The sequence below is a fragment of the Gopherus evgoodei genome, chromosome 2 (genome assembly GCF_007399415.2).
Source record: "Gopherus evgoodei ecotype Sinaloan lineage chromosome 2, rGopEvg1_v1.p, whole genome shotgun sequence".
Classification (NCBI taxonomy): Eukaryota; Metazoa; Chordata; order Testudines; family Testudinidae; genus Gopherus; species Gopherus evgoodei.
This window is the reverse complement of record NC_044323.1, coordinates 155,299,703-155,371,791: the sequence shown is the minus strand read 5'-3', so window position 1 is coordinate 155,371,791 and position 72,089 is coordinate 155,299,703. Positions and strand designations below refer to the sequence as shown.

Here is a 72,089-nt window from a genome sequence, read left to right as displayed (position 1 = left end):
TCTTCCATAGCTCAGGCCACCATGAGCGCCTCAGGCCTGTTCTCAAGTCCCTCCACTGGCACCCTCTCAGTTGAAGTTACTTACACTAGTTCACACAGCAAGACAGGAGCAGACCAGGAGCAGAACCCAGGGCTCTTGAATCCCCAGTTCAGTGCTCTATCTAGTGGACAATGCTGCATCCTGCTTGTGCGTCTAAACCAGCCTGTTCTTTAAATGTTACCCATCAGAGCAGGTTAACTTTCCAGAACAATAAAAAAACCAACAAATTACTAGCCACATTTCCCACGCAGTCACTGACAATAGCTAATAAGGCAGGTGAATGATTAATTAAGAAATAATATTTCTTTATGGAAACTAGTCCCAGAAAAAAAAGTCCCTTGATGCCATTCGTTATTCAGTCCACTGAGAGCCTCTATTTTTCATGTGTACAAGAGAAACAAACACCAAGAGCAAACATAACAATATAGCAACAGTTAACAAAACAACTTGTCCTGCATTGTTTAATGCATGCTACTCTGAATAGGCAATTAACTCATTATACAAAACACTCTAACGTGTTCATCTATTGTTAACTTCAGACTAGGACTTTTTGAAACTTAGAAATCTAGGAGGGGTGGGCAAGGTGACATGAGAAGTTCAACACTGAATTTCAGGAGAGTTAATGCCTGAGGCAAATAAAAATACTGCAATGCTGAACCTTGCCTCCCTGGGACATAATTTTATCCCCTACAGTATGCGATACACACTCTGCACTGGCATGTCTTTTTCTTTGGGAACATAGAACAGGATATTGCATCTCTTCAGGTGTCTGTTTTTAAAAAAGAAATGGGAGTATTATGAAAAATATCCAATTCATAGCTTTAAAAGACACTGCGAAAACTGCATTTTCATTCCAGTTCACTCTTTATAAGTGCAGTCATCTATGAAGACTCATAATCTCTTTTAATTAAATATTTTACATTAGCACTAGGTGAGGGGTTTGGAGATCATTCTTTTTGCTTTGCATTCATTTTGCATGCATTTGGAAGGATTTTTTTGTGATTAAGACACTGGGTTATTATTCTAGGTACCTGGGTTCCGTTTCCAGCTTTGCCACAGGCTTCCTTTGTGACCGTGGACAAGTCACTTAGGGCCAGGTCCTCAGAACATATTTTGGCACCTAACCCCAGTGACATCAAATCAGGGCTATAGGGGCAGCTATAGGTGTCAACTATGACATCAGCAGAAGATCTGCCCATTAATTTCTCTATGCCTCAGTTTCACTGGGGGATGATGATAACCCTTCCCTTCTCTGTCTTGCCTACTTAGACAGTAAGCAATTTATGGCAAGGACATGTCCAAACTGTCTTCATTCCATACAACCTGCCTCAAAAAAACCCTCAGTATCTTTTGGTCCAGAACAATCTCCAACCAAGCTCTACTGACACAGTTCAGCCAAGAGGATCTGAGCACCGTCATTGCCAGGAGGCGTTGGAGATGGATTGGTTATGTGCTTCAGATGGAAACTGATTCCACCATCAGAGTAGCAATAAGATAGACACCTGAAGGCAAGCGAAAATGAGGCCACCCGAAAACAAGATGGCGAAGAGCTGTGGAAGCCGAGCTGAAAAACCTGGGGCACAGCTGGGGAACCACTGAAAGACTTGCCAGAAAGAGACAGGAGTGGAGGAGCTTCATCACTGCCCTAGACGCCAGAGGCGTAATAGGAACATGATAGTGATGACGACTGTCTTTTAGGGTGAAATTTGGACCCAACTGACTTGAATAGGGCTAGGATTTTATCCGTACCATATAGATGACACCTACAAATGGTTAAGCCCTCTAGGTGCTACCATAATATAAATAATAATAATCCACATGTGCCCTGTTGAAAAAATGTTTTAAAATCTTTGCTTTGATATTCCCCCTTCCCTCCCCCTTTTTAAAAAATATTCCTGAGCCTTTTAGTAGTTATCATGTGAGCAAACTCATCTAGCACAAAAGTGTAGTCCACTACACCCCACCTCTCTTTGGAAACCATGTAACTAATGGCCTCATCTATTTTGCAGATTTCAGTTTCTAAGGGCTTTTGATCACAGCACTAGATTCTTCTACATTTTAAAGAATAGCCATTGTTCTCACTGACATTCTTGTTCTTATCTGAAGAGTGGTTAAACTTCTCTCCTAACAGTACCCAGCAATCATCTGATCTTTGGATTCTCTCCACCTTCCTCTCCTTTGGTAAAGGCAGAAGTATCATAATTGTTTAAAATCAGTCTGTCTTCCTTTCTCCTCCTTTTCTGTTTCTCTTTGCTTCTTGTCTGATGAATATAGGCGAAAAAAATTCTTAGGACGTAAAATATCCTTCCTGAGCCAATGCTCAGCATTTCTTCTTTCATTCTGCGAACACACAACACACACACACCACTCTCTTACTAGACTTTATATTTTAAAAACAGCTCTTGCAAAATGCACATAACTCCTTTCCTTTTAAATCCCTACTTAACCTCATTGGCCTGTATTGATCATTTCCCTGTTGAGATGCAAGTGGGATGAACTGCAACTACATCCTCTTCTGTCATCTCTTAATTATCTTTTTGCCTTTCTCCGGACTATTTCCCCAAAACATGATATGACTCCTAATCAAGATTTCTCAGGATACTTCACCTTCCCCCCAAATCAGAAACCTATATATTGTTTCTCTGTACACGTCTCCCTCATGAGGGTTTCAAAGCCAATAATTCTGTACAGAAATAATTAAACTTTCAATGATCCATAACTTTCATTTTTTAAAAAAAAAATCCTATTTAATTCATTTCCTAGGATTCAGCCCAGACTAGCCTCAGACTGTATCAAAATTCTTAAAAAGTAATATCATTAAACCTGGTTGCTACTAACAATCTGTCTTAAAGTTTTATACTGCTGCTCATCACCACAGTACTGGAGTATCATGTAAAAATCAATAGCAATAGAGAACTCCCTCATAGCCTTCAAGATGTCTCTAGCACTTCTGTTTTCCGGGATCAAAACTCTGCTTGAGGATAAAGACTTGTTTCAAGGAGAGGGGCTGGGAATCAAAAAGATGTTCAAACTGTGCCACTTGTGGTGGAAAAGCTTGCTCCAAGAGGGCAGACTTGCAACACTTCCTAAGGATGCTCAGACACTGGATTCACCTGAACTTCTCTCCAAGTTTGCTCTGTAGCCAGGTCCCCTTGACAAAGACTCCTTTGTCTCCAGCTTTCACATGGTTTGCCCTCAACTTTGTGATCCAGAAGAATACAGTTATTATGGTGGTTCATAGATTGAAATTGGCTCCATGAATTGCTTTGAATAGAATCAAGGCCTTAAACTGGCATTGGAAACAGAGTGAGCGCCAGTGGAGGGACTTGAGCACAGGCCTGATGTGCTCACAGTGGCCTGAGCTATGGAGGGGATGGTGCTACATAGAACCTATACGTCATCACCAGTTTCAGATACAATGAGTTACAATAATCCAGCCAATGCAGCATCATCCAGGAGGAAAGGAGCAAGTTTCCTAATACTGTAAGCTAGGGGTGAAAAAAGGCATTTTTGGAAAAAAGTGGTATCACCTAGTTATCTAAGCTTAGCGCAGAGTCAAACAGGATCCCTCCTGAGTCGTTGCACCACTTTGACAAAGGGGAGTTGTGAACCTGCGATGGAAGGGAGAGAGTGTGGCTTGACCACGTCTTCCAAGTGTCTCCCCTTTCTGACCAGCATCACTTTGGACTTGCTTGATTTCAGCTTGAGCCAGCTGCTCTTCATCTACAAGCTAATTTCCTGGAGGCATTCTGACATTTTAGCAGTGGAGGTGGTTGCATCAGTTGAGAATGAGATATATAGTTGACATGCATCAACATACTCTTGGCAGCTGACCCCATGGCATCTCACGATCTCTCCCAGTAATCTTGTGTAGATATTTCAGGGAAATGGGCATGGTATTTTGTGGGTGAGGGATTTTGAAAAGGAGGAGCAGTTGCCCATTGCCTCTCTCTGAGTTCCGATGGAGGGGAACATCTGGATCACTGTACTGCTGGACCATGTGCTCTGGTGATGTCATGTAGGAAGGTGAGCAGTACCTGGTGGCCAACTGTATAAAAGTCTACTGGGAGCCCCAGCAGTATGAGCATGGAGATCTCACTTGTGTACATGGCCATGAGGAGATTGTCTTTGTCATAAACAGATAGTTAAGGGTTAATGTCTCTTTTACTTGTAAAGGGTTAATAAGCTTAGTGAACCTCGCTGACACCTGACCAGAGGACCAATCGGGGGACAAGATACTTTCAAATCTTGGTGGAGGGAAGTCTTTGTTTTGTGCTTTTTGGGTTGTTCTTTGTTCTCTCTTGGGATTAAGAGGAGCCAGACATGCAACCAGTTTTCTCCAATCTTTCTGAAACAGTCTCTCATGTTCTAACTAGTAAGTACTAGATAAAAGGTGAATTAGTCCTTATATTTGTTTTCTTGATTTGCAAATGTGTATTTTGCTGGAAGGATATTTTACCTCTGTTTGCTGTAACTTATACTTAGGCTAGGACGGAGGGAGTCTCTCTGGTCTATGTAAAGCTGATACCCTGTAAACATTTTTCCATCTTGATTTTACAGAGATAATTTTTATTTTTTCTTTCTTTAATTAGACGCTTTTATTTTTAAGAACCTGATTGATTTTTTTTTATTCTTGTGTAAGACCCAAAGGGAGTGGATCTGAACTCACCAGGGAAAGTCTGGGAGGGGAAAGCAGGAGGAAAAGGTTAATTCCTCTCTGTTTTAGGATCCAAGGAGTTTGGATCACTGTTTCTCTCAGGGAAAGTCTGGGAGGGGGAGAGAAGGAGGGGAAAGGTAGTTCCTCTCTGTTTTAGGATCCAAGGAGTTTGGATCAGTGTATATCTCAGGGTTCCCCATGGAAGGTTTTTGGAGCAAACACTATATTTTGGTTGGTGGCAGCATTATCAGATCTAAGCTAGGAATTAAGTTTAGAGGGGTACATGCAGGTCCCCACTTTCTGGACGCTAAAGTTCAAAGTGGGAGGGAGACCTTGACAGTCTTTGAGTGGCATAACGGTCTCTGTGCTGTGCCCTGATCTGAACCCTGATTGTGAGCCAGCCAAGATGCTGAGTGATGTCACATGTTGTCGAAGATCAGTGGTTGTGTCTTTCTCAATTTTTTGCCCAGGAACAGAGGCTGGAGATGGGACAGTAGCTGGCGAGATCTTCAGAGTCAAATGTTGGCTTCTTGACAATTGGGGACAAAGAGAGTCCTGTGGCACCTTATAGACTAACAGATGCAGACTAACACAGCTACCCCTCTGATACTTGACAATTGGGTGCACTTTTGCATTTTTTTAAGGAGCTTGGTAGTTGTGCTTTTCTGAAGGAGTCACTGACTATTTCCATTAGTAGTGGGCATAATTGTTCTTCGCCGTTTTTTACCAGCCAGGAGGGACATGGATCCGTTCACACATTGACTCTTGCATTATTCAGGGCTTCCTAAGCTTTGGCGAGTGTGATGACTCCTAATTGGCTCCATATCTGTTTTGTTGATCTTATCAGTGAAGTATACTGAGAGTTTTCACAACAGTCAATGCCTGGGTCAGTTCTTTGGGCTATGCCGTCTGAATTGATTAGCCAGGTTAATATGGGAAATAGCTCTTCTAGTCACAATTCTGTTGCATTGACTGTGTGGAAGAGCAGGAGGCAAGTTTTGCCTCTTTTTTTTGCAGTGGCCCAGCCCTGTAAGCATTGTTTGTGCTGCTGGTACAGGGATTCAGAATGCTTTCTCCACAACAGCTATTCTACCCTCTTGCCTGTAGTTCACCTGTGAACCACGGTGATGTTGGTTTGTAATGTGAAACCTGGGGCCAAGGTGTCAATGTGGTCAATGGACAACAGATGATTGTACTATTGTACTAACTCATCAGTGCCTTGATCTTGTATTTGGGTGGCTTGTTTATCCAGGGAGAACCGAACACCAAGGGAGCTCAGAAGTCCTCGGGGGACTGCTTTAGTTTCTCGCTACCCTGGTGAGAAGGAGGGAAGGCTCCGATCAATGTCTGCCTTGAGACTAGCACGTTGGTGATTTCTCCAATATCTAGACTGAAGGTAGGATCCAACATATGCCTGACGGCATGTGTCCAGAGACTGCCAAGGAGTATCTCACGTGTGCCATGAGATCAAGTACTACTGTAATATCAATTTTCAAACAAAACCAAAGTCATTCTTCTTTAAAGCATCCATAAGTGATAAAACACGCTTTGATCCATTTCTTCAATTTATACTGATAAATCTAAAGCAACATTAAAAAACAAACAAAAAAAACCCCAAAGCTGTACTATTCTTAATCCTTATCCCAAATTATTGCAGTGTCCTGCTCCAAGACAGCAACTCCAGCAGGACATTACAATACCTGGGATTTCAAATAAGATTTAACCATGGTCTTTAAAGGTCCTACGATCCTGGGTTGCTCCTGGGGCAGCATGGATAAGGGCTGCGTTGTTCTCAAGGGGAGACAAAGTCTCTTTACAATTGTTCCTTTAGATTATAAGCTCTTTGGGACAGGTGCTGTCATCTACTATAGGTCTGATCAGTGCCTAGCATAGTGAAGCCCAGACTCTATAAAGGCTTCTGGACATTACTGTAATATAAATCAAATATAATATGCAATACCATTAATAAATAATAAACGTCTCCCATCTTGACCAAAGGCATCACTCTGCAGCTGCTCCCCAAGAAAGCTGAAAGACTGGCCACTCCAGCTAAATTCCGCCTGCAGTTTCAATGGAATACATAACAGGATTCTTCTTCATTTCCTGCCCCAAACAGAGTGGCTGTGTATAATTGAACAGCTGCTTTATTCCACCCCATAGATGGCTTATTTCAGTGGAGGGTAAAGCAAGTCCTGTAAAAAGTCCTCATTCAAAATACAACATAGTGCCCCTTAGGCCAAGTTGAGGCATTACTGATTTGGGGCCCACCTTCAAAAAGAAGAGAACTCGGTGCTGACACACAAACCTCCTCCCAAACTACATGGATTTTCCTTGGAGGATTCCTCCATCAGGCTATGAACCTGCAAAGACTTATGCAGATGCTCACTTTGATGCGCTGTACGTTGTCCAACTGGTGTCACAGTGCATCAAGTTAAACGTGTGCACAAGTCCTTGAAGAGTGAGGGTCACTGCATATGAGATTTGAACCAGGTGATGTGGCCCATTTCTATAAATACCTGCTTCTGTCAACACATTGCTGCTAACAGATGGTTGTGCTTGCTATCAAGCCAGCATTACTCATCTCACCCTTACACTATCAAACATGTTGCTTCTAACCCTCTGCTGCACTGAATCTTGAGATTAATTTCAACTCCTGTTTACAACACATTTTTTAATGCTGCTTTAACTTGAAATATTTATTGGAGTAACAGTCCCTGTGTTTGTTACTTCTTGCTTACTTTATGGTGGTAGACGCTAAGGATCTGCAACACGGGGACTGCTAGTGATGACAGGCCTTTTTTAAACCTCACAGAAGCTCTATAACTTTCCCCAAGTGGATTTATTAAGTGCTGGTTAATCAGCTCAAGGAAAATCTCAGGAGTAAAATGCAGTCTGGACTTCCCTCAGTTCATATTAATGCAGCTCTTCTTTCTGCCATTGCTCTGGTTCAAAAGAGAGGTTGCTGCCTTTGGAGGAAAATCATGGCAAAATAAAAGAGCCATTATCTCACCAGGAGAAAATCAAGTTGACTTCTATTATGGTGGCAATCATTTTAATTACAGAGGGCACCGTTGGCTTGGAATGCTGCATTTGAGCAATAAGCAGCAATAGTGTGGCAGACTGTATCAGGATTTCCTAACACACTCCACCCAGAGCCATACCCTTCTAGTTCCTGGACGACTGGAGGATCCTTTGAGTGAAGGCCTTGGGAAAATAGTGCTGGGGGATAGACTCTGGCAAGCTTAGACATATCCAACCACCATCAGAAGACAATGACTGTGAAAGGCCTAAGCCTAGACATCTTCCTCTGGGCCAATGTTTTTCAAAAATGAGTAGACATTTGGAGCGCCTGATCTGAGACACCTTCAAGGGACCTGGTTTTCAGACCAGAATGAAGAGCAGGGATCAGGAGCTAGTCAGGTGAGACTTGTTGTGGAAGTTATTGTTTATATGGTGCCATAAAATATACCTGGAGCTGAGAGACAAATTATAAAATCCTCAGGGCAGGGACATTAAGGGCCTGACTCTTCCCAGCCTTACTCAGGTAGAATCGTAATTTATCCTGAATGTACTCTTTCCTGTGGGGTGAGGTTCTATTCAATAGGATTAAGAGTCAGCCTTTATAAAGGAATTCTGCCAGAAAAGCCCAGAGAGTTTGGCAGGGGCATGGATAGAGGGCACTGCATTCTGCCTATTCATTGCTTTCTATGGCCCATAACAGGCTATAGGGAGAAGAATGTAACTTAAAGCTGCCCTGAAAGTAAAAGCTTGGGGGCTGGACATGCCTCCAAGCAGTCCCTGCATATGGGGAGCACAACAATGTTTTAAAGATAGATTTCCACCCCATATGTGCCGAGTACAGGAATTCAGAAGGAGCGCCAGTACATCTTCTTTGAACACTGATGGCTTAAGAGTGCGCCATCACCACAGCATTAAAATATGAAGGAATGATCCCATGCATGTGTTTGTTTTATATGGGCACCTGGGGGTAGACATATACTTTCACCTTTAGCAAGACTGCTGAGTAAAGAGGGAGAGGAACACTTTGTGAAATGGAAAAGTCAAGCTGCAGCTTAGGCAGGGAAAAGGCGGTTACTCACCTTTGTAACTGTTCTTCGAGATGTGTTGCTCATATCCATTCCAATTAGGTGTGCGCGCGCCATGTGCACGTTCGTCGGAGACTTTTTACCCTAGTCTTTTACCCGTTCGTCAGTGGGCCGGCAGGTCGCCCCCTGGAGTGGCGCCGGGATGGCGCCTGATATATACCCCTGCCGGCCCATCCGCTCCTCAGTTCCTTCTTGCCGGCTACTCCGACAGTGGGGAAGGAGGGTGGGTGTGGAATGGATATGAGCAACACATCTCGAAGAACAACAGTTACAAAGGTGTGTAACCGTCTTTTCTTCTTCGAGTGCTTGCTCATATCCATTCCAATTAGGTGATTCCCAAGCCTTACCTAGGCGGTGGGGTCGGAGCGAGACGTTGCGGAACGTAAGACCGCTGAGCCGAAGGCGGCATCGTCTCTAGACTGCTGGACCAATGTGTAGTGTGATGCAAACGTATGGATGGAAGACCAGGTGGCCACATGGCAGATGTTCTGTATGGGAACATGGGCCAGGAACGCGGCAGATGAGGCTTGAGCCCGGGTAGAATGGGCAGTGAGATGGCCCGACTGAGTATGAGCTAAGTCATAGCAAGCCCGAATACACGATGTAACCCAAGATGCAATACGCTGTGAGGAGATTGCCATGCCCTTCATACGTTCCGCCACTGCCACAAATAGCTGAAGTGAGTGTCGGAAGGGTTTGGTCCTCTCGATGTAGAAGGCGAGAGCCCTTCGGACATCCAAAGTATGGAGCTGTTGCTCTTGTCATGATGAATGCGGCTTTGGACAAAAGACTGGCAGGAAGATGTCCTGGTTAACAGGAAAGGCGGAGACGACCTTAGGGAGGAATGCTGGGTGCGGTCACAGCTGTACCTTGTCCTTATGGAACACAGTATATGGAGGATCCACAGTCAGTGCATGAAGCTCCGAGACTCATCTAGCCGAGGTGATAGCGACTAGGAAAACTACTTTCCAGGACAGGTACAGCAGGAAGCATGTGGCCAAAGGCTCGAAAGGGGGCCCCATGAGCCTGGTTAAGACAAGGTTCAGGTCCCAGGTAGGGGTAGGCCGTTTGATCTGTGGGTATAGTCGCTCCAAGCCCTTGAGGAATCTTGACACTATAGGGTGAGAAAAAACGGAACTGCCAGCTTCGCCCGGATGGAAGGTGGATATAGCCCCCAGATGTACTCATAGAGAGGAGATCGTCAATCCCTGCTGTTTGAGAGACCACACGTAGTCCAGGATAGTGGGGACTAATGCGGAGAATGGCCGTGCTGGTTACACCAGTGGCAGAAGCGCTTCCATTTTGCGAGATAGGTCAAGCGCGTGGAGGGCTTCCTGCTACTCAGCAACACCTGCTGTACTGTGGTGGAACAGCGCAACTCCAATTGGTTTAACCAGACAGGAGCCATGCAGTCAGATAAAGGGACTGCAGGTCCGGATGGTGCATCCTGCCGAAGTCTTGTGTGATCAGGTCCGGCCAGAGGGGCAGGGGAATTGGGTCTGCCAGGGACAGGTCAAGCAGCATGGTGTAACAGGGCTGCCTCGGCCAAGCCGGAGCTATCAGGATGAGGCGAGCTCTGTCCCTTCGGAGTTTGAGCAGGACTCGGTGGACAAGAGGGAAGGGTGGAAAGGCGTAACAGAGGCAGCCTGTCCATGGGATCAGGAACACGTCCGACAGGGAGCCCAGGGAGCGACCCTGTAGAGAGCAGAACACCTGCATTTCCTGTTCATTCTGGATGCAAACAGGTCTATGTGGGGAAATCCCCACCTCTGGAAAATCGAATGAAGAACGTCCGGACGGATGGACCATTCGTGGGATAGGAAGGATCTGCTCAGGTGATCCGCGAGGGTGTTCCGTACCCCGGGAGAAAGGAGGCCACTAGATGTATGGAGTGGGCTATACAAAAGTCCCACAGGCGTCCTGCTTCCTGACACAGAGGGGAGGACCGGGTCCTACCCTGCTTGTTGATGTAATACATGGCCGTTGTGTTGTCCGTGAACACTGCAACACAACAGCCGTGTAGATGGCGCTGAAACGCTTGGCATGCCAGTCAGACCGCTCTCAGCTCCAGCACATTGATGTGGAGCGTCAGTTCCCGTGGTGACAAGAGGCCTTGGGTGCGCAGGAGCCCTAGGTGGGCACCCCAGCCCAGCGAGGACGTGGCCGTTGTTAGGGACACGGAGGGCTGGTGAGGATGAAACGGCAGGCCCGCACACACTCGGAATGACATCTTCCACCAGTCGAGGGAGCCTAGAACATCCGGCGGAATCGTCAGGATTGTGTCTATGGCGTCCCTGCCTGGCCGATAGACCGACACAAGCCGGGTTTGCAGAGGGCACGTGCGCAGTCTTGCATGCCTCGTGACGAAAGTGCATGCAGCCATGTGCCCCAGGAGAGCAAGGCAGATACGAGCAGAAGTGGTTGGAAAGCTCTGCAGACTTTCAACAAGGGAGACTATGGCTTGGAACCGGTGCAGGGGTAAACTGGCTGTTGCAAGGTTGGAGTCCAGCATTGCCCCGATAAATTCTATCCTCTGCGTAGGCACCAGAGTGGACTTGTCCAAGTTGATGATCAAGCCTAGACTCACAAACAGCTCCCTGATGATGGCGATGTGGCCGAGCACCTGCGTCTCCGAAGTCCCTCGGATAAGCCAGTCGTCGAGGTAAGGGAAGACGTGTATTCGACGACGGCACAGGGAAGCAGCGACGACCACCATACACTTGGTGAAGACCTGAGGGGCCGAGGAGGGACCAAAGGAAAGGACAGTAAACTGGTAGTGACCCTGATTTACCACAAAGCACAGATACCTCCTGTGCGGAGGATAAATTGCAATGTGGAAATATGCGTCCTTCATGTCGAGAGCAGCGTACCAATCTCCAGGATCCAGGGAAGAAATGATGGTTCCTAAGGATACCATGCGGAACTTGAACTTTTTGATGAATTTGTTCAGTCCTCGCAGGTCCAGGATGGGCCGGAGGCCCCCTTTTGACTTGGGGATTAAGAAATACCGGGAATAAAACCCCTTGCCCCTTAACTCCTCTGGCACCTCCTCTATAGCTCCGATCAAGAGGAGCTTGCGAACCTCCTGGATGATGAGTTGCTTGTGAGAGGGGTCCCTGAAGAGGGATGAGGAGGGGGGGGGGAGAAATAAACTGAAGACGGTATCCAAGCTCCACCGTGCGTAGGACCCAACGATCTGAGGTCAGCTGGGACCACGGCGGGAGGAACGGGGAGAGGTGGTTGTAAAAATGAAGAGGATCCAGGGAGGGAACTGGTACACTGCTCTTGGGCGCATCCTCAAAAGTTTTCTTTAGGTCTCTGCGGTGGTTTGGTGGGACCGGAATTGTTGCCCCCTTGAGGTCCAGACTGACATCTGTGGTTCGTGCGGCCTCGTCGCCGGGCAAGATCCTGTCTTAGTCGAGGTGGGGGGCAAGGGCACTGAGGTTGTGAGCAGATGGACTGTCTCTGAGTCTGGGGTGTATGCATTTCCAGCGAATGCATGATAACCCGGTTGTCCTTCAGATTCTGTAGTCTGGGATCTGTCTTTTGTGAGAATAGACCTTGCCCGCCGAATGGCAAGTCTGGGATGGTATATTATAGCTCAGGTGGTAGGCCGGACGCTTGTAACCAAGATATGTGACGCATGGCTATACCAGAGGCGAGCGTTCTGGCTGCCGAATCGGCGGCATCTAAGGAGGCTTGCAGTGTGGTTCTGGAGACCCTCTTCCCCTCCTCTAGGAGAGCTGAAAACTCCTGACGTGAGTCCTGGGGAACCAACTCGGTAAACTTGCTGACAGCTTCCCAGGTGTTGTAGCTGTATCGGCTTAAGAAGGCCTGTTGGTTCACCACACGGAGCTGAAGGCCTCCCGCAGAGTAGATTTTCCGGCCCAGCAAATCCATGCACCTGGCCTCCCTAGATTTTGGCACGGGAGCTTGCTGGCCATGGCGCTCCCGTTCGTTGACTGATTGTACCACCAACGAGCAGGGGACGGGGTGCATGTAAAGGTACTCAAACCCCTTGGACGGCACCACGTACTTTCGTTCCACTCCCCTGGCCGTGGGTGGGATGGAAGCCGGGGACTGCCAGATGGTGTCTGCCTTGGCTTGGATCGATTTGATGAAGGGGAGGGCCACCCTGGTCGATGCTTCTGCGGATAATATGCTAACCACCGGGTCCTCCACTTCAGGAACTTCCTCTACGGGAAGATTTATATTCTGGGCAATGCGCCACAGAAGGTCCTGATGCGCTCGGAGATCGATTGGCGGGGGCCCCGATGATGATGTGCCCGCTACCGCCTCATCCGGGGAAGAGGAGGAAGATAATCCAGGGATGAGTGGTTCTTGCACTGAAGCCTCGTCCTGGGGGACCTCCGTTTCTGGAACATCATGCTGCGCAAGGGGATGCGCAGGGTCTTCCTCCGTACCAGAGGGGGGAGGCCGGCTGACTGTGGCCTCTGGTGCACGGTGCTCCGAGTGGCTGGAGCGTGCTGGGCCCATAGGCTCGCCCTGGGCTTGGTGATAGGCCCAAGGCGTCCAAAAGGACCATTGAGGTGGTCCATGGTCTGGGTAGGCCTATGCATCTGAACCCCTGTAGGAGGCACCGTCCGCGTGTGAGGCGGTTGACGGGTGACGCGATGGCCACGGAGGAGCTGATGTTGACTGGGCCAGGTCTCTGCGCCCATAGAGCTCGTCTCTATGCGGTGCCAGTGAGCGGTACCGGGAACAGTGGCGGTATCTGGAGCGGGACCAGGACCTGCTACCAGCCTGGTGCCGGGAGGTCGACCGGTGCTTTATATCGTTGTGCCGGGATCGGCTGCGGTAAGTACGTCGGTGCCGCGATCTGGAACGGTGCCGAGAGTACCACGACGGCGACTGGGATCTCGAGCGGTGCCGCGGCGAACGGTACCGGGACTGCGAGTGGCGCCGGGATCTTGAGCGATGACGAAGCCGAGAGTGATCTTGGGATCTGGAGCGGGACCGACGGTGTTCAGTGGTGCCCGGTGAACGTGGCCGCACCATGGTGGGCTTGCCCAGTGACTGAATAACGCGTACCGGTGGTGCTGGGGGTTGGGGCAATTCAGGCTCTGTCAAAGCGATAAGATCGAGCGCCGCGGAGAAGGTCTCCGGCGTGGAGGGCGCGACGAGCTCAACCACAGCGCATGCTGGGGAGCTGGTAGGCACCGGACTCAACGGCTCCTGTGAAGCTGGAATCGATGGTGCGGAGACAAGCGGTGCCGCGGCAGATGACAGTGCCGGGCAGTCCGTCTTGGAAGTAGGCTTCGACTACGGCGTAGCTGTAGTTGCCGCAGGAGCCTTGTGCTTCTTGCTCCTCGGGGAGAGGGAGCGGTGCCGGCTGGAGTGTTGGGCCGGTGAAGGGTGGGGGAGCGAAGCCTTTAACGGTGCCGGGCGGTCCGGTGCGGAAGAGACGCTTGGTCCCAGTGCCGGAGTCAGTGCCGAGGATGGAGGAGTCAAAGCTGCCTCCATCAAAAGCTGTTTTAGGCGAATATCCCGTTCCCTCTTTGTCCGGGGCTTGAACGCCTTGCAGATCCGGCACTTGTCCGCAAGGTGGGATTCGCCTAGGCACTTCAGACAGGAGTTGTGCGGATCTCCTGTGGGCATTGGCCAATGACAGGCCACACAAGGCTTGAAACCTGGTGAACCAGGCATGGGCCCTGGTACCAGGGGAGGAGAAGGGGCAAACCCCGATCCTCTTTAACTATATACACAACTATAAAAACTAACTTTCAATACTAACTAGAACTACAGTAAAAGAACTATATACACAATACTATACAAGAGAGTGAATCGCTAGGGAGGTGGAGAACAGCTAAGCCATGCTCCACTGTTCCAACGACTGACATGGGCGGTAAGAAGGAACTGAGAAGCGGATCGGCCGGCAGGGGTATATATCAGGTGCCATACCGTCGCCACTCCAGGGGCCGACCTGCCAGCCCACTGAGTGTTGCTAGGGAAAAAAGTCTCCGACGAACGTGCACGCAGCGCGCGCACACCTAATTGGAATGGATATGAGCTAGCAGGAAGAACCAGGATAAATATTATAGGAGAAGAGGGAAAAAAAGACAGCAACATTGATCTTGACTTGGAGTAGCCTGGAGGATTTCAAGGGATAGGCAGAGTTTTTACTAGGTAATCAAATGTTTGGGTTTTTATCAATAGCTGACTTACTGATGTATGAGTTTCATCACATCTGCCTCTGCTCTCGTCCAGTCTGGTTCTTTGGACCTTTTTTTTTTGTGGCCACAAAGAGAACAGAATAAATGTATTGTCTAGCTCAGTTTTTACAAAAGAAACCTAAATCTTTAACAGTTCTTTAAAAAGGCAACTAGAGAAACCTGCAGCCAAGAGTTCCATTTGATCTACTTTGCTTTGGGCTGACTCTCAGACATCCTGAAAATTTAATGTAATTGGAAAGGCAAGAGTGTCTCTGTAGGATGAAATGTCATGGTTGCATTAGAGACACTGACAGTGTAAATACTTTCCTAAAGGATGCCTTTGTTTTTTTTTCCATAAGAAGAGCGGGGATGGAAGAGAAAAGTAAGCAGATGATTTATAGCAGATGAGATAATTTTGATGCCCATGTTATAAAAAATGTTTTGCTGGAAGGAGAAGTCAATTAATTTGATCTCTCCATTGGTGTGTTCTAGCTGTACACGAATTTACTTGGCTAGAAAGACCTCTCACAGATTTTTCAAGGCTTTGGGGTTTGATTTAAGAGAGGACTAAATGTAGTTGCCCATGATGAAAGAGGAGCATGTGTAAAGGACACACATCAGTACTGATGCTAAATAAATGTCTCTGTGGATATGTCTATACAGATAGAATCATAGAATAATAGGGTTGGAAGAGACCTCGGGGATCATCTAGTCCAATCCCTTGCTCAAAGCAGGACCGACACCAACTAAATCATCCCAGCCAGGGCTTTGGCAAGCTGGGCCCTAAAAGATAGATAGATAGGAGGAGGGATAGTCTTGTGGTTGAGGCAGTGATCTGGGAACAAGAGGATTTTGATTTAGTTCCTGACTATGCCACAGATTCCCTGTGACACCTTGGGCAAGTCACTCTCTGAACCTCAGTTTCCTCATCTGCAAAATAGGAATAATCATTCTTCCTGTTCTGTTTAGATTGTAAGCTCATTGGAGCAGGATAGACTGTTGCTACATGTTTGTACAGCACTTAGCATAACAGGGTTCTGGTCTCAGTTAGAGCCTAGGTGCTAATGTAACAATTTATATGTACAGACAACACATTTTTTGCACTTATATAGCACCTTCCATCAGAGGACCACAGTTCTAAGAACACTGTTTAACACTCATAACATCCCTGTGAGAGAGCAGTTATTGTCCCTTTTTACTAATGAGGAAATTAAGGCACATCAGGTATTTCTACATAGCATTTTGGAGTGGGCCTCCAAGCCCAGGTCAACAGATTCGGGCTAGTTGGGCTCATGTTAGCGCTCTAAAAGTAGCTGTGTAGATAGCGCTTTAAAGTTGCCGCTTCGGCTCTGAAAACTCCCTCCCACCACCAGGCTATTTTTAGAACAGTAGCACAAGGCCTGCTAGCCCTAGAGAGAGAAAGTGACTGAACTAATATCCCTCAGTGAGTCTTGTTGGGGGAAAAGACCCCAAAAGCAAATGAAATTTTGGTTTTTGATGCAATATTGCCAAAAATTGTGATAAAAGCTGCATTCCCTCCCTCCCCCTTCATCTTCATCCAAGTTTGCTGAGAGGGGGAAAAATATGTATATATTTCCCCAACCAGCTCTGGTTCTCAGGGTTTTTTTGAAAATCTGACCATAAATGTCAGTATGGGAGCTACTGGGGTGCTGAGTGCTTGGAAATCTGGCCTGGTGATCTTTTGAAAATCTGTCCCTTGCTAGGGAGCTCTGGATTCTCCCTATCCCATGGTTAACACCAAATCAGAAGCTCCATTGTAGTCCTATTTTGCAGTCAGGACATCTGAGGATCAATTCATTGCTGCCTTGAGGTTCTTTTGCTCCAGCTAGGCTGTCACTGAGGGCCACAGGAGAAGCTTAGAATCCAACCCCAGACCAATTCCTTCTATACAAATGGCCTCACGCCCAGACACAGAGATGGCTATACCAGTTCTAGGACATTTCCATCACAGACCTCAGGACAGAGGGCATTCCTAGGCAGGCCAAGGGTCAAGCAGGAGTTGAGACCAGAGGAGCAGATTGAGGTGTACTAGGTGCGTGTCCAGAGCAGATCTGCTACCTTGCAATTCTGGAGGTGTATAGTGGTGATTGAAGCAGGCAGACAAGACAAGCCAACCTCTCAGGGCTGCCCAAGCCTGTGCCAGATGCTGGGATAGGCCAGATGAGGGAGGCACAAGTCTTTCTGCATCTACACTTGTGCAGGAATGAATCTGCTTCATCAGGTCCAATGCTGCAACCCTAACAGGGGCGGCTTCAGGCCCCAGCACGTCAAACGCGTGCTTGGGGTGGCAAGACGCAGAGGGTGCTCTGCCGGTCGCTGCGAGGGTGGCAGGCAGGCTGCCTTCGGCAGCTTGCCTGCAGAGGGTCTGCTGGTCCCATGTCTTCAGCAGACCTCCCGCAGACACGCCGCTGAAGGCAGCCTGCTTGCCGTGCTTGGGGCGGCAAAATGCCTAGAGCTGCCCCTGAACCTTACTGTCCTCTGTGTTCAGGATATGTTCTGTTACTTCTAAGCTCAGCGTCTCCGGGATCTCTGTATACTCCATCCAGCCCTTCACATGATCTGCCTGGTCAGCTTCATCTATCTATTCCTACATATAGTCCTTATTAAATAATAGGTTTGAGATATCCTGATAAATATTCACTATTAAAAAATACAACAAAATCCAATCTGTTCGGATTAGTCACTACAAATAGGTTAAGCAGGAGCTTACTGAAGATGTTAAACATATGTTCCCAACAGAAACGCACTCTGAGCACTGCCAATGCTTAAACCTAGCCAGAGCCTCATCCAACTCATTTCCAGTATTTAAGAGTCAGCAATTTATAAGCATCCCTGCCAAAAAGAAGCCCTGATTTTTCTTCTTGAATGAAGAGCACGAACTTCACTCAAGTAAGACAAATGAAACGACCGAGGCAGGGGCATCCTGTCATGGAAATCAGACCAATTTTATAATCCCCAGGACGGGGGTTATGGCCTCATTATCTCTCTTCCATTACTTTCTCTGCCTCCATTTTAGCAAATCTGTGTGGAATGACTGAAATGGCCAGCTTGATTTTTCTGTGTCCCCCATTTGGATCCATTTGTTCACTGCTCTGACTTATTAATAGCCAGTTCATACATTCATATGTGTATCCCTCCCCTCCATCTTGCCATGTTTAATATTCAGTTCGGAATTATACAGATATCTGGGACTGCTGTCAGCGCTGAGAATTCAACACTGCACGCAACAAACTCTAATCCCACTGCAAGATCTGTTAAATGGGATAATCACACGCTTTTAAGAATAAATTAATTAGCTAATTATAATACACAAAATAACATATAGTAACAATTATACCGATAATATATATTTTTTGTTTGAATTTACTGTTAACATAATCACGAGGAGTGAGGGTGAAGGAGAAAATATGCTTTTCATCCTGGAAAAAAAAAATCCCCCAACAGGGTTTTTGAGCATCTTGAAATAATATCAAGTCACAATTTACGTGATCTTTTAAGTTCAGTGCATGGTCTCAACATTCCCACTGAAACATTTATTATTTCTATATCACAGCGGCACCTGCAGGACCAAATTTAGATCCAGGCCCCATTGTGCTAAATGCTGTCCAAACACATAGTTCCTGCCCTGAAGGGTTTACAGCCTAAATAGACAGGATTATAATCTCCATTTTAGAGATAGGAAACTGAGGCACACAAATTATTATTTGCCCACGGTCATAAATGAGGTATGCTGCAGAGCCAGGTCTTGAACCCAGATATCCTGAGTCTCCATCCAGTGCCTTTATTACAAAGCCACCCCTCCTCTTGTATTGAGTCCTATTGGCACAGCATATCCATCTCCGACATGCAGATTTTACATGATTGACCTGGAATGAACCTCTATCTAATCAGATCCAATTCTCACCCCCACAGTTTAAGGAAAGACTCACTTGTCCTCTTCTTATTTATAAGTGAATTTATTACAGCTATGCAACTATACTATTGCAGTCAGTTTTTCCTCCCTCCTCTCCTAATGATGACAAATTTCAGCACTGGCTTGGGAATGTCCAATAATTTTTTTGCTGCCCCCCACCCCCATTAACTTTCATTTAAATGGGAATTTAGTGCTGGTGTAAGGTGCTCAAATTTCAGCCCTGAAGATTGAAGCCTTCTCTTTAACCGCAGGGGAACGCACAATTCCTCTCCATACAATGCCCCCCCCTATTTTGTCCCCATCCCAAACCAAAGGGAGGACGTCTATCTATCTAAGGCTTTTCTATAGCTTCTTTCACCATGTTACCTATGCACTGAGTCTGCAAAGTGTATGGATAAGCAGGTATTTAATGCTTCATGTTTATTCAAAGCTACCAGAAAATGCGATGACTGCAGTGGTGAATTTTGTGAGATGGAGACAGGCCTCAGACCACCCATTAAAATCAGCAAAATACTGAGAGATGACAACACTATTCACTCACCCTGGCCTGGATTCTACCCAGAGGCAAAAAGCTACATTGCTGATCTCCTGCCTTGTACAGTTGTTCCCAGTTCATCAAAACCCTTATGGCACAGAACTGTAGTTTATGGCTTATATATGTGGTTCTAATACTAGTTTCAGTCAGCTTCTGGGACCAAAATATTCAAGCCAGTTCAGAAGTACAACTGTAAAAAGACAAGCACTGTGAAACCCCTCTGTAGTTGAGAAGGAACTGAGTACTGACTGATATGTTACAGAACTCGTGTCATGCAAGCATTACAGAAGTTTTGTCACTAACTTCCATCAGAGAGAACAATCAGAATCATGGGGGCTGTGGAAGAATGAATTTTAAATGACAGATGCCATCAAAGAAACCTACTAAACCATCCAAAAGGGATACACGTAACTCACAAAAATCTGCAGTGAGAGATCTCCTGTTACCCAGTTCACAGCAGAATCAGTAGACTCCTCAGCTTCATACATGCCAAAAAATAACTGGTTTTAAGATTTGAATTACTTTATCTTCAGCCTTTGCAGCCATGAGTCAAAGTCAAGTATACCATCTTCTGATTTATTAGAGTCAGTGCTAACCTCTTGGTGGGGAGAGTGAGAGGATGGATATTACACTCATGACAGGGGAGTTTTTTCCAACACTTAGCACCTCCTCCTTCAAAGCATTTTGCAAACACTAATTAATTAGAGCCTCACAACAGCTGTGTGAGGTGGCCAAGTAGTATTACTATTGCCATGTCTTGGAGGCAGAAAGTGCTTACGTAGTAGGTGACTTTCCCAAGGCCACATAAGGGGTAATTTTCAGAGTTATAATTAAAATTCAGGGGGTTCTAGCTTCTGGTCTAATAGCCAGAGCACTAGCATATGATCCTCCCTTCCTTGGAACCTTTTCAGTACTACTTGTGCTGAGGGATTGAAGAACATACCCATGATCAGATCCTGATCCCTCCCATCTCCCCTATGTGCGGAAGCCTTCTCCTGACCAGGGACCAAAACCTTCATAAATTACCTTAGGCCTGGTCTACACTATGCGTTTAAACCGAATTTAGCAACGTTAAACCGCATTAACCCTGCACCCGTCCACGCAACGAAGCCCTTTATATCAAAATAAAGGGCTCTTAAAACCGATTTCTGTACTCCTCCCTGACGAGAGGAGTAGCGCTGAAATTGGTATTGCCATTTCAAATTAGGGTTAGTGTGGCTGCAATTCGACGGTACTGGCCTCCGGGCGGTATCCCACAGTGCACCATTGTGACCTCTCTGGAAAGCAATCTGAACTCGGATGCACTGGCCAGGTAGACAGGAAAAGCCCCGCGAACTTTTGAATTTCATTTCCTGTTTGCCCAGCGTGGAGTGCTGATCAGTACAAGTGGCCATGCAGTCCCAAATCCAAAAAGAGGTCCAGCATGAACCGTACGGGAGATACTGGATCTGATCGCTGTATGGGGAGACAAATCTGTTCTATCAGAGCTCCGTTACAGAAGACAAAATGCCAAAGCATTTGAAAAAATCTCCCGGCTATGATAGACAGAGCCCACAGCACAGTGCTGCGTGACAAGTGTAACAGAAAGCCAAAGAATCAAATGGACGCTCATGGAGGGAGGGAGGGAGGGGGGATTGAGGATTCGAGCTATCCCACAGTTCCTGCAGTCTCCCAAAAGTATTTGCATTCTTGGCTCAGCTCCCAATGCCTGAAGGGTCAAAAACATTGTCACCAGTGGTTCAGGGAATATGTCGTCCATTTACCCTCCTCTCCTCCCTCAAAGAAAAGGGAAAAAAATCGTTTCTCGCCTCTTTTCAATGTCACCGTATGTCTACTGGATGCTGCTGGTAGACGGGGTGCTGCAGCACTAAACAGCAGCATCCTCTCCCCTCCCCTCCCCTCCCTGGTGGCAGACGGTATGGTACAATATGACTGATAGCCCGTCCTCATCATCATCCTGTGAGTGCTCCTGGCTGGCCTTATTGAGGTCGGCCAGGGGCGCCTGGGAAAAAATGGGAATGACTCCCAGTCATTCCCTTCTTTAAACTTTGTGTCCTGGAGATTCAGTCCTGGCAGATGGTGCAATAGGGCTGGTAACCATCCTCATCATAGCAGCGAGAGGCTGTGCTCCTCTCCCAACCCACCCTTTAATGAGTAATGGAGATGTCCTGCCTGGAATATCATAGCAGCTGGAGGCTGCCTCCTTCTCATTTTATCTCACTAAAAAGTCAGTGTTTCTTATTCCTGCATTCTTTATTACTTCATCACACTTATGGGGGGATAACTGCCATGGTAGCCCAGGAGGGGTGTGGGAGGAGGGAAGCAATGGGTGGGGTTGTTGCAGGGGCACCCCCTAGAATGGCATGCAGCTCATAATTTCTGCTGGATATCTGGGGCTCTGACCCGGAGCGACTGTGCTCTCTGGTTCTCTAGTAGACTTGCCCGATATTCTAGGCAGGACAGACTATTTTTAGACAAAACATAAAGAAGGGAATGACCTGGGAAGTCATTCCCATTTTTGTCCATGCGCCCCCCGGCCGACCTCAGCGAGGCCAGCCAGGAGCACCCATGACAGCAGCAGACGGTACAATATGACTGGTAACCGTCATCACCAATTTCCAAAGCAGCAGATGGTGCAATAGGGCTGGTAACCGTCTCTGCTACCTTGCAAAGGCAAATGAATGCTGCTGTGTAGCACTGCAGTACCGCGTCTGTCAGCAGCATCCAGTACACATACGGTGACAATGAAAAAAGGCTAAATGGGCTCCATGGTTACCATGCTATGGCGTCTGCCAGGGCAATGCAGAGAAAAAGGGCCCGAAATGATTGTCTGCCGTTGCTTTCACGGAAGGATTGAGTGATGACATTTACCCAGAATCACCCGCAACACTGTTTTTGCTCCATCATGCATTGTGATCTCAACCCAGAATTCCAATGGGCAGGGGAGACTGCGGGAACTATGGGATAGCTACCCACAGTGCAACGCTCTGGAAATCGATGCTAGCCTCGGTATGTGGACGCACACCACCGAATTAATGTGCTTAGTGTGGCCGCGTACACTCAACTTTATACAATCTGTTTTAAAACACCAGTTTCTGTAAAATTGGAATAATCCCGTAGTGTAGACATACCCTTAGTCTCCTACTTCCCTCCCAAAGTCCCTCATTAAGATCTTTCTGTTCTCAGAGTATATTTGCACATGGAGCTGGGGGTGTGATTCCCAGCTGAAGGGGATAAACTAGTTCTCATCAAGCTAGCATGCTAAAAATAGTGTGTAGTCATGGCAGTGCGAGCTGAGGGATGGGTTGGCCACCTGAGTGCTTACATAGGGTATTTGATAGGCATGTACAGGGGGCGGCTAGCCCATCCTGCCAGGTGTACTGCCATGGCTATGCTCTATTTTTAGCATGCTAGTTTGATGAGAGCTAGCGAGAGTATGTCTCCCGGAGCTGGGAATCAAACCCTCATCTCCAAGTGTAAACATACCCTTAGTGACCTCAAGTTCACCCCACATGTGCTCTGCTTACCTATGCTAAGAACCATCCCTGCACACTTCTCTCATTGGGCCCCTTCCCACAAGCCTACAACACAATGTCTTCCATCCCTACTGCCAGAAGCCTGCCACTGCTCTTCTAAGGAGCTCCTCTCCCAGCCAAAAGAGCTGGTATTTGTGAGTCAGCTCAGCTGGAGGCACATGTCCAGATGTTTTGGCAGTAGAGAGCTGTGGTGGATGAGGTCATCCGCCAGACAAGAGAGTCAATCTATCCTGTCTTCCTGCTGCTGGAAATCCTCTCCAGTGCCTGCATTAGTACCCTGTCTGACCCACCTCCAAACATCCGATTTCTAAATCTCCTCAGGTCTTCTTTCAGCTCTAACTCTGACACTGGAGCAGTCCTGTAACCTCTGTCCCTCTCTACCTGCAATGGCACTCATCCTTACCTGCCTCAGAGATGTCGTGGGGACATATTGGTAGATGTTTTGCAAAGTGATTTGAAGATGGAAAGGACTTTAGAATGCTCAAGCATTCTTGGTCTCTCAGTGGTGCATAAAGGCCCCAAAGTGGTAGGTGCTGTACAAACACATAGTAAGAAACAGTAACTGCCCTGAAGAGTGCATAGTGTAAATAGACAAGACGAACGAAGACTGTCACCCCTATTTTAGAGATGGGGAATTGAGGAACAGAGAAATTAAGTGACTTAAAATCACACAGGGAGTCTGTAAGCAGGTCTCTGTAGGAATTGAGGTCAGAGCTCCAGAGTCAGAGTCCAGTGCCTTATCCGCAAGACCATTCTCTCTCCCCCTGATTATTTATGCATTATCTTTGAAGCTGTAACATCACAGCTATTCTCCTTTATTTATTTAGCACTGGTGCTTCCCAATTACTAGTCCATCTGCGCTTTGGCATGTTCATTCATGTAGGTGCTGCAATCACCTTATGAACTCCTCTAGATTGGACGGTTCTGCCCTGACAGGCCCTGGTTTTCAGAAACAGCCAGTCTCAAGTAAGAATTCAGAGAACTAATTGTGGAGAGAGCAAAAGGGCGAAGGGCCACGTGCACAGTCACAAGCAATTCTCTGTCAAACAGTAAATGGCTGCTGCAAGTCACCACTCTATTACTCATAGCCCATTTATAGCCACTCACAAGGAACAGGCCTCACGCTGTTAAATTCACATTGTGATCCATGTGCTTCCCAACTCCAGGTCTGGGGTTTTGGTTCTGCCAGTTAGAAGGTGAAGTTCAGTCCCAGATCTGGGTTTGGAGCATGAATCTTCAGGGGATATTACTGAAACTATTGCAAAGCAATGGAGAATCAGGCCCTCTGACTAACACCCCCAACCTAGTATCCAAAGCACCGGGGTGTTTGGATCCAGGGATATACACAAAGATTGTGTGTAAAAGCATAGCCAATGGGATGCAGACACATCAATTCAAATTCCTCCTGCCCTGAGTTACTCCAAGGTTGAAGTTAGCCTGTTAAACTCTGGGAATGGAAACATTGCACCAATGCAACAATTTCCCAGCTCCTTCTCTAAATCAGAAGTTGGATGGTGTGTGAGAAATCCCTCTGCTCCTGGCTGGTAAAACCCATTGGTGCTAATTGCAGTTGAGCCCATGAGGAAGTGGCCATTTAAAATAAGCCCCCTTCCCTCTTCATAGCACTAAAAATCAGAATCAGAGATTTTGCTTCACTCCTGCAGCCACCATACATTCAAAGGAGGAAATTCCTACAGGCCTAATATCCAGCTGGCATTCTGATGCCAGTGAAAAGACCATTATTAGGCAGCTGGTGTGCTGTGGCTGCTTCTGTCATAATCACCCTGCAAAACATTATAGGGCCATCCACAAATAAACAGCAAGGAGATGAGAAGAGGCAGGATAAAAGAGAGAAAGCAAGTATGCAGCAAATTGGAATAGATAGGGACATTGGAATTGCCACATGGACTGTCTGGTCCAAATCTGTCTGGTTAGTGTAGCCACCTATCACCTCTCATGTTATACTTAAGTTGTACATCCTTTTTGCTAGAGGTCTGTACAGCACCTTGGGGGCTTGCGGAACAAAATACAGATACAAAATACAAATAATTAATAATTATTGATGGGCTCTTAAAGCAACTAAGTCAGAGGTTCAGCATTCCAAAGGGACATTGAGGAGGGCCTGGAGAGAATTGGGGATTGCCCGATTCTCCTGTGAATCTAAAGCATAAGTTATTTCAAGCCACATTTTGAAGTGCATCTATTTCATTTTTACCTGGCATACACAGCTGTGTTTTCTATTCCTCACAAGTGTCTCCTTTCATTGGTTATATTCTTCCCCATCCCTTTCAGTAAGAAGCAATAAACTCACTTAAAGTGACAAAGGTGCCAGAGTTAGTCTGCAGAGAGGCTCACCGAAGACTGACAAATGTTCTCAGCCTTCACCTATTTTGTCCAGCGTATCACATGAATTTGCACCATCACTTGCCCAGCGCCCTAGATGGATAGCAGGTATCTCCCAAAAGAAATGCTCTTCTGAAATATTTCTGACAGTGCACAGCAACACAGAATCATAGGAATGATGGAAAAGACCTGTTAGAGCAGGTCACCTGATCCATTCCTCTGTAAGTACAAGATTGCTGTCGAAAGCATGCTTTTCAGCCATTTCTGTCCAGTTGAATTTTAAAATGTTCCATGTCATTGGACTCCAGCTACTTTCCTTAGGAGACTATTCCAGGTCTCAACTCTGGGACATCTTCCTGGTATTCAGCCTAGCTCCTTAGTTTATTTTCCTCTCATGATTCCTATCTTGTTTTCACTCCACCCTACCCTGCAAGTTATGTTACCTGGTATTTACCATCCTCAGAGACTTAGGATTGGTCTACCCTGGAACCTGAATGACATAACTTTTGTCATTCAGAGGTGTGAAACACCCCCTCCCCCCAATGAGAAAAGTTTTGCAGATGAAAAACCCTGGTGCGAACAGGGCTTTGTCGGCAGGAGAGCTTTCCTGCTGACAAAGATACCACAGCTTGTTGGGGGAGGATATTTTTGTCAGCTCTCTTCTGCTGACAAACAGCGGCTATGTTGCATGCCTTTGGGGGAAACTTTAGAATATTGTAAATTGCAATGAGTCGTGCTAGATATGCCATGTAAGGTATCTGTAATAATGTTATAATTTGCCAAGTATGATAATCTTGTTTATATGTTTGTATTAAGTTTGTATTATAAGTTATAGATATGTATGTATGTATGTATGTTCAAATTTGTGCTATGTTTCTGAGTGACAACCCCAGACAGTTTGGTATCAGCACTGCCTAGCCTGCTCGATGGCTCATCAAGGAACATCAACTGAACAATTAACCCATTGAAAGGGTCAAGGTCTACACCTTATGACTCAGCAAGGCGTGCATGCCCATGTTCTGGCCAGCTTGTGTTTAAGACAAAGGCAGCACAAGCCATATGGCAAAAGACTATAAAAGGCAGCTGCATCTTCTCCATTTTGTCTTCAGTCCTGCTTCTTACCTCTGGAGTAACTTTTCCACAAACAAAGCTCTGAACAAAGGACTGAATGACCCATCCAAGCTGTGGATGTGTTCCAAAGGGACTTTCAAGCCAGCAAACTCACCAGGACTGCTAGGAACCTGATGGACTTTGACGTCTTTGTAGGTATGAGACTGTTTTACCATTTAACATCTCTCTTCTTGTTCTTTCTTTTTCCTATATAAAAAACCTTTAGTTTAAGACACTAAAGGATTGGCTGGCAGCGTGATATTTTGGGTAAGCTCCAAACCTATAGTGCCCTGGTAATGTGGCTAACCCTTTGGGGTCAGAAGAACATTTTGTATATGTGAGCAGAGTTTTTTAAATAACTTCTCACTGTACTGGAGCTGTGTGCTGACTGGGAGCCAGAGAACTGGAATGCAATAAAGGGGGCTGCATGATTTCGTTTTTGCTTCTTCATAACCAGTGTGGGGGATCAGAAGCACAGTTTGTAACTGGTTGGGGAGTTTAACTTCACTGTTACCCACTGGTCTTAAGAGTATCTGCTCCCACTTTTCCAGCCTGCCCTGACCTTGGTATTTCCATTGAGGGCTGCCCCAGGGATCCCAGATCACAGTATCGTTCCATTCCCCCCTCCCTTCCCCAATGAAATGTAATCAAAATCAACATGTTGAAAGCAAAATGTTTCGCTTTCAAACAACAAGCATTTTCTGACAGAAAAATATATTAGAAATTATCGGACTAGCTACACTTAGCACTTCCTGGAAGAGATGTAAATTCCTTTGAAAATTCATTGAAAAACTTTTATACGTAGACAACTAAATAACTAAAAAAAGTTTAAATTTTTTTATTATTTTTACCCGCAACCTTCTCAATGGCATGAACCACTCTGGTCGTGATCCTGAGAAGCATGTGCTTAACTTTAAGCGCCCCTTCTATTCATGCGTTTAAGTGTTTGTCTGGGTCAAAGCCAGAGTACTCAGCACCGACTGTGAAAATAAGTCATGTCTGAAAACATGTTAGCTACAAATATTTTAACACGACTCAGTACCTCGTAGTGTAGTCACAGTTGAACAGCTTTAAAAATATCTCAGTTGATTCTGGTTCATGCTAGGCCTGCTATGTTTTTAAAGGTGTAAAACTCTGTCTACATTAGGTGCAAAGTCATACTTAAAATTGTTTTAACTAACACATTCTCAAATATGGCCTATTTTCCTAATCTAGACATCATCCTGAAAGTTCTGAAAGAGAAAAAATTTCTCTCATCCCTAATGATTATAATTTCTCTGAACCAAGTTCTTCATCAGGAACATTGTAAGTCTGATGCATCGTACCAGTCAAGTGATTTCTTTCAATTTGTATCCAAGAAAGACAAAATTTTTATTCAGAGGCAAAGATGCATGAGGTGACTGCATCTGAAAGAACCACTAAAACAGGATATTGTCAATCATGACACAGCTCCTTAATATGGTTTGGGCAGTACAGATTAATCTTCCTCTAGATGATGTTCCACAACTGTCTTAAAGGCTTTTAATCTTTTGAAGCAAGAGTGATGCCTATGTGCTCAATATTATTGGGTTTTAACAAAGTTCAAGAGCGTTTTTCTTTCGGTAGGGAGATGTCCCTAACTTTCTGCTGGATTTGTGATTAAGGTACCTACCCACTTCGGATGGATGTGAATCATCTCTCAGTTCATTTGGCACATCTCCTGCTGCATTGCAAAGGATGATAGCAGCTTGGTTGAATGCACAGGGTGCTATCCTGAGAATCAGAAGACCTAGCCACATTTTGCGCTCTGCCTCTGAACTTCTGTGTCAACCTTGGGCATGCCCCTTCAGCTCTCTGGACCTCTGTTTCCCCTCTCACTTAAGTACCTGTTTAGACTGTAAACTCTTCATGGGAGGGACTTCCTCTCTCTGAGTCTCTAGAAATATAGCTACACTACATTCTAAACCCAAGTCTGTGGGACCCAGGCTTGCAAACTGAAAGATCCCAATCCATACTTGATGTACACACTACATTGTAAACCAGGGCTTACAATTGCTGGACTCAGGTCTCACAGCTGTGCTAACGCATCCGCACTGCATTACACAGACCTTCTGACTCAGGTCTGCGGCTTGAGCTGTGTCCACACTGCAAAATGATAGAACTTGGATCTGAGTCACAGTGGGACTTGGGTTCTGACCCATCCCTTAGCAGAGTCCTTAGCGCTTGCTGACCCGAGTCAGACTGATTTGCATGTGGATGGAAGCAAGGCTTAGGCTCAAACTTGAGTCAGAGCGTGGGCTTAATATGCAGTGTAGACACACCCTATGTTGCCTAGCACAGTTGGGACCCCAACTGAGTCCTCTAGGTGTTATCCTAAGAGAAATAACAGCCTGGTACACCTGCAACATTTGCTGCATGTGACCAGAGAATGCCAATCTCTGCTGTATCCTGTGTATAAAGACAAGTGTAATCCAGTGGATTGGGCATAAGGCTAGAATTCAGGAAGTTCTATCCCACTTCTATCACTACCTTATTGTTTAACCATAGAACAATCACTTTGCCTTTCAGTGCCTACATTCCCTTTCTCACCCTTTGTATGCCATGCCTATTTAGATTGTAAGCTCTCTGGGACTCAGGCCATCCCTCATAAAGTGTTTGCACGGCATCTGGCAGAGTGGGATGCCAATCTTATTTGGAATCTCTAGGTGCTGCTGTCACACAAAAAATAATAGTAATGGAGGCCAATGCTTTGCCTTTCATTTCTCCCGACAGACCATCCCCATCACTACTGCTCCTAGAGAATTTCAGCCACAGCAAAACCTGCCCCACATTTTAACCAATACTACCACCTAGCTCTTGTACAGCATTCTTGACCCATGGACTTCAAAGTGCTCAACCAAAGGGGGGCAGTATCATTAGCTCCATTTTATTGATGGAGGCATTCACTGCACCTGGGATGTGCGACTGCAGTACATCTCATCCCTGAACTAGCTTGATCGAGAAGGGTAAAATAACTTGTCAAAGGTCACCCAGCAGTGGGACCAGGAATAGAACCCAAGTCCCAGGCTCTATCCACTAGAGAACACTGCTTCTCTATGACTTCTCTACATAAGGCACAAGATAGTATAGAATTTGATCCAATATTCTTTGCAAGTTAAAAGTTTTGCTCAAACGACATCTCTTCCAAGGAAACCAGAATCCCCTTGCATACTGACAAATGACAGAGTGTTCGCTCTCTCTCTCTCAAAAAAAAATTCTGATCCACGTCAGAAAACCCATGGTATTCTGTTTTAAATCTCTCTCTTTGACAGACAGTGGATTAAACAGAAAATGAGTTACATCTACCAGAACCATATAAATGTGAGTTCCGTACTGCAAGGTAGCATGACAAATAGCTGCTGATATAGAAGAATAAAAAAAAACCACATCTGAGATCAGTGCAGGCATCACTGCTTGTAACTGCCATGAAAATCATCTTAAAACCATTGGATAAGAATTTGAAGTGCATGGCTTCACTGACATAAAAACCGTGAAACTCTCAGAAAGGAAAAGAACAACAATAAAAAATGGTGAACATATGATGCATAGAAAATAGTCCCTGGTTCTAGCCATTCTGCTCAAGTGACTAAGGAAGGGAGGGGCTGATTTGGGTGGTTCTGATCTGGAAATAACCAGGAAACATGTTAAACCTCAGAAGAGTGGCTGATCTGCATTTGTGTGAGGATATTTCTAAAGGGCAGCCCGGGGTTCATTAAAATAGTTCAGACCTATGCACCATATTCATACTAAATTATTCAGAGGGAGAGACGGAATTATTTTGTCTCCCGTTGCAAAAGTGATTCAGTGTAAGAATCCAGTAGCGACACTGAGCTCATATACAGTAATTTTCACCCAGATATTTCAAAATACTTTAGAAAAGTATTTAAACAACATTATCCCCATTTTACAGGTGAAGTAACTAAGGTACAAAGCAGTGAAAAGTCTGGCCCAACATCACCCAGAAGGCCAGCAGCAGTCATAGGAACAGAACCTAGGTCTCCAGAGTACCAGTCAGTAGCCCACCTATGAGGTCTCAATGAATGTTTGTGCACCCCACCATTCAGTGTGTGATACAGTTCCCTCTTTGCCTGGTCTACAGAGGACACGAGTCTGTTACAATGCCCGCTAGGGAGCCTTGATTCTTTAGTTCATGAGTTTAGCTCTGGAGGTCCCTGGTCTGTTGGCCAAAATGGCAGCTGTCACACTTGTTTCTCAATCAATATATTTATATCAGAGGGGTAGCCATGTTAGTCTGGATCTGTAAAAGCAGCAAAGAATCCTGTGGCACCTTATAGACTAACAGACGTTTTGGAGCATGAGCTTTCGTGGGTGAATACCCACTTTATCAGATGCATGTAGTGGAAATGTCTAGGAGCAGGTATATATATGCAGGCAAGCTAGAGATAATGAGATAGGTTCAATCAGGGAGGATGAGGCCCTGTTCTAGCAGTTGAGGTGTGAAAACCAAGGGAGGAGAAACTGGTTTTGTAATTGTCAAGCCATTCACAGTCTTTGTTTAATCCTGAGCTGATGGTGTCAAATTTGCAGATGAACTGAAGCTCAGCAGTTTCTCTTTGAAGTCTGGTCCTGAAGTTTTTTTGCTGCAGGATGGCCACCTTAAGGTCTGCTATAGTGTGGCCAGGGAGGTTGAAGTGTTCTCCTACAGGTTTTTGTATATTGCCATTCCTAATATCTGATTTGTGTCCGTTTCTCCTTTTCCGTAGCGACTGTCCAGTTTGGCCGATGTACATAGCAGAGGGGCATTGCTGGCATATGATGGCGTATATTACATTGGTGGATGTGCAGGTGAATGAACCGGTGATGGTGTGGCTGATCTGGTTAGGTCCTGTGATGGTGTCGCTGGTGTAGATATGTGGGCAGAGTTGGCATCGAGGTTTGTTGTATGGATTGGTTCCTGAGCTAGAATTATTATGGTGCGGTGTGCAGTTACTGGTGAAAATATGTTTCATGTTGGCAGGTTGCCTATGGGCGAGGACTGGCCTGCCACCCAAGGCCTGTGAAAGTGTGGGATCATTGTCCAGGATGGGTTGTAGATCCCTGATGATGCATTGGAGGAGTTTTAGCTGGGGACTGTATGTGATGGCCAGTGGAGTCCTGTTGGTTTCTTTCTTGGGTTTGTCTTGCAGTAGGAGGCTTCTGGGTACACGGCTGGCTCTGTTGATCTGTTTCCTTATTTCCTCATGCGGGTATTGTAGTTTTGAGAATGCTTGGTGGAGATTTTGTAGGAGTTGGTCTCTGTCTGAGGGATTAGAGCAGATGCGGTTGTACCTCAGTGCTTGGCTGTAGACAATGGATCATGTGATGTGATATAATAATATATTTATAGGATTTTAAACCATTTTCTCTCACCCTCTTAAATGAGGGAAGGTCTTGTAATAAAGACCAGGGAGCGGGACTCAGAATTTGACTTGCTGTTTGATGTCATGAACGTACCATCAGAATCAGATTTTCAGAGACACTGAGTACCCCACAGCTCCCACTGAAAACAATGAGAGTTGTCAGTGCTCTGCCCCTCTTTGGGGCTTTCAATCCCACCTCTCTAACTACTACTTTCTCCATGTGCAATGGCTGGGCCTCATCCTCTTTTAACCCCCTCTACTGAAGCATCCCTCACATCTTCCTCCTCTTATTACATGTTCTTTCTTCTGCAATGTCTTAGGGGTAGCTCAGCATTGCTATTATTTCTCTGATGATGCTAGCCAACCCATTTCCTCTCGAGTCAGGGAATCAAACTTCTGAAACAATTTTAATTTCCTATTTTCAAGTTGAAGACTGACTTGAATGGTTCACAGGTCTCGTGCTAGCCCTGTGCCTGGGGGATGAACTGCACCCTTACTAAAGAATAAAGCGTCACAAGTCATCATCTAAGACTCTGGCAGTTATTTTTCTTAAGTGACTTTTTATAAGAAGCTTCTGAGCATTTTATTTATCAGAATACTAAAACTAACCCCACAAGAGCAATGGTATTTATTCACAAAGCAAAATCCTCCAGTGATTTATACTGCAATAGCATCTTTTGGGCCCAACTGAAATCAGGACCCTAGGGAGAGTCAGTTCCTGCCTTCAAGAGTGTAAACAGACAAGCTGGACAAAGATTGGTTGGGAAACAGAGGCACAGAAAAGTGAGCAATTTGCCCAAGATTACACACAGGCCAGTGGCTGAGCTGGTAATAAAATGCAGGTCTCCCAAGGTCCAATCCAGTGCCCTAGCCTTTCGGCCAAGATTTTCAAAAGCAGCTAGTGATTCTGGGTGCTCAACTCAAGACACTTAAAAGGGGCCTGATTTTTTAGAAAGAATTGTGCATGATCCTTCTGAAAATCAGGTCCCTTTCAGGCATCTGAAATTGGGCACCCCCCTTCCTCCAAATCACTAGTCACTTAATGAAAAGCCTTCTCTTTAAACTTAACTTACACATTGTCTGTGAGGAACAGACAACATAGGAAGTATAGAAAAGCCTATAGTTTTAAGGGTTTGCTGTTTGTTTTAAAAAGGCAGGTTTCTGGTGCAGAATACAACATGGCATACTGTCCAGCAGCACAATGCGTTTTATCACTGTATCGCACCACTGGAAAAATCTTCCTTTTCTTGTTCCATGTCATCTTCCTCCTCTTAATCTTATCTGACAGGTGCTAGCTGAATGCAGGAACAGAACAGCAGCGCTTTCACCATTTGGAAGATCCATCACAAACACTGTCAGTCTTCCAATGGTGTGACTTTTCACACCTTGTTTGCAGTCACTCCAGGCCTTATCCTGACAGGTGCTGGGCGTGTTCCATTCCCATTGACCTCCTGCCTTGTCCTCAGAGGCGGGGGGCGCTCAGCACTTCACAGGCAGTGCTGATAGGGTGACCAGATGTCTCGATTTTATAGGGACAATCCTGATTTTGGGGTCTTTTTCTCATATAGGTTCCTATTACCCCTCACCCTGTCCCAATTTTTCATACTTGCTGTCTGATCACCCTGAGTGCTGAACACTTTTGCAGGATCAGCCCATAGAGTCACACAGCTGAAGTCTGTCTCTCTTCACTTGGACATATCTAATACATAGAACTTCAGTAAAATTGTCAGTCTGTGTGCGCTTTTATATCACACACACAGACCATCTGTGCTGAGTAATGCTGTCTGCAGTGCAGGTACGGATACTGCTTCCTACCTGAGATGATTTGAGCTCTTCCAAACGGAGTTACCTGCCTGTGAAAATTCAACTGCTTCTCTGCCTCCCTCTTCACAGCACTATTGTGATCCTTATTTTACAGGTGGGTAAACTGAGGCAGAGAAAAGTTAATTTTTTTTTCAAGAAATGCTGAGCACCCAGTGCCTGAAGCCAATGGAAGCTAAAAATGTTTAGAACCTCTGAAAATTAGACCATGAGTAATTAGGCAAGAAGTAAGTTAGAGTTAGAACCAGGAATAGAAACCAGGAGTTCTGGCTTACAGTTCCCAAAGGTAACCACCATCTCCCACGTACACACAACAACAGTTCACTGTCTTCCTCATTATTAATGAAACTCAAAGCCAAAAATCACTCCGTCATTTGAAGTTATCCATAGTACAAAGATGGTGGTAACCCAGTCACACGCTTCAGGGCATGTACTGCACTGCACAGCAGTCTAGTGCATTACAGAGTCTACTTTCCACTGAATAATTAGCTATTGTCAATGGCAAAGGCAGGAGACAGGTCTTAGGGACACATTTGGATCCACTATTACAAACCCTCTGTTCCTCATTCTTCTCTGTTGTTGCACTCTCTCTTCCTCCCTCTCCATTGGAAGTGGATAGAAATCCCAGGGCTGCTTGGGCTGGAGCTAATAATGCAACTGGAGCTGGTCCATCCCCACTGTAACAGTTCATCAGATGCTAATCCAATCACTGTGTGTTAGTAAACTCTCTCTCTCTCTCTCTCTCTCTCTCTCTCTCACACACACACACACACACACACACACAAAGCTGAGAATTTTGTTTTGCAGCGTGGTCACTCTCACTCCAGTTCAGCTAGTTCGACTAAGAGTCCTAGCTTGAGAAAACTATTTGGCTCACTAGGAACAGGTCATAAGCCACCACGTTCTACAGTCTCTTGGCGAAAAGCAAGCTGGTCTGCATCTCAGAAGGCACAGTCCCCTCCCCAAGCTCCTTGGTACAGTAGGCAGCTTGAGGGCATGAATAGCTCCATGGGCCAGGGCAAAGGTAGGGGCAGACCCATGACCTGAGAAAGGAGCAGGCCTGGACCTGCTTGAGCACAGGCGCTGCTAGGGTTAGGTCCTCACACAGATAATGGAGGAACTTTGCCAACACCAGGAATTGGATGAGAGACCTCCAAAACGAAAAGCCTGGGCCCCTGCAGCTTCAGATAAAGAACAAGGATCTATAAGGGGACGCTGTAACAGGCTCATATCATTTGTGCAGGAGGTACAGAGGACAGACACTCCACATGCCCCTGACCTGTAGGTTTCTCAAGTAAGCAGACAGGTGCCTAGGCTGCATTGGTACTTTCCCTTTCAGATGCTTTTGCACTAACCCAAAGTGGAATTCACCCCTCTGCAGAAGAGGCCAATACTAAGGCCTATGAACCATTTCAATCCCACATCAACCCTCAAGCTGGGAGCTGAGTGGGCCTTAAATTGTACATAGGTCTTGTGTTGGCCCTCTAAACAGGGGTGAACTTCACACCAGAAGGGATAGGTTGAAAGTCGGAGACTAAACACTTCTAAAAACCTATCTTTTGGGTTCACACACCTCTTCTGAGGCCCCGTCCCTCAAAGTATTTAGGTGCCATTGGAATTCAGGTCCTTAAATACCTTTGAGGATCTGGGCCTGGGTTCATGATTTCACTTTGCCCCCTCTACAAGGAGAGTTTACTTTGAAAATAAAATGGAATGGTTTCCCCAAGAGCTGAGGACCCATAGAACTCCAGCTGAAGTGGGAGATGCAGATGCTGATCATCTCTGAAAAATCAGTCCCACCTTGATTATTTTTCGTGAAAGGGAAGCCTGTGCTATGCGGTTGACTTGGAAGGAGCAAGCTGTGTGGGTAAAAAGGGAGACATCCAAAAACAAAAACCTGCCCTATTAGCTTCACTCATAAGATTGCTGATCGAGATTGGCATGGCCATAGGCGCCGACTCCCACGGACAGCCAACTCTCCAACATCCCCAGCACCTCCCACCCACAAGGAGCTCAAGTTACTTGAAGCAATACTGGGACTGCTTTGGCAGCATACGGGGAGACAAAGGAACAGCAATAGGTTGGGGGAGAATTCCTCCAGCGAAGCAGCAGTCCACAGTTAACAGAAGCAACCCTACACTATCCCTCCTAGCAGGGTCCCCATCAGAGGTGAAAGCAAGCCGGTCCAGTCCGGTACAGTATACTGGAAAGAGCCGGTACACAGCTGACCGTACTAGCAGGGGGCAGCTTCTGCAGGAAGGCAATTTAAAAGGGCCCTGGGCTCCAAGCAGCAGCAGCCACAGCCCCGGGCCCTTTAAATAGGTGCCAGAGCCCGCTGCCGGAGCCGTGGGGTAGTGGCGGTGGCCAGGAGCCCCAGGCCCTTTAAATTACCACCAGAGCCCTGGGGCCCCTGGCTGCCGCTGCAGCTACTGCTACCATGGGGCTCCGGCAGTGATTTAAAGGGTCCAGGGCTCCTAGCTGCTGCTACCGCAGCCGGAGCCTGGGGCACTTTAAATCTCAATTTAAAGGGCTCTGGGATTTAAAGTCTTGCCTCTTCCGATTGAGGCCATACCCCCTTTTGGTTGAGGCTCTGCCCCGCTGCTCAGGGACCCCAGCCTTGAGTACTGATAAGTCCTTTAAGTTACTTTCACCCCTGGTCCCCATAGGAGGATGTACTAGGGGCAGGAGGAGGCAGGGTTGTAGTGCTCAATGCTATGGAGATTCTGGATTTCAAAGTATTCCACAGAGAGACAAGGCCTGTGAGGTAATATTGTGATTGGACTAACTTCTGTTGGTAAAAGAGACAAGCTTTCAAGCTACACAGAGATCTTCTTCAAGTATCCCATAGGCAGACTGGGCAATGCTGCCACGAAGTAGAAACTGCAGGTCATTTTTGCCCCCACAACAGCTCAGAAAGTTGGGCTGAACATCTTTATTCCCCCTCTTTCCAGGCTGGGCCTCCCAGGAGTCACAGCACAGAATCTAGCCTATGTGTTTTACAGTGTATAACACCCCTCCAGTGCACAGCAGCATAGCATTTACACATATGGTGTGCAATTACAAATTGCTTCCACAGTTGTAATGCAGCTCCAAAAATCATTTTTTAAAGCTACCTTTCCAGTTACTGAAGCAACCTAAAATATCTAAAGTGTTTTTTGTTGTTTGACACTTTGGCGTACTTCACATGCTAGCAAATTGAAACCTTTGTCACCAATAAGCCAAGATTTGTTAAAGGAAATGAACCTTCATGGGGTGAATGGGCTGTCTTAATCCCGCAAATATTTCTTCTGTTCTTATTTTCCTTCCTGGAAAATGTGCTGCTCTAGTAAACCTCTGATTCTTTTCAGTCACAAAAAGTGGTGTTTTACAAAAATAACCACCCAACCAATCTCACCACAACTACAGTAGTAAAAATGCTGCAGTGCTGAATGCTGCTATTCATCTTGGTCGATGACGCTAAATGGAATTTCAGACGCGCAGTCTAATCAATTTACTGAATTGTGGACCGTTACCCCATATGGCAAAATAGTCACAAAGGCCTTGATTCAGGAAAGCATTTAAGCTTGTGCTTAAGTCTCCTTGACTTCAATGAGACTTCAGCATATGTTAAGTGCTTTTCCAAATAGGGATGTTTTCCTGAATTGGGGCCAATCAGCTGAATTCATTGCTGCACGGAGCCAGGACTAGTGCAGTAATAGCGAAGGAAGAAGACTGCACCTCATTTATTCAGCCTCATGGCCAAGTAGTAATTAGGATGCATCACTTGCTATATCCACTCTGGAGCTTGCAGCATTGAGGAACTGCCATAGGCTCAACAGGATCACGCTTGTATAAGTGTTTCGTAGCAATGGGAGGGTGTCGGCAGTTAGAATAACAGAATATCAGGGTTGGAAGGGATCTCAGGAGGTCATCTAGTCCAACCCCCTGCTCAAAGCAGGACCAATCCCCAGACAGATTTTTACCCCAAATCCCTGAATGCCCCTCTCCAGGATTGAACTCACCACCCTGGGTTTAGCAGGCCAATGCTCAAACCAGTTGAAGGCTGCTTGGAGACCTGACTGAGTTTGGCATTTTCAGTCCAGTTCCCAATATGTGCACACATCACAACAACCTTTAGGAGAAGACTTTAGTGCCTGGCTCCAGGATTCCAATGGGGCTACTCCCAAAGTATGAAACTGCCCAACATGAGTAAGAGTGGCAGGACCCAAATGACTAGCAAACTTGTTAGCAAACTGAGGAGAGACTGACCCACACAGATTGAAATTTCCCCTCTGGTGGATGTCTGTGTCTGGCCGCCTTTCCTTCTTTTTTTTAAAAGAACAGAATGATGCCAGCTAGGATTTTGGACACCTGACAGGACACAATAGGGAATCAAGAACTGCCCCAGTCTGTACTAGTTCTTAGGAAAAAAAATCAAATTTCAGTGCCCAGGGCTGCTCATCTGGCTCTACTCATAAGCACTAAAAGCCAGATCCTCAGCTGGTGTAAATCAGTGTAGCTCCATTGACTTACATGAATTTATTCCAGCTTTGGCGCTGGCCCTCAATTCATACAAAAAATATTAAAGGCAGCGTATCAGTTGAATTACTTCTCAGTTGAATTAGTCTCTTTAAAATGTAATATCAATTTAAACTAACAACGTCTGGTGAGCTTCTACTTCATTACTGCTCCTTTTCAACTTTGGAGACTAGCTTTTAAGAAAAAAATCTTGTGATAATAAATTTGCTTTAACAGCATAGCGTTAGTGGAAACAAAGTGATAATATTTACTGCTTCAGAAAAAAATAGCTACCCTATGATCTTTATTTTCATTGGCAATTCCAATTCCATTAACACTTACACTTAGCTATTTTAGTTTGAAAATATAGCCGCAGCACAGAGCAGGATCTCAACTATTTCTTTAGCTTTCAGGTATTTGTGGTTAAAGCATTAGACTGGGACTCAGGAGATCTGGATTGTAGTTCTGGATGAACCACAAACCACTCGTGTGACCTCAGCAAGTCATTAATCCTTTTGTGCCTCAGTTCCCCATATGTCAAATGGGGCAGAATAACATTTTTTTTTAAAACCTCATAAGGTTTGTGGAATGCTTATTATGGTGGAATCTGAGTAGTTATTTAGTTACCATGTGACTTAGATGACCAATCACACACCCCAAGTAGTCAAAGATTCTGATTCTGCTACCCTTAGTCAATGTCAATAAGGAGAGAGAATTTGTTGTATGTGAAACAGCTCCACAAGTGTAAAGGCTATAGACTATGACCCAAAGAGAGCAGGGTCAGAACAACCTAGAGGATGAAATTTGTCCACAAATTAAATAGGCAAATACATGCAAATGATAAATGCATTTGCAGAAGCCAGAATAAGTTCCTGGACAGAACAAAAATTGCTAAGACATTTACTGTATTATTTGCAACAAATCATCTGATCACTTCTAGGAAGATCCTAGCCCCCTGAAATAAATGGGAGTTTTGTCACTGATGTCAGTAGGGCCAGAAATTTGCCATCAGCATATATCATATTGCAAAAAAATGTTACAGGTGAGAGATTATTAAGTGCACAAGCATTAAGAACCAAATATCTCCCCCACCCCACCCCAGCCAAGCAAATTTAACCATGCATGCATTTGTCAGGGAGAGATATTAAAGTGAATTACATTTTACTGTATTAAATCAAGAGAAATTGGTTAAATAAATCATTTTAATCAAAGAAACAAATGGAAAGAGAAATAGAATGATCCCTTGTAGACTGCTTTTGACATTTGTGGATTTGTTTTGTATTCCCTTTTGTTCAATAAGCTGAAGGATGACTGAGTTCATTTCACAGAAGATAGATTGTATTTTCCTCTCTGAGCATTGCAATGTCCATTGAATTCAACCAGAAAAAAATTACTGTGCTTTAAAAACTCATGATTTCTGTATTATTAGAGACAAACTGCACACCTGGGACAAGGGGTAGGAAATGAATGCATTTGTGATGTACGATAGCAGTGATTATCTGACAATAGTGGTTAATATTTAGGGGCACTTCAAAATAGAATGCACACTAAGAAGTAGAGACTGGGCACCAAACCAAAACCCTGAATCCAGTTTAAACACCCCAACTCAAACACCCAGACCTGTACATGAAATTTGTGACAGACCACGTCTACCAATACATTGAAACAGTGGCAGGGAGGGATGGGGGAAGAAATCAAAGCCAACAATAGCGGACTAAAAAAATAGCCAAACCTGGCCAGTTGGAAGTCCTATGCTAAGTGGATAAAATTCATCTCAGTGCAACAAGCTAACAAAAGGCCTATGGACTACCTTGGTCCCACTTAAGTCATGTTCTCAGGGCAGAAGTGATGCAATGGCCTTTGTAATAGACCTCTGCAGGGGCGGTGAATTTTACCCATGTGAGAAAGACCCTGGGCTAGGAGTGACCATGTGACTCTTCACTAGAGCTGTAAGGCATCTTGGTGGGATTCATCCATAATGCCCTCAAGTTCCCTCTGGTGGAAGAGAATAATGCAGGTGGGACAGACCTGCTGTTGGTGTCAATCGGCATCACTCCAACTGAAGTCAATGTAGCTATGCAGATTTACACAAGCTGAGGAACTGGCTTGCTATTTTTGCCAGATCAAGTGGTAGAGTAAGAAGGTGAAAATAAACCTAAGCCTACCTGTTCTGAGCTGGGATTAGAGAGAAAGAGATACCATTGTTCTTACATATGGGAAGTCCTCATGTACTGCAGTGATAAGCACCGATGTAAGAAACTAGACAGCTGCAGCATAAAAAAATCTGCAGTGTATGTTGCCTAAGACATTTTTTTACTGCAGAAGTAAGGAACACAAGCAAAACATTAACCCTTTAAGGGAGTTTAATCTAAAATAGAGTCAAAATTGTTTCTCCAGCTTTTTAGGTTTTTGGGGCCAGAGCCGTAAAAATATTTGGGTGCCTAAGCCCCAGACTTGGGAACCTAATTCACAGTTTGTGATCCACCAACTCTGCAGACACCTATACTCACTTAGCCCCTGTGTTTACTGGGTATAAGTTACCTAGGTATCTACGGTTCTGCCTCCGGGCATGCATGCAGCTGCCTCCCTCTAGGTATCTGGAGCCTGCCTCTCCCCCTAGAGCAAGTCACAAACTGAGGAAAGACTGGCCTTCCTCTACCGGAGGTGCTCAGAGGCCACCCACTGGATCAGGTCCCATTCAAAATCTGGCTACAGGAGGAAGAAGCTGTGGTGCCCGCCAGCAGCCAGAGTACTCCCTGGGAATGTGGAAGACTCACGTTCAGTTCTCCCCTCTGCCAGGAGGAGGAGGAAGACTCCTGTTTAAATTTTACCTCTCATAACAGTGCCCTAGCCACTGAGCTATGGGATAGTCTCACACAGGATCTCATCCGTCTTTCCCAGTGAAGTTGTTCCACCGTGGATAAATAATGAAAGAGCGAATGGAGCAGAGAGACTGGACCCAGGGTCCCCTGCATCCCAGGCAACTGCTCTAACGACTGGACTAAATCATAAGATAGGGACCACCGCCACCTCTTCCAGCTCTTGTGTGTGGAATTGGCTAGCTCAGGCAGTTCCCCACCAAGCTGCTAGCTTCTGTGGATCTCGTTCTAAGGCACTTTTCTCTCTCCATTCGTATTGGGAGCCTACGCACCAGACTTGGGCTTTGTGGATCACAATGGTGTTCCTGTGATTTTCTAGCCACCATGATGCTCAGCATTGCACTGCTTAAGTCCCTTTGTTGATCCAGGTATTTCTTCCTCATAATTTATATTGCAGTCGCAGTTAGGGACACCAGTTAAGCATCAGGGGGCCATGGCATTCGCACAGTAGAGAGACACAGTCAAACAAATATAGATCCCAATTTAGAAGAACTTGCAGCCTAAGACCTTGATCCTGCAATTTCCATGAAGCACAAGGATGGTCCATGTGGGGCTCAGTGCAGAATAAAGGGCTTAGTTTGTGACAAGATGCATCAGCGAGATAAGATGTTAGAGTGGGCGGAGACAAGGAACTTTTAAATAACAATTCAAGAGCCTCTGTCGGCCTTTCAAATAAAATCCAGAACAAAGCTGTCCCTCCTTCGAAACCTTGATTGCTAATAATTTCCTGCAACCAAATGGGAAGCTCAACATACACATTTCCATCAGTTTTGCTCACAAGCCCTTGTTTATTATCTCAAAGGCAGCGAGTGCAAATTATGTATGATGGAAAGTGACTTCAAGCTGGGATGTGTTGCTGCAGGCCACAAGCCCACGCATGCAATACTTCACTTAGGAATTTGCAAATTGGCTTCAATATTTAGCATCAAAGTGGGTTGTCAAAGGTTTAACAGACTTATTGCCAAAAAACTACTCTGGGAGATTGTTTTTTTGATTGAGTCTGTCTTCTGTAAAGTCTCATTTGAATGCTGTTAACACACATCACAGACACTGATGACACTGAATTATTTAGTGCTGCACACCTATCTTACTTAGATGAAATCTTGCAGATCAAAATAAAATGTTTACTTCGGACGGATGTAGTTGCAATTTACACAATGCATGATGATGAGAAGGACACAGTGAAATATTATGGGAATCATCTAATAGGAAATTAGTTTAAATTCTTTTCAACAGCTCTTATTCTGTCTCATTCATAATGCTGAAGACACAAAATACACCTGATTCCCAGCCTCTTCTGTCCTCTGATAACATTGTCTGGCTGCTGACTCTCAGACTTTCAATTCATAGATCGTTGTTCTCCTAATATTGTTCCTGCTCATCGCCTCCTATGTTTTGTTATTGCTGAAGGAGTGAATACCAAGAGGTGATATGGTTATCTATGCAATACAACAAATGACAGGCCTCGCTTTTCTCTGCTATGGAAGGGAACCAGATAACTCAGGATGTATAATGGGATTCGAAAATTTTTTGACACTGGTTTGCATCCCTTCCTGTTTGATACCAACCAGAAATGGCTACAATCCCATAAATACTTGATGTATGAGGATTTGCTGAGTTCAGTTCATTTCCACATGCAGTTAACCTGGAGCTAATGAGTGAAGTTGCTTGTGTTAAAAGCAATACATGGGGACCTTCAATTCCGTTGCTCAGCCAGATACAAAGCAGGACAGCAATGCCCAGGGAAGAACTGGAATTGAGCCATTGCCCCAACAACTTCTCTGTACGATGCAGTTCATCTCTAGGAAGTATAACATAGATAAGAATAAATGGGGAGGAGGGGAAATTGGTTTGAATGGAACCAGTTGGACTAAGACCTGATGGGGGAAAGCTACGTCCAAATGAAAGAGCAACAAATTGCAATGGAGATGATGTAGAATCATCACCATCAGGGGACTACTCACTCTGACCTAAGTAAGGGCCAGTTTTTCAAAAATGCTCAGCACCTAACATGCTGAGCTGTTTGGAAGAGAGGCCACTTCTGTTAGGTGCTTAAATGGGAGCTGAGCTCTTCTGAGAATTCTGGCCTCAGAGTATGGCTGCATTTCATGCATGCACAACTCATTAAATGCATGGATTCATTTAAAACATCCCTCTTCACTGTCTAATGTTGCTGAAGACCATCCATGAATGGTGTTTAGTGAGGAGGTATTGTTGCAGCAGACTAAGTAAAGCTGTCGCTTGCAAGTACCAAGTATTCTATTATTTGGATAGCCCATGCCACCAAATAGTTTCCGTGTAACAATGTCCATCAAAATCTGTTTTGCCACAGGGTGTAACATACATCACAGTGTGCGAGGTCTTCTCACAGATCACTAGCTATTACTTGGAGTCACAAATCACAATAACTTTTCTGTTGAAACTGTAAGAGAGAAACTAGAAATGCTTCTAAACTCAATGAGCCATTAAATAGTTGACAGTATTCTTTATAGGAGCCTAGAATAGTTAATTAATCCCAAAATACAGATGGCGAACATGAATACTTATCACCGTCGACTTCCATCAGGATGCCAAGGGCTCGATCTGCAACTAGCATAAGCTGACATAGTAAATTGATCTATATCAATTTTACACCACCTGAAGACCTGTTTCCCCCTCCTCATCCCAAGCGTGATCTAGTGTTTAGAACAAGGGAGGGGGGTCTACTCCCGGATTCTACTCCTGACTCTGCCATTAATTTGGGAGTTGGCGCTTATACACTTACAGATGGGTAAATTGATCCAATGCAACAAAACTTACCTGCCCCACAGATTTTTATAAAGCCTTAGCTAAATAATGATTGCAAGACATTTAGACATCCTTGGCTAAAACACAACAACAGTAGAAAGCGCTATTATTAATAAAGCCCATAGAAGACAATTATGTGACAATAGGCCACATTTGGTTAGGACTGCCATCCCAGGGTACTCCCTGAGTTTAATAGGGGTCCAGGGGCAGTATTTGTCCAAAGGAGTGATTTTAAAAGCTTATCGGATTTGCTGACTTTGTTTTAAGCATTATGCAGTTGATCTTGTCCCATATAAGTCAATGGGAACAGGCTCAAACCCAGCTAAGCTCTTCAGAGAAGGTGATCATGAGAAAGTGCACTCCAGCTCCGAGCAAATGCAAATAGCAAAACCTGAACTAGGGGATTTTAAAGAGCTCTGCAGCTGCACATAACCAGTCAGCCAGCACTTGAGCAGTCAGTCACTTGGATGATCCCCAACCAAGTTAAGAGATCTGTGTGTTAAAACTGACCTTTTAAAATGGTTTCCTTGGATAGAGGGGAGCCAAGGGAAAGGATGATGAATACAAGGACTAGGGTTGGCATGTGCTTGGCAGAATGTCACTAAATATTAGAGAGTGGTCGGGGGGGAAAAAGGAAATATAGTGTAAAAAGTGTTTGAATCGTTTCATTCTGAATCTAAACAATGTTTCCCTCCCAATTCAATATGTGGTTATTTTCAATGAAAAAATGTTATTTTTAAATGGGCCTTTTTGTGAGAGTTTCTGATTTTATAACAAAGTGGGTTGGGTGTAGGAAGAGGGAATGGGGGAGGAAGAGTTCTGAAGAAAGATTTTTAACCGGCTCCGCTAGATACATATTTTCTCCTCCTTCCATCTGAGGGGCAGGTTTCAAAGTAAATTCTTGCTTGGCAAGATCTGCAGTGAAACCAAAGACTGCACTAGGGGCCACTGCAGAAAGGAAATTTAGTCTCAATATCCATCCAGATAAGAGTTTGTTTCTTGGAGGATAACAGCGCCACTACCATAGAAGAAATTGCTTTATTCACAGAGTTCACCAGCAACAGCCATTTCTTAAAGACTATGCCATCATCATCTCAACCGGAAGGACACATTTTTGAAGGTGTTGATTAATGCTTGGTGCACTCCATGACTAGAACTGTTCTCCAGAGGTTCAAATTCAGGTAGACAAACTCCTCTAATTCATATTGTCACTCTTTAGGTTCAAAGATAATGCAACTGTTCATGTGCTAAAGACAGGAAGAACCAACAGCAGCGGATCTCAACCTTTCTCATAATCGAGACTATGCCGAACACACAACTAGGACCCAGTCGGAAACTTCCTCCCCATATAGCAGTACAGGAAGGTGCAAGGTTGTTGTAACTCCTAGTTTGAGAGCATAAGACCCGTTGTATTAGGCAGCCAAGTCCATTTCCCTGCACACATGCAAACAGGTTCCTACAGTCTCTCGCTGGAGCTAAGCCTAAAGAAATCACTGCTAGATGAAATGGGAACAGTACCAGCCCTTGACACTTTCAGAACTAAATGTGAAACTGGTCTCTTGACTTAGATTTCCCTGGATGATCCTCTCACACACATCAGCCTCCTCACATTTATAAACATATAAAATCAATCCCTTTATGTTAATTTTGTGAAATTAACTTGAAAAGAGACATAGGATTTATGCTTTCTTCTTTTGGAAAGAAGTCACATACCACAGTGATAGGCACCCATGAAGAACCCACATAGTCAATTTGCACTTTTTTTGTACAGTCCTGTTTTAAATGTCTCAGATAGCAGGACTTCTATCCCTCCCTGTGGGACACTATTCTACAGCACAACAGATCTCACTGTCAGAGAAAATAAACCAAAACAAACATCACACACCTTTTCTGACTCTCATCTTAAAGTGACATTCTTAATGTTCGTCCCATTGCCCCAAATTGAATCCCACTTCACTCCTGTAAACACTCCCTCTGCCTTCTTGATATTTACCACCTGTTGAACACGTACAGGACTTTTCTGACATTCCCGATTCCTAGTTTTCCAAGCTACAATTATTAAGCTCATTTCATTTGCCCTCCTTAGTACTCTGGCTCTTCCCCTTCCTGATCACACCCACTTTCAGGCTAAACTTGTAGCTCCAGACTAAATGAAGGTTGCATGTAGACTGACACACACCTAGGCCTTCTCCACTACTGAGAAACTGCAGCCTGGCTTGTTCCACAGGTAGTGAATCGAGCCTATTAAGCTGAACACCAACCAGAGATCTACCACAGTTTATACAGCTCTTTTCTTCTTAATGCACACGGCAGAAAAAAGGTTCTCAAAAGCATGACTTTAAAGACAAGATGAAGATTCACAACCCATATGTCCATTTACAAATCCATGACTTATAAAATGTGCAGGATGTGAAAGTTTTCAGCATTGGCAGCACACTTACGGAATTTGTGATGCACTCAGCAGAGCTGGGGAAATCCAGTCTCCAGGGAGCAGAACGTGGCCGTGTAAACTTAACAAGCAAATGCATTCACTTCCAGTTCATCACTGGGGTTGCTACCTCCAGTTCATAGTGCTCCTCATGCTCCGTTTGCATCTGATAGCTTTAGAGGATTTTGTACCCCTTTTCCCAACTGCAACAGCTGACTCCTGCATGGGTTCCTGAAAACAAGAAGGGTTTTACTTTATTTTTTTATTTTTATTTTTTTTTAAATCCTTACTTCCAAGTTGTCACTGGTCAAAGTGGAGATAAAAGCAGTTGTTGCAAGGAGAGAGCAGCTATTTTTTCACCCTTCTAATTGCTTCAGACACCTGTGGCAAAGAGACACTTACTCCTCTAGTAGGCCAGAAACTGAGAAGGTGGAGGCTGTGAGCATGATTCTCCTCTCACTTATATCTGGGTAAGTCACGTGTGAACCCACAAAGTGTATGGTGGGTTATACCAGTTTAAACCCAAGAGAATAGAATATTTTTATAGTTTTTAAGCCTAGAAGGGACCATCAGATCTAGTCTGACCTTCTGTATAGCATGGGCCATGGAATTTCATCTTGTTACTGCTGTATTGAGCTGCACATTTGACTAAAAGCACATCTCCCAGAAAGGCATCCTGATTTGAAAATGGACTTCTGCATGATATTCCTGCTGCCGGGTAGTTTGGAGCAAATTCTTTATGCCGAAGTGTTCACGCAAGACTTTGGATTTTAGGTGCCTTTTCTGTGTGCGTGCCCACCTTAAAAGCCTGATTTTCAGATATGCTGAGCACCGAAGAAAAAAAAAATTCAAGTCAATGGGAGCTTTGAGTGTTCAGCACCCATGAAAGTCTGGACTACAAGGTCTCTTAAGTCAAGCACATGAAGTCAGAGCATACTTCTGAAAACATGGCTGCCAGTATTTCTGTTTGCAAAGTGAGAACAAAAATGCTGTCCTACTCCACGAGAGTAAGGCATTTTTTTAAAAAAAATCCATTCATTCATTGTCTAGGTGGAAGTCAGATACATTTATAATCTATGGAATTACAGGGCTGGTGGCTGCAGGACCTAGTGTGGATCCTCTTTCACTGGGGCAAGAAACTTTGCTTCCGGTGTTCTTGTCACAGGGCCCTCACTTCTTGAGCTGCTTAAAGAGACAGGAACTGTTCACTGCCCTGCTGCCACTTTACTAAGCTACATCTGCAGGAACCATTCAAGGCTTTTACAAAGTCTTGTGGTCTGATAGACCATAAGGAATTGTGCCCAATGGCATCAACCCACAGATAAAATAGCTAAAGATTTCAACCAGCTCTAGTAATCACCTATAATCTTTATTTTACGTTTATTAGTAAATATCTACTTTGTTGGGCTGTAGAAATGATTAATGGTGCAGAGTGCAGGGAAGACAAAGCACTGTATTAATTGCTAGATATCACAAATTGTGTATATAAAATATGCAGTATGTGCATGACCTACCTCTCTATCTAGTCTCTTATCTCATTCCCTTTCCCTCTCCACTTCAGTATGGTATCCCTTTCCCACGCTGATTATCCAAGTCATCCCCTTCCTTTTTTAAAGTCCCACCTAAAAGGTAAACTTCCACAGTCCCTCCTTTTCCTCAAAACAAATATTGTAGCAAAGTTACTCCTTTCTCTGGGGTCCCTGGCTTCCCAGTTTCTTTTAGAAAGCCTTGATCCTGCAAACACTTATGCATGTGTACAACTTTATTCAATGGGACCACTCATGTGCTTAAATTATGATGATGCTTCAGTGTTTGCATAATCGGGGGCCTTAGACTATAAACTTTATGGCAAGGACTGTCTTCATTCTGCTTCTTGGGTGCATTGTGGATACCTTGCAAAGACAATAATTCTAGCCCCAGTCCTGCAAACACCTACGTATATGAGTAACTTCAGACATGAGTAAATCTATGCATTCAAGCAGTCGGATCTGAGTTCTCTACATGCATAGACACATTAACTCCTCTTGCACATATGTGCACACAGGCACATAGGCTCCAAGCTTCCAAACGTTTATACATGAGTAACTTTACTTGTGTGTGTACTTACTCACAAGCTACTCAGGAGGTTAGAGGTTTCAGAGTGGTAGCTGTGTTAGTCTGTATCAGCAAAAAGAACGAGGAGTCCTTGTGGCACCTTAGAGACTAACAAACTTATTTAAGCATAAGCTTTTGTGGGCTAAAACCCACTTCACTTAAATAAGTTTGTTAGTCTCTAAGGTGCCACAAAAACTCCTCGTTCTTTCAGGAGGCTAGCGTATTTCACTCAAGATGGATTATGAGATGAAACTGCTACTGGAGATTCTGGGCCAACCTGAAATGTACTGCACACTTGGTGGTGGAGCTCTGAAAGGTGACCAGGATTGATTTAAAAAAAGAAGGGCTTATGTTTAATTGCATGCACAATAGTTTTTCAAAAAGAAAACAGGTGCTTGAACGGAGTCCATTTCAGGCCCCCTACTACAGTTTCATTCCCTTCTCTGCTATGGAGGTCTGCGTATAGCCAACTGCTGGGATGTGCTTGTAGAAATACATTTGCTAGAATAAACAGCCTAAGGCAAATGGCTGCATCCAAAGACCTTGTGTGGATTCTGCACCAGTCCTTGGAGGATTTGATCTTTCTCACAAATTTAGAGACGTGAACTTGGGGGACAAGATCGTGTTTCCATCTGTTTCATGGGAAGCTCTAGCCTTTTGGCCTAAAGCCACTCATTTTAAATATATTAATCGACTTGGGCCATTTTATGTGACTGGGTCAGAACAATAGAAAGAGAAGAAATTAGAACAAAAAAAGATTTAAGGAAAAAGGGTCAAATAATATTTTCAGGAATATTGTTGTGGGCCCTGAATTTTGAGAAACAGAATTTGGGCATCAGCTAATATTAGAAAAGTGGAACAGAATTCTGCCCTGGCCCTGATTCAGGAAGTTTAACTTTAAGCACATCAGTTTCCATGACTTCAAATGGAACTATTCACATGCTTAAAATTAAGCACATATATAAGTACTTTAACCAGGGCCTGGGTAATATTGATATAAAGCCAGTATAACACTGTAGCCTAATGGGTTTGCTTACCTCTATTCTATTCTCTGCTTTGCCTTATATTCTGCTTTATGATATTCAGCAGTAATCCAAGGAACTTACAGGTTTGTAGCCTGTAAGACATTGGCTTCAGCAGTTAGCAAGCATGAAACTTGAGGCCTACCAACTTTGGCATCGATAAACTTAGGTAACTCATAGGTTCTGGGGAACTGGAAGTAGAGTGTAGGGGGAAATTTTGTCCATAATGACATCAGCCAACCACTGAACATGAACCGACATCAGCTTCTGGAAGGTTTCGGATGGAACATCCGACCACAAGAGTGCCATGACAACAGGGCCAGCGCTACCATTTAGGCGACCTAGGCAATGGCCTAGGGTGCCAGAATTGGGGGGGGGGCGCTATTTTGCTGGGGGGGGGTGGCACATGGGTCTGGTGAACCTACCGCAGTCATGCCAGCGGACGGTCCACGCTGGAAAGGCTCCGGTGGAGCTGCCGCAGTCATTTCAGCGGACGGTGTGCTGGTCTAAAGGCTCCAGCGGACCTACCGCAGTCATGCCTGCAGCAGGTCCACGGGAGCCTTTAGACCAACGGACCGCCCGCCGGCATCACTGCGGCAGCTCCACTGGAGCCTTTCCAGCAGCGGACCGTCCTCCGGCATGACTGCGGTAGGTCCACTGGACCCGCGGGGGGTGGCGAAATGGCCGTCTGCCTAGGGCGTCAGAAACCCTGGCGCCGCTCCTGCATGGTAATGAATTGATGTATACGATAATGGAGTGAAATCAAATACACTAAGCTATAGAAGAAAGGCACCTTAACATTGGTAAGGAGAGGAAATATAAATAAGGAAGAGAGGAGAAATCGCTATTGAATATGCATTAGACATGGTAACGTCAGCGTAACGTATTATAAAAGTGGTATCCCTGCCTGGGGGCAGTAGCAGAGAGAGCCCTTAGGAAGGGCCAGAATGACAGCCACTTGTGAGGATGAGGAAGGTGACAGTGATGAGGAAGAAAATAGCTAATATTTCAGGTTGTTCAGCAAGGGATGGTGCGAGTATGGTGTGACATTGTGCCTCATATTCTTCATAGAAATATTGCTATATGAATATGGTATAACTAAGATGTGTTTTACACAAGATGGGTCATGTAAGGTATCATTGGAAAGGTTATGATTTACTGAACGTGATTATCCAATTTGTATGCATGTATATTTCCATATCTGAAGTTAGAAATATTGACTATGTAATAATTACAACTGTGTTTTCACCTGGGAATGCCCATCAGACAGTATGCAAACAGCCTGGATGGGCAATTAGGAAGGACAATAGGACTTTGAAGATACTAACCTCCCTCCTTCCTGAGAATTTTCCCGGGATCCTGCTTTAACACTGCAGGGTCATGTGATGATGTCACCTAGTGCAGTATACCATCTTAAAATGCTGATATTTTCCCACAGGATGGGAAACAAAGGATTCCTGCCATACAGAAATCCTATTTAAGGCTGGGGAGTGAGTTAATCTAGACTTTTCTCCACTGCCTCCCTGCCCAAGAAGAAAGACTGCTGAAAACACCTGAAGAAATAAAGGAACTAAGCTGGGGGAGGCAGGGGCTGAGCCCAGGCAAGAAAGGTCAGCCCGGAAAAGGAATCCCTGGAGATTTAAACTGCAAGCGATGCAGTTTACCTTAAAGAAACTCTGCAACCTGCTTGAAACAACATTTAGGGTGAACAATTATTATTTGTAGCCAGCATTACTTAGTGTATGAAGCTTTGTTTGCGTGTTTTGTTTTATTTGTTCAGTAATCTGCTGTGATCTGTTTGCTATCCCTTATTGTCACTTAAAATTGACTGTTTGTAGTTAATACATTTGTTTTTTGTTTACTCCAAAACCTAGTTTGTGCAATTCATAACTGAGGAGAGAAGCTGTGCATATTTTCCTCCACATTGAGGGAGGGAAAGAATTTCAAGAGCTTACGCTGTATAAATCTTTGCACAGAGCAAGACAAGATAATTTTGGGTTTACACTCCAGAGGGGTTGTGCACCAAAATGCTGAGCAATTCCTGGAGCTGAGTCCTCTACCCACAGAATTGACTGCAGACTCTGTGTGATCCTACAGCTAGGTATGTCCCTACCTGTGTGTGTGCTGGAAGGGGGCTTGAGAGCCTGTCACAGCAGCACAGAGTGAGGGAAACCCAGGCTGGTGACACAGGTGGGCTCAGTGGGACCCCAGCACATCAGGTGGCACCCTGGAAGGGGGGTCCAACCCATCACATATGGATGTTCAGAGATAATACAGGAAGTACATCTATCTACCTTACTGAGTTAGAGTGTGTGTGACTTTGCTCAATGTATTAACACATTATTTATTCGTAAATATAAAAGAGTTCCTACAGTTGAGTGTTGCACCTGTGCACTGCGGGGTTCCCAATGATATACTAATTTTAATAATACTGGCACGGCTCTAGGGACAAGAACCTATCAACCCTTAAAGTGATAACTTCGAATTTTTATTCAAAATCTTTAGATCAGGCTACAAACATTACTGATGTCAGTGGTGTTGTATTTATTCCAGCGTAAGCAAGATCTAAGACCAAAGTCTGTTCTTATAATTTCAGATAGTTAAGTGATCTTTTACCAGTACTAAAATAATAGTTACAAAACCAAGCTGAAAGAAGGAATAGATTTCCTGTCTTCATGTAATTATTTCAAATCTCAATGGTTTCCAGAGAGAAGAGTCTTAATGCTGAAGTCAGTGGAAACATTGAAAGGGTTCTGTGTAACCCACGTGAATCAAAAATGGGCAGTTCTGTCTTTTGGAAGAACCATCTTAAAGGCTTGGTGATTAGGGTATGGGAGTGGGAAGTATAACTGAGTTCTCTTTCCTACTATCACTATAGGCAAGTTGCTTCACCTCCATGCCTCAGTTTACCCAAGGCCTGTTTGTTTGCCACCTGGCATCTTGAGTAGCCATTTACAGAGTTAGTGCAAAGTAGGCGTAAGCAGGGGCGGCTTTAGGGATTTTGCTGCCCCAAGCACGGCAGGCAGACTGCCCTCGGCTGTTTGCCTGCAGAGGGTCCACTGGTCCCGTGGCTTCGGTGGACCTCCCGCAGGCAAACAGCCGAGGGCAGCCTGCCTGCTGCCCTTGCGGCACCGGCAGAGCGTCCCCTGTGGCTAGCCGCGTTTGGCATGCTGGGGCCTGGAGCCGCCCCTGGGTGTAAGACACTATCTCACTGTGGAATTTTATACTCCCCTTGCATGGGTTGAAGGCTGTGGAAAGCAGGCCTTCTCCACCTGTAAAAGTGAGTTAAAATTTCCCTAGGACCTACCTTTTCTCAAGTGCTCTGAGACCCAGATTCTCAGCTGCTGCAATCTGGTGCAGCTCTCTTAACGTCAGTGGAGCTGTGCCAGTTTCAAGCAGCTGAGGATCTAGCCCAGTGGACCACACGTGCTATATTCTAGTTTAGACTGGTACAAGCAGCAGCGGGTCCAGCACTCCAAGCGCGTGCCTGGGGCAGCAATCTGTGAGGGGCGCCCTGCCGGTCCCTGTGAGGGCGGCAGTCAGGCAGCCTTTGGCGGCTTGCCTGCGGGAGGTCCACCAGTCCTGCAGCTTCGGTGGCAATTCGGCGGCAGGTATGCCGAAGCTGTGGGACCAGCGGACCTCCTGCAGGCATGCTGCCGAATCCGCGGGACCGGAGACCTCCTGCAGGCATCCCACCGAAGGCAGCCTGCCTGCCGTGCATGGGGTGGCAAAAAAGCTAGAGCCACCCCTGGATACAAGAGAGGGCAAAATCAACCCCTGCAAGTGCCAGATACTACGGTTACTGTATTCTCCACGTGTACCAAGTTTTCGGACTCTCTGCTGAGGCTGTCAAAGGGGCGAGTTGGACACCTGACTGGATTTTCTCTTCCTGCGGACATATCCTCATCCCAATCGCAGTGACAGCAGATAACGTTTGTTAAACAGTGCAAGAAGAACTTAAAGTCATGGCACCTGCAGAAACTACCTGAGCCAAAATAAAAACCTTTGTAGCGATGCTGAGAGAGGCAGTGCCAGTCAGCTATTATTGCCTTGACATAAATTCAATTAAAATCTTGAGTTGTAGAGTGGTAACTTCCCACTGAACAACAGCAACACAAAATGGTGTCTCAACAAGCCAGAGGCTAGCTTCAAATTCCTTTGTACTCAAGAGAACAGAATGCAAATACTGCTCTGGTGATCAGGTCACAGTGGTGGCAAGTTTTGAGCATCTTAGAGAGACAAGGTGACTCTTCAGAACAGATGCCTCTGGAGAAAGCAAGCAGAGGGAGGAAATCAGAATGATATTATGCAGCCGAGCGTGGGGAAAGTAACAAACGCAGACCTGCAGAATTAGAATGTCCACTCTGAACCTTCTATTATGGAAGATATTTTCCAAACAGCTCCATTCCCTTTCTGGAACCGAAAAGAAACAGTGAAGATTTCAGAGTGGGCGTGACTTTGTAATTCAAGTGATCAGAACTGTCCCTTCTGGCCTTAAAATCAATTAATCTGTGAATGAACAAGCCATAAAATTGCACCAAGTGATGCCTGAATCAAGCCCACAACTCCTAGGTGGAGCTAAAACATGTCTTTTAGAAAGAGATCAGCTCTTGATTTAAAAGATTTCAAGGAACAGAGAATCTACCTCATCCCTGGGTACGCTGTTCCCATGGTTAATCACCGACACGGTTCAAAATCTGAACTAATACATTTCCTAATTGGAACTTGTTTAACTTGAGCTTCCAACCATTGGATCTTGTTATGGCTGTGTCAGATCAATTAAAAAACCTTCAGCTATTGGTGATGTAGGTGTAGCCATGTAGGTGTTTATAGACAGCATTCAAGTCACCTTTAAAGGGACATTCTTCAAATAAAGAGATGAGGGACTTGATCTTAACACTAACCTAAGCCTTTTAGGGTAGATTTTCAAAGGCACAAAGAGCAATTAAGGTACCCATCTCCCACTGAAAGTCGATGGATTCTAAGGCCCAGATACTCAAAAGTATTTAGGCACTTAACTCGCATAGATTGCAATGGCAGTTAGGCACCTAAATACCTTTCAGGATCTGAGTCCCTACTCCGCCAATGTCCACAACAGCATAATGGAATGTAAAGTTATCATTTACACATGGAGTCTCTGAGGCCTTGGCTACACTCACACTTTACAGCACTGCAACTGGGGTGTGAAAAAACACCCCCCTGAGCGCTGCAAGATACAGCGCTGTAAAGCGTCAGTGTAATCAGGGCTGCACTCTACACCCGTAAGGGATGTGGTTTACATGCAGCGCTGGGAGAGCTCTCTCCCAGCGCTGCCGCTCCGACTACACTCACACTTCAAAGCGCTGCCGCGGCAGCGCTCCCGCAGCGCTGCCAGGGCAGCGCTTTGAAATTCCAAATGTAGCCATACCCTCAGACAGGTGATGGGGTGCCCAGCCTTCAGCACTACAGCAGTCAGTGAAATGGAGAAGCCTAAAAGAAAGTGATCTTTTTCTTTAAATGCCAGACTACTTCCTTGCTCTCCAGCTGATGGCTGCTTTTGAAATCCTGTGCTGATCTTTTCCCTCTCTGTCTCCAGTAAATTGGACTGCCAGACACCACAAGCAGCACAAGGGTTTCCAAATGGATCAGGAGGGAAAGTGACAAAGATCCAGGAACAGCGGTGAAATATCAGGACTTCTTAGCCCCTCAGTGATGATGTCAGGACAGAGAGTCTATTACTGGATGTTTGGTCTGGTTATTCATCCAGCAGTGAATATAGCTGATGTTGAGAGAACAGAGAAGGGAGGTTACAAAAAAAGCAGCCACCCTTCAGCACCAACTGTTCCTAACTGACAGTCAATAACAAAACTTGCAGAGGAGAAAGACACCACGTTGGAGAATTTAAAAATAGACTCTGAAATTATTTATCCTGGGAGCACAGAGGAAAACAAACCCTGATTGTGGGAAAAAGATTGCAATGGAAAGAACTCTGCTGTGTATAAGCCATGCCCAATGTGTTATGGGCCAGATATTTGCTTGCGTGCACAAGGGCAAACCAAGGAGAAACCAGTGAGAACCAAGGGCCACATTTATGGAAGTATTTAGGCACATGGAGATGCAGATGGGCACCTAGTGGGACTTACAAAAGCATCTGCGTTAGACAACTAAATCCCATGGAAGTCAATGAGAGTTAGGCTCCTAGTGACATTTGCAGAAGTGCCTATGCACCTATTGGCATCTTCAGGCACCTAAATACCTTTGTAAATCTGCCCCCAAAGTGGAGAAGGTAGGCACAGAAGGTGATACTGGGCTCTATATGCTCAGACCTAATGCCTACCCTACTGGTGATATACATGGGCGAATAGCTTTGTATTATTATTGCACCTGCCAGCACACAGTGAGACAGCCCTGTTCCCAAAGAGCATAACATTTACATTGATAAGAAAAACAGGGGAAAATGGAAGCTTGAGAAGGGAAGTGATTTTCCCAAGGTCATGTAGCAGACCAGTGGCAGAGTTGGGAATCAAAACCCAGGTCCCCTAACGCCCAGTCCAGTGCCCTGGTCAGTAGGCAAAGTTGCCTCCTTTGGAATGTTGGGAATTCAACCTTTTGCACCAGCATTAGCGGCCAAGCCAAATCTCGTCAAACCAGAGCAGAAGGAGGGTAAAATACTAGCAGCATCCTCTCTCTCATTTGCTAAATCACTGCAACAACACGTTTGTTCAAGTCAAAGGGTTTTTGTGGGTGCAATATTACTTTAGTGAAGTAGCTTAAGCTACCTGACTCAGCAGTTTTCAGAGTGTGGGGCTTTGAGATATGCAATCCAGAACTGAATTTACCCAAATTCGGAGGGATGGTGTCTTGTTTGCCCAGTTCTGGACTCATTCATTAAAATGTGATGATTCTGAATTTAGACTTTTAATTTAGACATCTTTTTATACATATACACATACACGTGTGCATGCACATATGCTCAAACTACTGTAAGAAAGGAAGATCCAGTGATTAGGGAATTAGCCACAAACTTCAAAGACTCAGGTTCAATTCCTGGCTCTGGCACAGATTCCCACTATGATCTTGGGCAAGTCAGGTCCAGATCCACAGGAAGACTTAGGTGCCATTGAAGTCCTCAAAACTCCTGTTCAGCTGCCAATTAACCTTGGAGGTGCTTAAATTTCCACCGTTGCTGTCCCCAACAGGGCCGGCCTTAGGATTTATGGTGCCCTAGGCGAGATTATTAAACTGGTGCCCCTGTGCCTGATCTGCTCTTAGCAACACAAACATAAGCTTACAGTATTGGAAAACTTGCCACATTCACGTTATTAAAACCAGTTTAACTTAATTAAGCACACTGTAGTGCTGATGGACTAGCACTAAAGAAGCAGCACTATAGAAGAAATTCTGATGACAGAATGATGCAAATTTTTTTTTAATTTATCAAAATTTTATTGGAAATTTATATGAAGAGGTATTGAAACAAAGATTTGTTTTTAATTAAAAGCAATCTTTCTGGCTTTTTTGGCTGCAAAATCAGTAATAATGTCATCGTATGACAAAGACAAAGTCATGTCTTGTTCGATTGCAAGAATAGCAAGACCAGTTAAGCGTTCCTGACTCATTGTAGAGCGGAGATAGTTTTTAATGAGCTTTAGTTTTGAGAAAGCGTTCTCCTGATGCTACTGTTAAAGGAATTGTCAGTGGCAATGTACACATTAGGATATATGTCAACAAGTTTGCGGGTATGAATAAACTGTACAATGTCCATCACCGATTTTGCATGTGGCAACATTGATGACAGTGTACTCAATTCTTCGTACAGTTCAAGTCCATTTAAATCAAAACTATCACCGTGCTTCAGGAGGCTCTCTAGATTCTTGCACTTTGTCATTAGTTGCTCTTGTTTTCCTATTTTGTTGAATTTAGTTATGTCATACAAAAATCCAAACTGTTCATGGTGTACTTGCAAGGTATTAAACCTTTCATCAACAGCAGATACTGCTTTATCCATCACAACATTAAAAAATTCAACCTCAAATTTCTTTTCTGGATCATCTATGGGCATGATCTGCTGTACAGATTCTTCACAAAGAAGTGTCCCTGGCCTTTTTAACTCATATTAACTATGTATTTACTTTATGAAAGTTGGAGAAAACATTGTGAAAACATAAAACATTGGCTGCCCAACTTCTGGGCTGGCAAAAGTTATACTGACTCACAGGGAAAAAAAAAAGCAGGGGAATCTTAGTACAACATATGGTCACTCTATACCAGGGGTCGGGTCGGCAACCTTTCAGAAGTGGTGTGCCAAGTTCACTGTAATTTAAGGTTTCTCGTGCCAGTAATACATTTTAATGTTTGTAGAAGGTTTCTCTCTATGTCTATATTATATAAATAAACTATTGTTATTATCTGAGGTCTTGGCCACCGGTCCTGCTCAGGCCACTGTCAGCTGAGTAAATGAAACCCCATACCGGCAGCGGGCTGGTGGCTGGAACCCTAGACAAGGATCCCAGGCCCTGCTCAGCCCGCTGCTGGTCTGGGGTTCTGACCACCAACTCCTGCCAGCCAGGATCCCAGCCGCCAATCCCCCCTCAGCCCGCTACCAGCCTGGGATTCTGCTCACCCAGGCTGGCAGGAGGCAGAGTGGGGCTGGCGGCTGAGCTCCTGACTGGCAAGGGGCTGGCAGCCGGAACCCCGGAGTAGCAGTAGGCTGAGTGCTGCTGGCACCCCAGACTGGCAGCAGACTGAGCCACTCAACCCCCCATCGGCCCTGCTCAGCCCGCCACCAGCCCACTCAGCCCGCTGCCGGCTGAGTGAATGGAACCCCAGGCTGACAGCAGGTTGAGTGGTTCAGCTGGCCTGCTCAGCCCACTGCCAGCCTGGGTTCCTTGGGGGTCCCCAGGCCAGCAGCAGGTGCTGAGTGGGGCCGATGGCTGGTATTCCAGCTGGCAATAGGGCAGCAGCCGGAACCCCAGAGCAGTGATGGGCTGAGCCGCTCAGCCTGCTGCTGCATACCATCAAAAATCAGCTCACCTGCCACCTTTGACACGTGTGCCGTAGGTTGCCGACCCCTGCTTTATACACTAGTAAGGAGATGAGCATATTACAGTTGTTGGAGGGCTCTTATCAGGAGTAACAGGCTATAGGAAAGTCAGTCAACATTTTTTGTTTCTCTGATGAAAACTGGCCCACTCCCTGCCTCAAACCAAACCTGTCACTAATAATTGTCAACAACTTAATTTTCTGTTTTTGGATAAGATATTGATTTTTTAAAAAAATAATATTGAAATTGGATTCAGGATTGTTAGCAAGAATTTTTGGCAAACAAAGTTGTTAAATGACAATCTAAATGGCAACACAGTACTGCTTTCATGCTTGGCTCACCCCCCAGGCCGCTGGTCCAACAGCTGCAGTAGAGGAGGAGATAGGTGGAAAACTGCAGGACCCCAAAATCCACCTCTTGGGGTGCAGAGTGGCAACAGCAGCAGCAAACCCTCAGGTCCAATCACACGCCAATGGGCACCACCACCAGCCTTATGGACCATGGTGAAGTTAGCACAGCATCTGATCTCAGGGACAGGGCACCCATGGAGCCACAGCAGCTCATCCTGCCCTATGCAGCTCCCCCCGGATGAGATGGATAGCTGGCAGCTGCCAGCCCGGGGGAGAGGTGCTCCCCAGCTAGGGTGGCCAGATCCAGATGTCCTGATTTTATAGGGCCAGTCCCGATATTTGGGGCTTCGTCTTATATAGGCACCGATTACCCCCACCTAGAGTGACCAGACAGAAAGTGTGTAAAATCAGGACAGGGATGGGAGGCGGGAGTTGGGGGGGGGGCAAAAGGAGCCTATATAAGAAAAAGACCCCAAAATTGGGACTGTCCCTATAAAATAGGGATATCTGCTCACTGTACCCCAATCCCGATTTGTCACACATCTGGCTAACCCCATCCAAACCCTGTGTGACATTCCAATTCTGGCTGCCTGCCGAGGAAGTGAGTTACTTTCACTTTCATTCCTCAGCAAGCAGCCAGCCTCCCCTCCCCCCCCCACTCCCCAGCCCTCACCCAACCCAGCCCTGATGGAGGGGAGGGAGGAGAGAGAGAGGGATGCTCCTGGGGAGGAGGGAGAAAGGAGGGGGTGCTCCATGGGGCGGGGGGGGGGGAGAAGAATGGATGTTATGGGGGACAACAAAGGATACTGGTTCCAGAGCCACAGAGCCTGCCTCACCTGACCTCAGCCGGGGGGAAAGAGTCACACTCACAGGTGAGCTCCTTTCCCAACCCCTACCCCCTCCCCTGCCCAGAGACCCCAGCAGCCAATCCCGTCCCTCAGACTGTGCTGCATTCGGCTCTCTCTAGGATCCAGCAGCCCTGCTTCTACACTGTCTGGGCTGCCTGCAGAGTGGTGCCCCCAGGGAGAGTGAGGCTCTACGCCGTTGCCTATTCTGCCTATGCCTAAGGATGGCCCTGGTCCCCAAGGTGCCTTATTTTCTGCTTCTGGGTACATGCACTTCCAGCTTAGTCCTGATGGCTGGCACCTGTCTCACACCTTGGCTAAATCCTCAAACTAGACATTCCCCACCTCTCTCTCCTGTGAGGCCTCATCAGAAGGGGTGCTCTGAGCACCACCTCACAAAATCGGAAGGAGGGAGTAGCCTCACTTGTAGCCATTTGCCCAGAGGTTAGGACACTCACCTGGGATGTGGGCTAACCTGCTTCAAGTCCCCCTTTCTTCCTGATGCTGAAAAAGGATTTGTATTTGAGTTGTCCTCCTAATTCAAGTGAGTGTCCTAACCACTAGGCCCCATGCATAGTTACTTATGTAGATACAGTGGAACAGCTTTAAGGGGAGAAATTGAGGCACCTTCCCCAGAATATGCCCTAGTCCAGTGGTTAGGGCTGTAATTATTTAAAGTTTTCCACTGCAGTGTATTTACATGCCGCTTATTTGTATTTATGGTTAGCATCCCGTAATAGCTCATTATTTACATCTCTTTGCTCCTTTTAAGCTGCCCATCATCATGGATAAGTAGAATGCTTTAGGGCTGTAAGGAGGCCTATTGTTTGGAAGTAACTATGCATGAACTTTCCCAAATTGGTTCCACTCATCTAGGGTGACCAGATGTCCCATTTTTATAGGGACAGCCCGTTTTTGGGGTCTTTTTCTTATATAGAAGCTTATTACCCACCCCCCCGGTCCCATTTTTTCACAGATGCTATCTTGGCACCCTCCACTCATCTCTAGGTAAAAAGCAGACATCTTAACATCTGCATCCCTCCACTGCAGCCTTCTATACTTCAGATACAGAGAAAGACATTTTCCAGGTTTTTCTGAATATTGTATTTGGCATCAAGGCCTAAGGTAAGTTAGCAGAGTTAAAGCTCCCACTTCAGATGAGAAACACGTCTAACTAGCCAGCAGAGATAGAATGCCTCCAGCCTTATTTGGTCTAATCTCCACAGTTGTCTGTTTCTCATGGAAAATTTGTGCTTGATTTCATGGTAGCTGCTTGCAAAAAGTCACCAAGTTTCATGATTATTTCATGGGTTGGGGGGAAAAATGTGGTCAACAGTGATTTAATTAGGATTCCATAATAAAGTCGCAATCTTCAAATGGTTGCTTGTGTATTTGAATTGAAAGGGCTTTAAACCTGCTGAGTGTGTTTAAAGCTGGTGGAAAGGGTAAAGGCTGAGAGCCCTACAGCCCAAAGTAGTGACTCCCTCTTTCCCCCAGAATGGGCATACTGCTGTGTTGATGGGCTTGATCCTGCTCCCATTCAAGTCAGTGAAAGCTATCCCATTAGCTTTAATGGCACAGGATCAAGATTTATATGCCTAAGCCCTGAAATGGTCTTTAAAGACCACTTTGAGTATAGGAACAGCCACTATAAGCAATGTATCTCTGTGTTCACGCCAGCTCGAGTCCTGGGGGATAGCACAGCAGACTGGGCCTCAGGAGACTGGAGTTCTATTCCTGGCTTTGCTACTGGGCTGCTGGGTGAGCTTTGGCAAATCATTTCCCCTCTCTGTGCCTCTGTTTCCCTATCTGTAAAATGGGGATAATGTTACTGACCTCCTTTGTAAATCAGTTTGAGCTCTACTGCTGAAAAGTGTTAGATAAGAGCTAGGAATTGTTGGTACTTTCACTATTCCCAATGAGGCTGCAAGACCCAGGCATTTTAACTCCTGGTCTCTGCCCCACTCCTCCCACCAACATATTTTCTGTATTGCACAGAAACTTCTGGAGGAGGGAAGACTTCAGCTTCCATTCAGTGGCCTCTCAGCTAGGATTGTCGGCATGGTGGGGACAATTGGTACCAAATCTATGGATGGTTTTTATGGGGTGCTTCCTCCCCCTGGTCTCTCATTTACTGAATCAGACTGAGCCTAGCGTCTCCCTCCTAGGGTGACCAGATGTCCTGATTTTACAGGGACAGTCCCGATTTTTGGGTCTTGTTCTTATATAGGCTCCTATTATCCCCAACCCCCATCCTGATTTTTCACACTTGCTGTCTGGTCACCCTACTCCCTCTATAATAACCAATGACAATTAAGTGGCTTCTAGACTTAAGAAAGCCGAGGAAGCCATCACCTCAGAATACAAATTAGGGTCAGGGCTTGGTTTAGGGTCCAGAAGCTTGTGGTAGGCTCCCAGTCCTGGGCCGAAACCATTAGCTTTCCCATCTCTTTCAGTGTCTTATCTCCATTGAAAGATCCATTGCACTGACTTCTATCCCCATCTCATAAAGAACTTCTGAGAACATATTTTCACTAGACAGCATGCACCCACAAAGCAATTCCCTAAGGAAGTACCTACTCCCCATCCCAATATAAGGGCTTTATCCCCTCTCCCCTCCTGCATCTGCTGATTACTCACTGCTGTCAGCCCCTGGCAGAACTTGAAAAGTTTTGGTGATTTGTTGTGGAGAGAACAACATGGAAAAAACCATAACCAGACCCTGAAGGAAAAAAAAAACAATCACAGTAGCATCCCTTTTCTAATTTCTCATTAGCTAGAATATCAAAGCCTCAGCTAACTCCATCTTCCTGTACCACCACTCCATAGGCTCCAGCCCCTAATTCAATATGAATTGAAATAAAAATAATTTCTGAAAAAGGTAACAAAGTCTCCACTTTCCAATCACCTTTGTCTCCTAGCAATTTTTATACTCTTCTGCTAGGTGCGGTGAGCCAGTGAAACCAGACTGATTATATCAGAATACTATGAATTGGATAACTCAAAACGCTCCTAGAGAGAGCGCTCATAGAAGTCCATGTTTGGACAGAAACCGGAACAGATGGGAAAGCGCTACAAAGTGCTGTATTAACTGTGCTGTTCTCTGACAGGTGGCCAATGTGAAATTCAGAGTACAGATCTAAAAATAAAACTCGGAAACACAACATATTTCAAGGCTTATAATTTTTTATATATGTAACAGGGAGATAGATGGCCACTTGGTGACAGGCTTTTGCTAGGATTACAATCTGTTTCTTCTCTATATTTTAGGCATTTTAGTTTCGGAGGTGGTCTGGACAGATCAAGTATTTAAAAAAAGGCATAAATTTCAAAGCAGATTGGCTGCCATCAGTCCATTACTGCTGAAATACATTGCCTCATTATGTACATAATAATGAGAAAGGGAGTCAGATTAGAGCCATAGCTGGAGTGTGGAAACGGGACCATAGACCTGGGGAACAGATTCATAACGTTCTAGTTACTGGTTAATAGATGACATGATTTTGAGGTGCTGAAAACAAGTGATTCCATTGGGTTTGGAAAGACTCCTGAGTGCTCTGGACCTTTGAAAGTGAGCCAAATAGCTGCCAGCTAAGAGACCCACCTATCCCTAATGGCTGGTTGGGTGAAAGACCTGTTTTAGTGGTTGCTCTAGAGGAAAGCATTTAAATACCGTGGTCCAAGGTTTTCAGAGCTGACAAAGTGACTTGGATATCTATTTCCTATTAAAATTAATGGAGCTGAACACCTAAATTCCCCAGAGTGATTTGAAAGTCTCAGCCCATAAGAAGTGTTGAATAAGAACCAAGAAAGGATTAGATATAGATGGATGGATGCAAACAGGTTACAGAAAGATTTGATCTGAAATGGACTAATATAAACATGGTTCAAGAGTATGATGACTTGTATGGAGTTTCTGAAGGATCCACTTCACAAATGGTTTAACTGGGAATTACAGCAGCTTTCAAAACACAGCCATGGGCTGGTACTTCCATTATTAGGTTCTAGGCTGCACAGTCATGGGTGGTCATTATGGAAGCAAGCTTGTAGAATTTAAGGGGGTTGAAAACATGAATTACTCTAAAATTATTCTACAGAATTTAACAGAAAATCAGATGCTATCTCTGTTTTTAGAATCATCCTACAGCAGGAATATACTTCTCTATTATATTCTAGAGAATGGTCCCAAAGCCCTGCACCTAAATTTTTAAGATAGACTGATGATTGTGATTGCCTTGACTTTTCAACATCCAACCTGAGATACTCTGAAGGGACCTGATTTTGGGTGCCAAGCACCCCACCTCCTTGGATGATCAGGCTTCTTTCAGTGCCTCAGGTTGGACACCTGAAAGCGGAAATGCTCAAATTCACTAGAGTTACTTCTGAAAAAAATATATAGGCCCTATACAATAGGTTTAAGTGACTATTAAATAGTATCAGGCTTTCCCATTAGGAGTGAGCCAAGGCATTGTGAGTGGAGAGGATCCCCTTGTAGAAACAGATTTCTCTGGCAATCTGCCAAAACATGGGGCTGGCAGAGGACCACTATCCAGCATGGATCCCATACTCATTACTATGGTATCCAAGCACCTGGCAGGTAATCCACTCACCTAAATAATTTTGTTTGGCCGGACTCTCAAGCTGAAGCATTTGTTCCTGTAGCATGGAGCAGGGATATTTTATTTGGTATGCATGTGGTTTTAACCCTAAAAACTTGGGCTGAAGGTGGTTTGGCATCAAGCTTATCCCAGTCTCCGAACAAAACAATCTGATCAGCAAGATAATGATTTACATGAAACTACAATAGGTACAGTGCAGGATTCTGGTATGTGCATGTAAGACCCCAATCCTGTAATGAGCCCCACATGTGCCTATTCCTGTTCTTTGCAGAAATCAGGTTATTTGTACATTTGATTCATGTAGTGATCATTCCCAGCCCAAACAAACAAAGTAAGCTCTGTTCTTCATTCTTGAAACTAAGAGACAAAGGCTAATTGTTTCGAATTACCTTTCAAATGTCCCAGATGAGATGAGATGGCAGGAGGTAGAGGTAAATCACGCCACTGCCTATTTGCAGCCTAGCAGTTTAAATAAGAAAAAATTCAATGCTAATTAATATTTAGAAAATGCAAAAGTTGTCATCTTAAATCAAGCTGAAACACAATTACATTAAGTGCTTACTTCAGCAAAACACCATTGAAATGCTAAGTGTTAGTGAACTGCCTGCTTATTTATTCAACTAATTGACCATTGGTACTGACAGAATTCTATTACCAGAGAGTTAAGACGGTGCTGAATTCTAAGTTGTAGTAGGGTTGCACTTAGGAACACTGGTTTGGGTTCAACTTATTTTCAACGGCAGAATTATGAAACCAAATGTGTAATACAGCTGACTTCAGTGGAGTTACAGCAAAGATGAATTTGGCCTCATGCTTGTGAGAATAGGGTGACTAGATGGGTGACTAGATGTCCCAATTTTATAGGGCCAGTCCCGATATTTGGGGCTTTTTCTTGTATAGGTGCCTATTACCCCCCACACTCGGTCCCTATTTTTCATACCTGCTATCTGGGAACCCTATGTGACAGACTATTGTGACCGGGTTCCCCCAGGGTGCCACTTGCAACTGGGATACCACTGGGCCCACCTGACCCACCAGCCTGGGCTCCCTTTACACTGTACTGCTGTGACAGGCTCTCAAGCCCACATACAGGTAGGGATACACCCAGCTGGAGATTCACACAGATGCTGAGATAGCACTGTATGGGAAGACTAAGCTGGGGAATTGCCCGGTACTCAAGTGCATACCTCCCTCTAGAGGATAAACCCAAAATTGCACCATCTTGAAATTCGCCTCCTCTTTCAATGTGGAGAGGGATAGGCACAACTTTCTGCACCAAGTTATAATTCCACATACTGGGTTTTAGACAAAATAAAAACAAGTTTATTAATTACAAAAGATAGATTTTAAGTGATTATAAAGGATAGCAAACAGATCAAAGCAGATTACCCAGCAAATAAAACAAAAATACAATTTAAACTTCAAATATTGAAGAGATTGGTTTCTCACCCTAAATGTTGTTTTAGGCAGACTGCAGAGATTCTCGAAAGCCAGCTGCACTTACCTGCAGTTTAAACCTTCAGATATTTCATTCACAGGCTAGACAACCTTCCAGCCTAGGCTCAGTCCTTCTCCCCTTGTTCAGTCTTTGTTTCCTTAGATGTTTACAGCAGTCATCTTGGGCAGGGATTCAGTGAAGAACAAACCCTGATTATGTCTCTCCCCTACCTTAAATAGCTTTTACATATGATGTGAATCCTGTGTCTTCTAGTGTGGTTCCCATCCCTGGTCAGTGGAAAAGTACTGGTATTAGCCACAGAGTCCAGTATCGGGTGATTTGATCACATGACCTTGTAGCCATAACTCTAAGGCTGTTTGCAGCATCCCCAGGAAGGCTTTCCTGTGAGAGATTAGCATCTTCTAAGACCTATTGTTCTTCCTAATGGCCCTTTCCAGCCAAAAATCTGGACTGATTGCATTCTGTCTAGTCAGCGTTCCCCAGGTGTAAACACATTTGTAATAGACAATGCATACAAATATGATAATCATATTCAGTAAATCAAACTTTCCAATGCTATCTCACATGACCCATCGTGCATAAAACACATCCTAGTTATGACAATCACATTATAACAATCTCTCTCTGAAGAATATGAGGCATAATGCCACAACTATTACATCCCACTGTACTAAAACCTCATTTCCAGATGTTCCCAAACTAAAGATGTCACTTGAAAGACATCACTTGGTACATGGATTCATACACGAACCGGTAGGCAAATACTGATGCGAGTAGTCACATACATGTTATACATCCTTAGATTAAGTGAACACTCCTTAATTAGGTACCAGCATTCTGGAGCATACAATACCAGTAATATATAAGCCATCAGCCTTTACTTTGTATGCAATGCTGGACTGGTACTATTGTCTAGCAGAATAAATACTTGGGAACAGCTGGCTTCTCCAGCTTCTATGGCAGTAGCTTTAGTGTGACCACAGCAAGGTCTTCAGTTCAAAGTGCTGCATGCTTCTAGATAATTTGCTCATGCCAGAGATGCCAGACAGAAAAAATATAAAGAGATAACAGGCATGGGCAGCAGTTGACTATTTGACCAAAGTTATAAAAACTTAGTGCCCTTCAGCTTTTTGGAGGCAGAAGACAGTTTCTGTAGAGGCACCTTCAAAACCTGCGGCTCATTGGAAGGAGGCAGCTTCTCATTACAGTGAGTTTAATGATTAGTTACCAGAATGGCACATGATCAGCAAGTGGCCACATGTTTTTGACAGGTTTGCTCCAAAACCCTGCTCCTCCGACGGTATTATCAATTTGTAGGCATTAAAGGTTCTGAACTTCTGATGTTTGGAATACCGAGGAGCTCAAGTTATATTTTTTTCTTCTCTCATGAATATGGTCTGAGGCTCAGTCTATTTCTTTTCAGTACATCAGAATGAGAACGTCAGCAATTTTTCAGTAATAATGTGCTGTGACACTTCTGTATTTTTAAATCTGATTTTTCTAAGCAAGTAGTTTTAACTGAAGTGTAACTTGGGGGTAATGCAAGACAAATCAGACTCCTGAAAGGGACAGAGTAGACTGGAAAGTTGAGAGCCACTGGTTTAAGGCACTAAATTGGGATCATGCCCCAAATTTAAGAAGGCACGTAGTACATGTCTTTGGAAAGTCTTAAATCACAGAAAGAAGGGAAGAGTGGGAGAAAGCAGCTTCGTAGGGGAGGGGAATGAAGACTAGATTGCCATCTCCTTGGGGCAGGGATTGTACTACCTTCTCTGTTTTGAAAGCACATAGCACACAAAGGTCCCAACAGAAATAAATAATAACGGTAAGAAAGAGAAACTACCAGGCTATAGCTGATCTAAAAGGTCAGAGCCAGTATGTATGTTATGCATCCCCATGAAATATTGCCACTTACTATGGTGTCCAGCTCATGGCCTTAGCCCTGCTACATGTACACCTCTGATACAACAAACGGTCAATGGAGGTTTCAGAAATTACCTGATGTAAGGTACTTACAATGGTCCTTAACACCAAAGTCCGAGCACCTCACAATATTTAAATTAATAGCACCATACAACAACCCTGCATGGTAGGGACGTACTATAATCCCTGAGGAACTGAGGAACAGAGAGGCTGGCTTGGGGCTCCTCTACACAAACGCTTCATTTGCAGCAAACTGGCAGCTGAATTTATCCTGTACTCTTCTGCCATGTACTAAGTGTCTGTGTCTGGCCTCCTGCCATGCACTAAACATCCTCTAGCCTGCGTTGAGATGGGAGTGGATTAAAGCATGCTAGGGAACTGTTATGATACGCAGCTGGGTGCACACAGACACTAAGGGTACGGGTAAGCTGCAGTGGTGAGTGTGCTTCCCAGCGTGACCAGGCATGCACTTGCTTTCTAAAAAGAGAGCAGCAGAGCTGCGGGTAGCACAGACAGCCTGCCCGATTACATAGCCAGGGAGTCTGGGTGGGTTTGTAGTCATTTTTAGCATGCTAGCTTGAACGGAGCTATTTGGTGTTTCCCTGTTCAAGCTGAGGAAAGCACACTCCCAGCTGCAGTGTCAACATATCCAAGTACACCCCAGCTTGCTGCAAACAGGGCTTGTCTACACAAATACTTCAAGTAACTTGCCCAAAGTCACTGTGGCAGAGCCAGGAATCAAATGTGGGTCTCCCATGTTCCAGACTAGCATCCTAACCATCAGACCATCCATCCTCCTCTTCGATTCTGTAGTGACTTACAGGACAGTTCCTGAATCACCAGTGACTCAGAGTACAACGTTCCCCCTGCACTTTGATTTTCTCTTTCATGTCTCCCTAAGAAGTGCTAACCAGATCCCTTTGTGAAATCCGACAAGATTACATCCCAAGATGGCATCTCTGCTTTGGAGATGTTCCACTTCTAATCCACACTAATTAACAATGTTCATGTTTCATTATGGTAAACACTTTTCAGAATCTTTTTTTAAAATGGCCTTTATTAAATCAAATCTATCAAGCAACAAGGCACACTGCAACTGCACCCTTCTGATAAAGCCATGTTTGAGGGGATTGCCTCTGCTTTTCATAACAAAAAAAAAAAGGCAGAAAATAAACCACTCATAGTTGCAAAAAAGGGGCTTAAAAGGCTCATTAAGGCAGATCTTGGCACAGTCATTATTATGTATTTGTCAAGGTTAATTCTGTGTTGAAACAAATGCCATTAGTGTTGTCTCAGTAATCAATATGCTCCCTGTTCTTGCCTGCAACAGAGAAAGGGAGGGTGAAGCCAACACTTCCATGAAGTAGAAGTAGTTAGACTTGTTTATTTACAAAATATCCCTACCTGAGTCATAAGGGGACATGTTGTACCATTCTCAGCCATGAAGCTTGTCCATGAACCAGGCTTAACAAGTCAGACTTCTATTTACTCAACTGCAAATTGGATCAAAAACCACTGAAGTAACCACCGAAGTTTCAGATCAAATACAAAAATGATGAATCCCTTGATAATGGTGGAAGGGAGTGGAAACAGTTGAGCACAAGCAGTCAAGATCTCTGGGATTTACTTTTTGGCTCTTTCACTGACTGTGTGTCGGCAAAGAACAGTCCCTGATGAGGCCATGGCACAGCTGGTGGCCGAGCTTTGTGACTTGGTCCTCACTCACAACCATTTCAGATTTGGGGACAAGTCAGTGGCACTGCTATGGGTACCCACATGACCCCACAGTATGCCAACATTTTTATGGCTGACTTAGAACAACACTTCCTCAGGTCTTGTTCCCTAGCGCCCCTCCTCTACTTATACTACATTGATGACATCTTCATCACATGGACCCACGGAAAGGAGGCCCTTGAAGAATTCCACCTGGATTTCAACAATTTCCACTGCACCCCACCATCAACCTCAGCCTGGACCAGTCCACACAAGAGATCCACTTCCTGGACACTACAGTGCAAATAAGTGATGGTCACATAAATACCACCCTATACCGGAAACCTACTGACTGCTATACAGCTTTCATCCAGGACACATCACACGATTTACAGCCAAGCCCTAAAATACAACCAAATTTGCTCCAATCTCTCAGACAGAGACAAACACCTACAAAATCTTTATCAAGCATTCTTAAAACTACAATATCCACCTGGGGAAGTGAGCCAACAGATTAACAGAGTAAGCTGGGTAGCCAGAAATCACCTACTACAGGACAGGCCCAACAAGGAAAATAACAGAACACCACTGGCCATCAAGTACAGCCACCAGCTAAAACCTCTCCAGCACATTATCAATGATCTACAACCTATCCTGGAAAATGATCCCTCACTCTCACAGACCTTGGGAGGCAGGCCAGTCCTCGCTTACAGACAGCCTGCCAAACTGAAGCAAATACTCACCAGCAACTACACACTATGCCATAGAAACACTAACCCAGGAACCAATCCCTGTAGGAAACCTCGTTGCCTACTCTGTCCCCGTATCTACTCTAGCAACACCACCAGAGGACCCACCACATCAGCCACACCCATCAAGGGCTCATTCACCTGCATGTCTACTAATGTGATATATGCCGTCATATGCCAGCAACGCCCCTCTACCATGTACATTGGCCAAACCAGACAGTCCCTACATAAAAGAATAAATGGACACAAATTGGACATCAGGAATGGTAACATACAGAAGCCAGTAGGAGAACACTTCGATCTCCCTGGACTTTCTAGAAGAGATTTAAAAGTAGCTATACTTGAACAAAAAAACTTCAGAAACAGACTTCAAAGAGAAACAGCAGAACTAAAAGTCATTTGCAAATTTAACACCATTAATTTGGGGTTGAATAGGGACTGGGAGTGGCTGGTTCATTACAAAAGCAATTTTGTCTCTCCTGGAATTGACACTTCCTCATCTATTATTGGGAGTGGACCACGTCCACCCTGATCGAATTGGCCCCATCAACACTGGTTCTCCACTTGTGAGGTAACTCCCTTTTCTTCATGTGTCGGTATATAATGCCTGCATCTGTAATTTTCACTCCATGCATCTGAAGAAGTGGGTTTTTTACCCACAAAAGCTTATGCCCAAATAAATCTGTTAGTCTTTAAAGTGCCACCGGACTCCTTCTTAACTTTACCTCAGTTTCCATAAACTGCAGATAATAATTCACAGGGGGTTGGGGAGGGTATGTTTCTCTTTCTTTATATTTTACACACACATACATACACACACTCTTGTAAAAACTCTTTAGAAATTATTCACACACTCTCGCCTGGACTCCACCTCCAGAGCATGGAGGCTTAAACTTGACAGTTACTGCAGAAACATATACTGATTTGCTGTAGGAGGCAGGGGGACTGAGAATCCATCCAAGCACAGTCAGTTCCTCAACTTAGCCACACTCAGATTTGAATCCCTGAAGGATATATACAGTCGATGTGTGTGTACATGGAAAACCAGCACAAGAGAGTACACTGTGTATATCTGCTTTGTAACAGAGTGTATCAAACCAAATGGCTGATATCTCCACATAGGGGCAGAGTGGTTAGATATGCAGATTCATACACCATAGCTTCATAAGTGTTTTCAAAGCACTCTGCTTTCATCTGAAGTCCTCATATACAGCCCACCTACAGGGACTGGCCTACTGGTTATTTTGTGTTAGCAAATTATAATAAAATGCATATTCAAGCAGCTTAACAGGAAAGACAGCAAGTCCAGTGGTTACAGCACTCACCTAGGACTTGGGTGACCTGGGTTTGATCCCCTGGCTGGCTAAAGGTTTCCTGCGTGAGTCAAGGCAAGTCAATTAGCTTCTCTGTGCCTCAGTTCCCTATCTGTAATATTGTACTCATAGCATCAGAGGGGTAGCCGTGTTAGTCTGGATCTGTAAAAAGCGATAAAGAGTCCTGTGGCCCCTTATAGACTAACAGACATATTGGAGCATAAGCTTTTGTGGGTGAATACCCATTTTGTCAGACGCACGTACAGTTTATGCTTCAATACGTCTGTTAGTCTCTAAGGTGCCACAGGACTCTTTGTCACTTTGTATTCATAGTAATTTTCTACCACATATGTGACATTGTGAGGCTCTTAGATACTATGATAATAAGTATAATGAACAGATAATGTTATTAAATAACTAACCCCACTTTTTACACTAAAAAAGTCTATCTGGCCGGGGGGGAAATCACATGTACACTGATATTTTTCAATTCAAAACCCTCTTACTTATCATTCAACTTACAGGCATAGGTGCTGGAAATCGGGATGCTGCCTCCCTCTCTGGCTTGAAGTGGTTTCCATCAGATACAGGGTTTACAAGTTTGGTTCAATGGCTCTCAGCATCCTCACTATACAAATTGTTTCCAGCACCCCTGCTTACAAGTAAAATAAATAGGCTAGGTCTAATCCTATCAGACTGTAATCAAATGAAGGTAAGGTCTAGAAATGCTGTAAGATAGAACTGAAGGGCATTGCCA

General features: G+C 44.9%; 1 long non-coding RNA gene across 1 annotated transcript; it reads right to left on the bottom strand.

The window, feature by feature from the left end:
* Positions 1-36,031: 36,031 nt before the first annotated feature.
* On the bottom strand, positions 36,032-59,275 carry LOC115645121. Its single transcript, XR_003998651.1, has 3 exons — positions 59,264-59,275; positions 58,143-58,148; positions 36,032-36,132 (listed from the first exon to the last, which is right to left on the bottom strand). It is a non-coding gene; the product is annotated as an uncharacterized LOC115645121 (long non-coding RNA).
* Positions 59,276-72,089: the final 12,814 nt, after the last annotated feature.